The sequence below is a fragment of the Trifolium pratense genome, linkage group LG4 (assembly GCF_020283565.1).
Source record: "Trifolium pratense cultivar HEN17-A07 linkage group LG4, ARS_RC_1.1, whole genome shotgun sequence".
NCBI lineage: Eukaryota > Viridiplantae > Streptophyta > Magnoliopsida > Fabales > Fabaceae > Trifolium > Trifolium pratense.
In genome coordinates, this window is record NC_060062.1 from 7,910,552 (window position 1) to 7,976,426 (window position 65,875).

Below are 65,875 nucleotides of genomic sequence, written 5' to 3' on the forward strand. Positions count from 1 at the left end.
TGAATTAAAATCATATAAGGCAACAATTCAAAGAATTCTAATTCTAATAAATGTTTACTAGCTCATTTTTTTCAGCAAATAAAAAAAATGAATTTGAAATTGAAATATATTTATTTGGGCGTGAATTAGCCACACGTTTTGTTTAATAAAAATGGAAATATCAATCTCTATAATTATAGTAAATTCGAATTCAAAGAATAAAATAAAATCCTCTAAATAATTTTGTATTAATCTTTGACATAAAATAAAAAAACTAATTAAAAGAAGTATTTATCTAAATGATTTTTTATATTGTAAGGAAAAGGTTTTTAATTTTTATATTGTAAATAAAAGTTTTTTAATAATTTTTTTAAAAAAAAAACTATAGGTACATTAAATCGAAATATATTTTTTTTAAATGAAATATTTTTTATAAATAATTATAGCAACACTAATTTCTTTTTCTGAATACATTAAAAAAAAATTGACCGTAGTAGTATATAATTATTGACCGTAGTATATTTAAAATAGTTGGAAAATATGGTAATGCAATATATTTTTGGAAATGTTAAATATAGAAACTCATAAATTAAGGCAATTTCAAAAATTAAGGGATTAGTAAAAGCTTGGGGTGGTAAACGATTTCTCTATCGTAAATTCATATTACTCATTTTAATTTTTAAATCTATTTTATATGTAGACCTGTTTGGTAGAATGATAACGGACTCATCTAAGGCATGGGTTTAAGACATTGAAGAATAATTCTTTACATTTTTTAGTTTTGTTGTCTTTTCAATTTGCTACTTTTACGTTTTGGAGATTTATGTTCAGTTGTTGCAATGTAATGTAATTTGATTTATGATGTAGACATGTATGACTTTTTTTTAATTTCAATGTTTGTGTCGAATGCATTATTTATGATAATTTTTTATTACATAAGGTGGTTTTATTAATCAAGGCATAAGATATGCTAAAATCGGAACACTCGCACTGTCCAATAAAGTCATATAATAGAAAAGTAGAAGAAGAGGATCTCATCACAGTATATCGTGTTCCTGGAGTTAAACAACAACAACCCCAAGTCTCTTAAAAACTCAAAATTAGAAAAATTATGTCGCGCAATTAAATTAGTGTAGACTATTAATGTGTACGATTAAATAATAAAAAATTATGTCCGCAATTTGTGACTAATTTTTTGGGTCATGTTAATTCTTAGAGTACATGTTAAAGAATCCAAATATCAAAATATTCTCTTCAATTTTGTGCATTTTTTTTATATAATAAATTTTTCTGCATTTTATTTATGAAAATTTAAACTTGAATTAACCGCATGAATTTTAATAAAATATTTTTTTATTTAAATCATTATATGTGTTACATTAATTTTAAGGGAACAAGTTAGCATTTTCCTATTTTTTCATAGTTATTTTACTTTATATATTTTTTTTGGTATTAAGTAGTATTAACACTCTTGTTTGGGGGCTTTATTTTAAGATATTTATACGAGATTTTATATTTTTACTCATATATTTATACATTGATCTATTTTTTGTATTTTTTATCGGGTTTGTGTTCATTTTTTTTGTTATTTATATATAACTTTTTTTTTGTTGATTTATATGAAGATTATATAATTATATTCATATATTAAGACGGAAATCTATTTTTATTTTATAATTTACGTGAGACTTTTGTATTTATAATTTACATGCGCATATATTTTTGCACGTGTATTACTTTGGGGCTATACTTACCTGATAGTCGAACTGTGAATTATCAGTGAATTCTTCCATGAGAACAAGAGTGTTAATACTACTTAATACCAAAAAAAATATATTAAAATAAATACGTTATTTTTATTCATGTATTAACACAAAGACATATTTTTTTCCAATAATTTATACGATGTTCTATATTTATTTTATTTGGAGGATATTGATGTGGAAATTAAATTAACTAATATAAGATATATTCAAATAATTTTTTTAGGGTATTTTTGTTTCATATTTATTTTACTATGGGTATTATGAGATTATTTTAACTTTGTTTTGTTTGTTTGGGGGGTTTTTTTTAGAAAAGTTTACACACGAGTCTATATTTTTATGTATATATTAAGAGACATGATTTATTTTTTTGTAATTTATACGGGGCCTACTCTTTTTCTTTTTTTTTTTTGTGATTCACGCGGGAAATATATTAAAATTGTACGTTTAATTTTCGGTAAAATAAAAAATCAGAGGTACAATTTTAATTGAATTGTAAATGATTTTAAAACTATTTTAATTGATTATATTTATATATTAATACGGGATCTTAATTTATTTTATTTTTGACAAATACGGGATCCTACTTTTTTTATGTTATAGTTTTTCATTTTTCATCCTTTTTATTTTAGAATGATGAAAATTTTAATATTAAAATGTTAATTTTTTAGTCTCATTTTACCCGTGCTTGGCACGGGTCCGGATACTAGTATGTAATAAGCCAGACATATTTCTCTTTCTCTCTCATCTCCTCATTCAACCTCATTTCTCACATTTAATTCAAATATAATCACATATTTATTGGCCACTCACCGTGATGTGTTTCTCTTCTTCTGGTCGTCTTCCGCCTCAAGCATAAAACCACCATCCTCCTCACGTCTTTCGCCTTTGTCTGCTTTACACCGTCTTCATCCTGAAATTTCGTCATACTCGCACATCCCAGCACCGCTGTCTTCCTTACATCTTCTCTCCTTTGTCGGTGGCGTCAGCCGCCTTGCGCCGTTATCGTTGTCCTCGCTCTGATTGCTCTGATTTTGTTTTGATGAATAATGAAATCTTCGGTACCAATTCTTTTGCTATTGTGATTGGTCTGATTTCTTTTTGATTGAATAATGAAATTTACCATTCATTCATGCATTTAATTCCTGATTTCTTTATCTTTGATTTGTCTGTTTAATGCAATTATCTTTTATTCCTTTTAATGCAATCTCTTTTTGTTCTTTCCACTGAAATTATCTCTGTTTAATGCAAACATATGTAGCTTATGCTTATATATTACAGTTTTGTTTGTTTGTTATGCTAGAATTTACTCATCTATTTCAATTTTATTTTGTTCTATTTCGATTTTATATATGTACACCATGTGTTTGATAAAATGTTGTTGTGGATTTTCATCATTATTAGAAGCTATGGTGCAAAAAAGAAGTCCGGAAGAACAATATGGAAGGAGGTGGGAGGAATGATGACTGAATAATGTAGTCAGCTACCAAAACTGTAATGCCTATGAAGTTAAAATTTTCCCGCAAATAAGTTCTTTTTGGTAGTTAATTTTTATACTTCATTCTATATTTGTTTGATGTTTTGTTGTGTGGGACTTTTAGTTGCATATCTGATAATGCATTTAAAGTGGTTCAAATTGTCTTGGTGATACCTGATGCATTTTTTGGATAGGTGAGTGGTGTGTTGGAGAAACCTTCCTTAAGCCATCAAAATCATTTTTGAGCTTTACTATGCGGTTGAGTCTGAGGTATTCATGCTAAAAACTCACTTGGGATTGTTTTCTTTCACATTCACATGGTATAGTGCTAAAAGAAGTTCTTTTTTATAATCCAAAATTTGACCATTTCATCTATTCATTTAAGGTCATTGAATTTTTTCTATTCATTTATGCAGATTTATTCAAACATAATTGAAGCGGTGCATTCAATTTGTTTTCCTTTTTGAACTTTTGTGTATGTACGTATCCGTTAAATCTTTGAGCTATAACCATTTATATGGTTATTTGCGATCTTTTCAAAATGGCTATGATTTTGGAACCTATTTATGTGATCATGGTGACTATAACCAACTATCATAACATGCTTTCTTCTTATTCAAAGTTTTTTTTTAATAGTAACTGAGAAGGAAGAGTTTCAAGAAGCAACAAAGTTAAAGAGGGCTATAATATTATAAGCTTCATCTAAGGAACATGTTGTTGCAATTATGTCTAAGTTGAAGGTCAGATTCTGTCTTAATTTTCCTACTTATGAGTGTGGTCAGTAATAATCTCATATGCCATAGATTCTGTCGACTTTGCAGCATCTCTGTCTTCAAGTCGTTAATTTTCCCAAGTTTCATCGTCCCCGCCCTGTCAGACGGTACAAACGAGTGACAATCTTTTTATTTTCATTTTGCTTTTACTGCAACTTTTTTGTTTGCTTCTTGCCACTGTAATTTCGATTTATCTTTTTAAAGGAATCGAGTTAAAGCTTATTTATATAGTTTCCATTGCTATGATGGAAACGAGTATGAAAAGGTATGTTTGCATCATATTCTTTTGTCCATGTTTCCTTTGGATTGCAATATACAACATTTGCAAAACTAATTATTGGTATGTTTATGCGGATTCATGATTTGGTTATGATTGGCATATCTCATGATTTGGTTATGATCGGTGTATTTGGATTATGAATCATTGAGATTTGATAGTTCTTTTGTTGTTACTATTTTTTTATGTAAATATCTCAGTGTCCATCTTAACCATTTTGCTGATACAGTTCATGGTAAAATCATGTTACTTGAGAAAGATGGGTATTTTTAATCTATATATGTAGACTGACATTTTTAATCTATATATGTAGGCTATGAGGATGTAAGTTGAGTAAATGGCATAGTCAATATGATATTTTTAGCAGTTGAAGTACAACATGAAGAATTCAGATGTTTCTTCCATTATTGAATGTGGTTACATTGATTTGTTTTGTCTAATTTGCCACATGCTATATATTTGAACTTATTACCCCATTATGGTATACTTGAAAGTCATCCTTTAGAAGACTTTGAATTTCGAACATCAATATCTCTGATATTTGCATTTTACGCAGTCATCTCTCTGATTGGCACGAAGAAAGCTAAGCAATATCGTGAGATGATAAGTCGCTAAGAGAAGCTGCTCAAGATGATCATGGTGAGTGACAAATCGATGAAACTAATTACATTATGAATCAGAAATCTATAAGATTGATAAAAGAAAGGTATGATTAGAAAAATAGGAAACTAAGAATGTTATTTGCAAGTTGTTTCTTTAAATTATAGTTTGGTTTTGAAAGAACCTCCAATTACTTTTTTAATTGGCTATCATTGTTTAATTGAAAAATGATTCAAATTCCATGAGTGGTGGTCTTAATTGGCATAACTTGATTTCTCACCCTTACCATCTTTAGCTATAGAGGGTTTCGTTCTTCTTTTCATCTATCAATAGTTTTATTGAAACTTTGATTTTTGTTAGTTGTTCAACTTATGTAACTCACATAGATGGTGGGATAAGGTTTAATTATTGTTTTTGCAAAATGCCGAGTGCCATGTATGATTAATTTTTTATCCACGTATTTCTAAAATGCACAGTTTGTGTCAATGTATGATTGTTTTCGTCTTTATTGTTCAGGATCTTTATGATATTTTTCTTTTATCTTTATGGAATTATATGTGGATGGCATCCAATGGATTGTAACTAATTTCAACGGGATGAACTGATTTTGTGATCAAATGATTTGATCATTGGTTATAAAATTTGTTTTCAAACTGTCACCGCTAGGCACTTGCTCTTGGTGGCCGATAGACCACTGACTTTGCAGAATATTTATTTTATCTATTTAACCTGCTCGCTCAAATTGTAGCCCAAGTATAGTGACGTAAATGATTGATATATTTTTTGTTCCTTCCTATACTTATATGCTTTTTATTCCTTTACTTGGTTAATATGTTTTCTGAATTCTTAGCTGATCTAAATGCAGAGTTCACTTCAGAAAATCAGGGAATGTCAGCAGATGTTATCACTAAAGCATTTTTGGCAACAGAAGAAGAATTTCTTGCTCTGGTAAAGAAGCAATCGCAGCACAAACCACAACTAGCTTCGGTTGGATCTTGCTGTTGGGTAGGCGTAATATATAACGGAGAGCTCTATACTGCAAATGCAGGAGACTCTTGAGCAGTGTTGGGTAGACTGGACGAGGCTACAAAAGAGATTAAAGCGGTTCAACTATCCTATGAGCACAATGATAGCCTAGAATCTGTCAGAGAGGAGCTACGCTCATTGCATCCCGATGATCCATAAATCGTACTGATGAAGCACACGGTCTGGCGCATGAAGGGTCTCATTCAGGTGATGATTTTAGAAGCTTTATCTCATGTTTCATTTTTCTCTTTGCACACATGCACACATTCAATGCTTGTGTTAGTGTTTTTTAAAAACTGTAATTCCTGATTCTGAGTTGATGCACATGTTGGAGGTCTGTGTTCATGAATGTCTTTGAAATCAGAGTTGTGTTGTTAAAAAACATAAGCATTAAAAGGTGACAGAATAATGAAGATGTAGTTTATCTAGATAATTGGATACTTCAAGTATTTATGACAGCTGGTTTTACTCTCTTTTTTATCTCATAAAGGTTGCTTTTACATTATTACACACTGAAGTATATTGCTCAATATTGTGTGCAATTCATGCCTTCTTGAGCCTAAGCAGGTAAAACTAGAGCTGTAAAAAGGGCCTTAAGGGGCCGGCCCTTTAAGGGGCGGACCCACTTATTCCTGATTATTAATTTTATTTAAATTTTAAACAATTTTTCTAGTGTCGTGAACTTATTCTCGTTTTCTTCAATCAGCACTGTCCACGATCGACACCCTAAAAAAACTGTGTTTAAAATTTAAATAAAATTAATAATCAGGAATAAGTGGGTCCGCCCCTTAAAGGGCCGGCCCCTTAAGGCCCTTTTTACAGCTCTAGGTAAAACCCAATTGGCTTTCCTTTACATGTGCGACCAGATTTTTTTTTTCTTCATTGCTTCAAGTATTTGATAACATCATTCGCCATTTAGTAACTTTTATATTGTTATTTTAGGACACATTTCCAAATTATGCATATACTGTATTTGGGTCTTCATCTACCTTTGTTTTACCTCATCCTTTGATAATGTATATTGTGCTTTTTTAATTTTTTCATTGTCTTTGAATTGAAAATAGAACCAATTCTCAGCAATGATGGGCTATACACCCATGGAAACAAAGTAGATGGTTCCGTGATTCTTTCGGTAGGTAGAACTAGCAAGATATATATATAGGCTAGGATGATTTCATATCATGCTACCATTTAGACATATCTTTTGTTTCCTTTTCTTTTTTTAAAACATGATTTGTAAATATTTCTCTATTTGTGCAACCTTGACTATTTTTTCAGAGATATGCAATAACTTATTCTATCCATGACTCAATTTTAGATTTTAATGTCATTTTAGATTTTACTGTTATTGTTTCTCAAGTTCAATGCAAAGGGTTCACCGATGTTATTTTCAAATACATTCAAGCTTGATGAGGAATTCATTTTTGGTCTATTGTTCCTATATGTTAGTATATATGTATATAGTGTTTGTGGTATTATTAAGTGGTTGATTGATGTCACTGGATTTACCCTTTGTGAAGTTGTTTTTCCTATCGAAGTATATAAGTGATAATATATGAAAACTACATATTGGAATGTCTCAACATATATTATTATTTATTATTTATCAATAATAAAATAGCTCATTTCTCACTTTCTTTTTTAAATAAGGATCACATCAATTGAATAATATACTAGACTTTAATCACTTGGTTTGAGGCAACAATAAACACCCAAATACAAAGTTAGCATTTTAGAGTTCATGATTTTCAACTTTGTCAAAAAGTTGTTCAAGTATTACTGAAATTTTTGTATTATCTACCAAAGGGCATTGACAAGTGGGCCATTAAAAATTTGTGAATGTAATTTTTTTTATAGAATTATTTATAATCCAAATTATTACAATTATTTATAGCTGCCTCATTACACAAAGTCCTTCAACATATTGTTTGTTTTACCATCAATTTCATTTCACTACTAATAGAATTACTTTCATTCATATCCTATGGGCTTCATTACATAACGACATCTACAATGACGAGTAATGCATGTTGGAACCGTAAGACCATGGCACTTAAATTTTTCACAATCACTGCTAAATTGGCAAATTAAATCCATTTCCTGTGATCCTGTAATATAAAGAAATATATATTATTAAAAGTGGTGAATTATTTTGTATAAGATAAACAACATAGTTCAAAAGGATTCAAACAATTGTTTACCAGCAACTTCAACCACTACATAAGATAAGGAAATAAAGAAGATCATTAAATAAATAAACTTTATAATTTCAGCCATATTTTTCTTCCTAATTAAGCTTACAACAGATAGAAATGTATTGATCACTTTATATTTTAAAAGTACTATGTTTTGTTTATTTGATTCAATTTGTTGTACTTATATAGATCTTTAAAAAAACTTCTTAGAATTAGAGTCATTATTAAAATTATCATAGGTAATTAATCTTTCTTTTTTTTTGGCTATTTAGCTCACTCAATCGATAAGGGCAACATTTCATTTTTTATTTATTTTTTAATGTCTAGCCTTTTATGAAGTTTAAAGTCAAAAACTGAAAAACAATAAAATTTAAATTGAAACAAAAAGCACAAGAAAAAATAAATTCAATTGTCTTTTTTTTTTTTATAAAACAATTTTCTAAGATAGATAAGGTTTAACGATATTGGTTACCATATTATAGTAGACATATACAGTCTATTTCCACGGTTTTTTGACCTTTACCCACATAACTTCGCCGTTGTTATATGTTAAATTTCATTTAGTGTATATTAACCTAATTTTTTAAAAAAAATCAGTTTACAAATTATTAATTTGATTCAATTTTTTATCAAATTAGAATATAATTGAATATTTTTTTTTACGTTAAAGAATATAATTAATAATTAATATTGATATAAAAATTATTTACACTTCAATATAATCATATTCTCAATAAAAGAGAATGCTATTTTCTTTTAATTGCAAATAATATTATATCTAAAACACAATAAGATTAAAACTAATGCAATGAAGAGTTAAATGGATTTTCATTCTATGCAAACACAAACACAACACACACCAAAACTAATTTTCATGAAGTTAAACTATATAAAATTGGGTTCATTGTATTGTGTGCATGTGGTGTGTATTCATTTACTTCGTGTTTGGATTTGTATATTTATCATATTTTCGTTGGTTGTGTCCGTTGGATTTCATACCTAGGTTGGTTGTTTTGTATTACCTTTTAGAGACGATTCCTACACTTTTGTGTGGTTACTCTGTATCCCGCCCAATTTTTTTGTCTTTTAGGGATGATTCCTATGCTTTTTTGCAGTTACTGTATCAAGTTTATGTTGTATATGAGTTAGGCAAACCTAGTCCACCCGGTCCAATTCACCCAATTCAATTCAAAAAACGAGTTGGGCAGGATAATCAGGAGGATATGAATTTCAAAATGAAAAAAAAGGTATAGATAAAATCGGATTCGACCCAAAAAATTCAACGACCCAATAGCACTATGGTTACATAAATATAAAATGTTTTATTTTTTTTGTTTGATCAATAAAAGAAAAAATTCTAAAGTTCGGTACTTCAATTTCCAAAATAAGTTGTATGCGTAAATTCTTACCGACAAAATCATTACTCTTTGTAACAAAAAAAAAATCATTACTATTCAAAACTTCACAATTTCAATGCATACTTTAATAATCCGCTTTGAGTCTTCACTCTTCCGCTTTCTTTTCTCATTTATAAATAGTGATGTTAAAAAAATATTATTCTTCAAAAATAGTTAAAATAAGTTACTTTTATAAAAAGGGTCATGTTAACTTGTGCCCTAAGGGCACATGTTAATTTACCTAAAAATAGAAATATAGTATTTAATGATACAAAGAATTTAATGTTTAAATAATTGAATACACCACAAGTTCAATAAATTTTTTCCACATTTATCTTCTTAACATGTGCCCTTAAGGGCACAAATTAACATTCTCCATATAAAAAATATAATGATATTATCATTTTCTTATACTAAAAGGTTGAGTTATTTTTATGACAAATTTGATAATTCACCATTTTTATTTGGTATTCTGATAAATGATAATTCATCATTTAGTCAAAGCTAATTCAATGCTAAAACGGATAGTTATTTCACTGGACCCAAAGCCAATGAATTTTCTCAACAAAGACCGCAAGCAAACATGTTCCATATAAAATCTTAACACTAAATTACTAGCAACAATCATTACAAAAAATAATATGCTGATGCTATAAATAGATGCTTAAATTAAATATTTAGCTATGCTAACCTGGATTTCAAGCTTGACATTGTCACCTTCACCTAAAATCTCCTTGTCATTGAGTGGAACCTGATCAATCTAAGAAGAGAAGAATGGTCTCACGCTCTGTAGGACTTGAACCTACGACATCGGGTTTTGGAGACTCGCGTTCTACTGAACTAAGAGCGCTTTCTTTTCATAAAGAATTTTATTTTATGTGATGGCAATACATGTTGCATGGATACATACATAGGGAGAACTATTCATATTGAGTATGTCCAATTGGAATCGGCCGAAATTGATCTTTTGCTGATACGATAACTAATAGTTAGGGATAATCTTGTCTAATGCCTACAATATAGAACTCATTTCTGATCAATACAAAGTCCCATTTCGTATATAAAAATCAAAATGCAACGATTACCCATTTGAAATAAGTTCCCTAAGGAAAATAACTTTGTAGAGTGAATTGATAATAATATCCATAAGTCTTCCACTTGAAACTCAAACTTCGTTGCGTTACTCCGAAGCAGTCTCTTCGAGATCGATTCCAATTCCCTTCATTCACACACCAAAATCACAAATCAATACATAAAAACATAGAAACAGAGATCGAATGACAGAATCGTGAATCGTAATTCATAGGCACCTCTTAACCACATCTGAATCTGTAAGAGAAAGTTTATCTCGGCGAAAATTCATGAAAAACCTATGAGATAAATTCAATTTCCAAAACAAGTTATATGCGTTCATAACTTTACAATTTCAACGAATATTCTAATTATTCCCTTCGAGTCTCCACTCTTCAGCTTTCTTTCGTCATTTAAAAATAGTGATGTTAAAAATATATCATTTTTTAAAAATAGTGAAAATAAGTTTACTTCTATGAAAAAAATAATAATGATATTATCATTTTATAATGCTAAAATAATAGTGAAAATAAATTGTACCATAAATGAATGAGTTTACCCAACCTCGTTAAATGATAAAATGAGTAGTTATTGAAATAAATTTCCTTCCTTCCACCCTACGAACTAATTGCTTTTCCAATTTTATCACTTTAGCATTTTACTTCATCCCCACAAAATATTAAGTTTCCCGAAATTAAAAATGAATCACAAACCGGAACCTTTTAGGGTACGTTTGATTCGTAAAACAGCAAGGATTGGACAGAACAGTACAGAACAGAACAAGATAATACAGGACAGGACAAACATGTACCGGAAAGATATAAGACGATAATATTTTTATATTCGAAAATAAAATGGGTATTTTCGTATTTTTTATAGTTGTATTGTGGACAAAAAATTGTCATGTGGTTTAGTGAGGGACAAAAAATCTTGTTTTTGTCCTGTCCCTTGCTACCTAATTTGTCCAGTCTCATAACCAATTTCAAATCAAACAGAGTACAAAGTTATCCTATCTGGTCTCCTGTTTTTTAGCAAATCAAACGCACCCTTAGTGTCTGGTTTCTTCCTTCTAAATGATACTCGATAATGGGTTGTGCTAAATTCATAGAAAAAACAAACGGGTTTCCTTAAATCACTCAAAGGTTGTTTCTTTGCGAGAATATATGGCGTTGGTGGTTTTAAACTTAACCATGCAAGAATATTTGCATTGTCGATGTAATGTTTTTCTACACACGCATCCAATAATGTGTTGTCACATTATTTAATGAATGTGACACATCATGTGTTGGTATATTATTGAATGCACATGTAAAATAACTTTACACTGACAGTGTATATAAATTAAATTCATTGTTTTTTTACAAAGTGAAATGAAATTTGTTGTTTTAGTGAATGATACCGGAACTTTTAATTCACGTATTCTTAAAACTTTCTTGAAGTACTATGGGTTTATAATTTGATCACTGGAAAAATCTGTAGTTGTGAATGTTACCGGAAAACTTAGTTGATGTGTCCGAAAATCTTCCTTGAAGTGTTCTGGGTTTATATTTTGATTACCGAAAAACTTGGTTCATGTGTTTTGGAAAAAAAAAAAACTCAATACCGAAAATATTATACGGGTAAAGTCAAATATAATAAAAGGGTAAAATTGATTTTTTTTTGTAGGGGTGGAAGGAAATTTATTGTAGTTATTTAACCGGATCCAATCCAGAGTAGATGTGATTTGAGTTTTGGTTTTGACAAACCCAACCCGCTATTTGGTAAAAAAAAAAAAATATATGTTTAGTAAATAATTTTGAGGATCTTATTCTTTTGTAAAATAAAAATCAAACTTAAGCAATTAGATTTAGTCCACTGGTGAGAGATTTTGAGTAGTACATTATATAGGTTATGGGTTCGATCACATCTTATTGTAAACAAACTTTGAGGATTTTTCGCTGGTTCTTAAAAATTTTCCTAATATTGCGTAAAAAAAAATCTTAATATTGGGCAACAGTTTCACGCTACACTACATTGTTTATCAGCCAAAAACCTATATATATAAACAGAGAAGTTCAAATCGTGTGTTTCGCATTGGTGGCTGCTAGGGTTCAACATGAACGACAAGCACTTCCCAGTCGAAGCTAAGCCTCGTCGGCGGGTGTTGCGTCAGCTAAATTTAGCTTTAACGCGGTGGATGATGTGTCTGCCAAATTTTGCTATGCTGACGTTGCGTGAGCCTAATTCTGCATCGCCGATTATCCTCCCCGACGAACTGATTGTAGAAATCATCTCCTGGCTCCCAGTGAAAACTCTAATGAAATTCAGGTGCGTGAATAAGTTCTTCAAAACTATCATCACCGATCCTCACTTCGTTCAAATGCATCTCAAGAAATCATCACGAAATCCACATGTAGCACAATTCTGGCGTCCCGATTTTTCGAAAGAAACCAGTTTTGTAACTCTCTCCATTCCTGATTTGCTTCAAACAAAGATTACTCAACTTCACGATAGTCCTTTCCATGATAGATTGAACAATTATTATTTAAATGGAAGGGGACAGGTTATTGGTTCATGTAATGGATTGATATGCTTTATTTATTATTCATTCTATTACCGTACTACTGACTGTCTTTGTTTCTGGAATCCGGCTATGAGAACGGTGTCTGAATTTACTACAACAGTTTGCCGTCAGCGTTGTGGGTGTTGTGTAAAGTACTCTTTTGGTTATGATAATTCAGCAGGAACTTATAAGGTGGTAGCGTTCCATGTAGTGGAGAAGGAGAAGCAAAATGGTATGAATAATCCAAAAAGTGTGGTGAAAGTTTTCACCTTGGGGGATAATTCTTGGAGAGACATTCAATGTTTCCCTGTGCTTCCATTATACTGGTCTGACTATGACAAGAACAGTGGTGTGTATAACAATGGTGTATATTTGAGTGGTACTATTAATTGGTTGGCCCTTCGCAATTACTTTGGGTCGTATAATGAACCTGATTGGTTTAAAGGTGTTACTGTTGAACAATATGTGATTGTTTCGCTAGATCTCTCAACCGAGTCATACACTCAGATGATGCTTCCTCGCGGTTTTGTTGAGGTGCCACCACGACGTTTTCAGCCAAAGATTGTGGTTTTGATGAATTGTCTCTGTTTTGGTCATGATTTTGAGAGAAGTCACTTTGTTATATGGAAAATGAAAGATTTTGGAGTTCAAGAGTCTTGGGTTCAATTGTTTAGAATTAGATATGAGACTTTCTTTCCAAGAGGCCGGAAGTATATTTTTGAGCCGTTGAATTTTTTGCCATTGTACCTTTCTAAGAATGGTCTTACGTTTATATTCGCAACAGATGAAGGAGGTTTGGCATTTCTCTATAATTGCATAGACAATAAAATAGAGAAAATTAGACCTACAAATAGAATTTGGTGGCTGTGGGTTACGAATCACATTGAAAGTTTGGTTCCGACAAGTTGAAAGTGAGTTTAGATTTATGTTACTTCATGGATGGATGATACTTTAAATTTCTTATCAGTTTATAATATTAGATTGTGTGAATATTTTGTGTGATGGTTAACTGCTTAATTTTTGTCATTGACTTATAATTGCTTAATTTGTTTGTATTGTTGTTGGGTGATTATATATGTATATCTACAATTGTTTTAACTTGGAACTTTGGCTCTAATGAATGGGATGGATTTATCTCAAGTTTGAAGATGATGTTTCTAAAGGGTACTCAACTCAACAAAACTCTAAGATACAATATTCACCATTTTTTCTATGGTTTAGAATGTGATATTGTTTTGTGTTGCTGAAAACTGAGTATCGAAGAACAATCAACATGTAAATGTGATTGTTCACCCGAGGATTTATTCACCCGAGGAATCAAGTATCGGAAAGTTAAAGTTAATCGCTCGCTACTTGTTGCACATTTCTAGAATTAATTAGTACATTATATAGAATGAGTATTAATTAATAATGTACACTTGTAATTATTAAGTGATAATGTACCATTTGTATGTTCACCTTGATTGATTTCATCTCCTATCACCTCTTGAAGAATGTTAGAACCTTAAAATTATAAAATTCAATCTAGGTGAAAAGAAATTGGTTATTTTCCTTCACCTTTTGTGCAATATAATTGATTTCCTTCGATCTACACAAATATTGAAGAATCACTTTAAATGAAGTCTCATTCTAAGTCTCTCATAAATTTCACTCATAAGAGAATGTATCAAAGAGTTTTCAATAAACTTCGATGATGAATGATACTTTTCAGAGAGAATAATGAATGTTGAAATGTTATGTGTGAAAGAGATTGGTTTATATAGAAAGCTGTACGAGAAAACATTTTTTATACCGGCCAAGGATTACGTTGAAAGTTTTGTCCCAACTCAAGGATTACGTTGATTGCTAATTTTTTTTTACTTCTAGGAGCCATATGAGCAAACTATTTGAGAGCCAACAAATGATCCAAAATCATCTCACCTACAACTCAATAGAAAATTCTATTTTAAGAAATTGCATCGCCGCTGCTTCATCCGCGTCCGATGGTTCATCACCATCACTGCCAGCTACGTAGCTCATGCTAGGTACCTCCTTTTTTATGAGACAAAGGGGGAGGGGGTTAAAGAAGTTTATTGCTAAAGTTGTTTTGTAGAACAAAATCTGTTTGAAACTTTTATGAAGCACTTATTTGTCTAATTGATGTTTGTTTACAATTCTGTGAAATTGTGTGATGCTTTTTTTGGGCATAAGTTATGCACACCATGCATAAATATCCCAGATTGCTTAGCGCGCCCCCCAGTTTGTTTAATGTGTCCCCTGTATTGCTTAGCACACCCCCCAAGATTGCTTATCGCCCCCAGTTTACTTAGCACGCCCTCACCCCCAACATAAATAACACACAAAATCATTCCACAAGCAGAATGGTTTTGGATTACAATCCTCTAAAACCATTCGACAGTAAAAATGGTTTTGGCATTATAAGTACATCTAATATGAAACCATTCCACAACAAAAATGGTTTTGGGGGCCGCGCGAGAAAATTTGGGGGGTGCGTGAGGAAAAAATTGGGGGCGCGCGAGAAAATCTGGGTGAGCTAAGTATATGGGGGCGCTAAGCAATTTGGGGGTGTGTTAAGCAATTTTCATTATTTATGCATCGTGCATAAGGAAAAAATTTATGCACCATAACCACTCCCCTTTTTTGCTTTGAACCGTATGTATTGAAAAGCACAAATTATGTATCATCCATTGGAACCATGAATGAAAATGATATTTTGGTTCAAAAATAATTTTATCATCTTCTTCTCAATTTGCTAATTAAAAATAGAAAGCTTAAATTGTGGGACAACGTTTAATTTGAAGTATGCTCCTCTTCAGGTCTGAAGTTCGATTTCTCGTTGTGTCAATTTCGGTAGACTAGTCCATACAGAGCAAAACACTCTAGCTTTAAATGGTCCTCTGCAAATGAACGGTGTGATTGATTCCTTTAAATTAGTCGGTCCTTTGGCCAAATGTTGAATTTTTTAAGAAAAAAAATGCTAAGAAATATTGAGGATTACTATCTCTTGAATGCACGAATTGATAAGATGCATTTGATAATGTATTTGATGCACGAATTGAGCAGAAAATAGTACTAAAAATGCACTTCATAAGTTGGAGTGTACTACATTCTATTCTATGAAACACAAACACATCTCGCCTTTGGATCCTTACACACGTTAACATGTGTCATAATAATACATATTTTTAGATGTTGTGAAGACAAACTAAGGCGTTATTACACCCATCAACATAAATATAGGGAACATTTGTTCTCAATTCTACCTAGAAACTAAAACCATGAAATATACATAATTTGATCAACAAGTATAAGTAAATTTGGGAAAAGTCCTCTAAACATCATATTATCCCGGAGACGCCAAATACACCATGTTGTAGCAAGCCAAATCAAATGTCTGACCTTTGAACCTTTCTTTCCTTTCACCAAATTGCCAAAGCGATTTAAATGACTCCAAGTATTGTCAAAGACAATATTGTCATCTTGCATCAATTATAAATTTTCCTCCACACTTGGTGAAAGAATTGACAATTAAACAGCACATGGTGAATATCTTCCACCTCTCTAAAACAAAAAACACATGAAAGTTCATATGAGTTTATAATAACTCCCTGACTTGCTAATGCTGCATGTGTTGGCAATCTTGATAATGCTTCTCTCAATCTCAATTAATGGAGGATTCATCCATTGTAATTCCAGGTACACGATTACGGTAATTAACTATTCTTATATACAATTATGCTATGTTTCATATCTATGACATGATCTAAAATAGAATTCTTTCAGCTACACCTTTGTGGATTGATCGAGTTGCGTGTAGTGATTCTCATCGAGATTGGCTTGGTGTGGAATAGTAATTTGTTTTCAATTACCTGTATTCCCGGGACAAGAAGATGGAACAATTCAAATATTTGTTTATGCCGCCGTGTTTCCCGGTCCTTTTCTTTTAGTGCTTCGACCCGAGTGGAAGACTTGGGTATACATAGTTCAGAAGACTGTATGCTTTAAAAAACAACTCTTCCTCTTTAAATTCTTATTATTTAGTTAGTTCAGCAGCTCTTTCAGTTCGAACTTGCCGTCATGGGCTAACCCTTGAACCCGCAAATTTATCCCGTATAACCCACGGTTTTAACCGTCCAACCCACACAGACAAAAATATAAACGGACCGAATAAAAATTAATCTTAATTAAGTCTGCGCGGACTGCGAGTTAAACGGATGTTGTCCGACAAATTAGTCTCCAAGTCAGATATTTAAGTGCTTAAGAGAGCAAATTTTTGAAACCTTAAGCCTTTACTTGACTTGTTTGGCTCTTGGACAGACCATGTTTTTGGGTTTCACCAACATAATATAAATATCACATGGTCTATTATAAATAGAGATAAAATGAGTATAAAATAAATTGTCTTGTTAATTTTTGTCTTGTCCATACATTTTAATTCAACTGATAAAATATTAAAATTGTTATAGGTTGAATAATGTGATTGGAGTTCAAATCTCGACTCTTCCACTTATACGTGCTTGTGAGTTTGTAATAGTTATTGTCATTTTATTATCTACTAAAAAAAATAAAAACCATAAGCTGCTAGATTTGGTCTAGTAGTGAGGGGTTTGGGTATTATGCTATAGGTCATGAGTTTGATCCTCAGCTCATTGTAAATAAAAAAAAAAACGTGTTCTAAAAATACATGTTAAAGAACCCTAAAATTAAGGTAAATTTTTTAGTCACTAGGCTACTTGACTAAAAAAAAAACAACCCTAAAATTTGACTAAAATTTGACCAAATTGATCAAATGATTCATAATTATACTGAGCTAATAAATGCAACAAACCCCAACTTTTTAAATACATGACAAAAGATTGACGCAGTCTCTACCTATTGTTTTAATAATCCATGATAAGTCATTGAATCATACGATCCGTGTGCTATAACGCATCATTTAAATTTGAAATTTTTTTTTTTCTACCCCAACAATCTTCATTCTACCCCAACATTTTTCTAAAAATACCCAATATACCCTTTTTAAAATTAATATATTTTAATTTTTTTTTTGTCGTATTATACTGTTCCGGTAGAATTTTCATCCTCCAAAAAAACTGTTCCGGTAAGTATTTATCGTTACCGGTAAGTTAACTTTATCGGTACACTTTTTAAAAAGTGTTCCGGTATGTTAATATTACCGGTACACTTTTTAAAAAGTTTTCCGGTATGATTATGTTACCGGTACACTTTTTAAAAAGTGTACCGGTATGTTAAGCGGCTTCCATCAGCTTCAACCTGCTACAATACCCTTAAGGTACTACTGAAGCACTGATAGAGTAAAAACTAATATGAGAACACATCCTTAACCATATTTGCGGGTGAACAGACATAAATTAGAAATGAGCTGCAAAAGATTATATGTGATTAGTTAGACCAACAACATCGTTGAAATATCCGAAAATCATGATTTTCGGATATTTCAACGATGTTGTTGGTCTAACTAATCACATATAATCTTTTGCAGCTCATTTCTAATTTATGTCTGTTCACCCGCAAATATGGTTAAGGATGTGTTCTCATATTAGTTTTTACTCTATCAGTGCTTCAGTAGTACCTTAAGGGTATTGTAGCAGGTTGAAGCTGATGGAAGCCGCTTAACATACCGGTACACTTTTTAAAAAGTGTACCGGTAACATAATCATATCGGAAAACTTTTTAAAAAGTATACCGGTAATATTAACATACCGGAACACTTTTTAAAAAGTGTACCGGTAAAGTTAACTTACCGATAACGATAAATACTTACCGGAACAGTTTTTTTGGAGGATGAAAATTCTACCGGAACAGTATAATACGACAAAAAAAAAATTAAAATATATTAATTTTTAAAAAGGGTATATTGGGTATTTTTAGAAAAATGTTGGGGTAGAATGAAGATTGTTGGGGTAGAAAAAAAAAATTTCTTTAAATTTTTACTCTATCACTTTCTATGATAGTGGCTCTTTTGTTTTCTTCAATCAAGTATCGCCAAATTATGTCATCGTAACATTATTAGACTTAATAAAAAATTTCAAACATTAATGAGTGTCATTTATTATTTTATAAACTTAATTTTCTAACCGTGATTAATATTCAAGAAAATTAATAGTAACCGTGATTACTCATATTCAAGAAACTTAATAGATTCTATTTTGTTTTTAAAGTTTTTGTCGCAATCACTCATTGTCCAGTTGTAGTAGCAGCCTCTACAGGAGAGACAAGTAGTATAAAGGGTTCCAACCCGAACCTCCGTTTATGATTAGTTTGAATTAACATATTTTTAAGTTTATTTAAGTAATTTATGTAAATAAATAATTTTTTTTTACAAATCAAATAAATAAATTTTTATGTACTATTATAAATTAGTTTAAGATAAAATAGCTTATAAAATACAATTTTCACTAGTGAAAACTTATAAAATTATATAAAACCTAATTTATATTGGATAAGTTATTTGCATAAGCTGAAAAATAAGCTAATTCAAACGGGTCCTTATTCTTTTTAAGGATGAAATTATTTGAAAAAAAAAACATATTGTGTGCTTTTTCTATATTTTCCTTCAACTGTACTTAAATTGTTTAGTTTGAATATTATGTGTTATTTTATTTGTTATTTAATTTCAAACAAAAATGTAAAAATAACACATAAAAAATTTAAGAATGAATATGTAATTCCAATAAATTATTCTCCAAAAAAATTAAGTTTGCAAGACTTCCCAAAACTAATTTCAACTTATTTTATTCTCCAAAAAATTTGCAAGCCTCACTTTATGTTCGAATTCCAATATTTAATTATTTCAATTTGCCAGGCCATGACTCAATTAACAAGTGTTAATATTGTTAAGTTTTAGTGATGATGATTATTTTATCGACGGAAAAAAATGTAATTTTTTTCTATTTTAAAAAAATTAACACTTCCCAAAATTAATTTTTAAATAGAATATTTTAACCAAACAATCACGCCGGACGACTTCAGTGGCAAAGTGATAATTTAAGATTGCAACTAAGAGGTCATATATAGCAGATTTTGGCCGTCACCGTGAGCTAGCTTAACTCAAATAGCAGGGACATCATTTTATGCGTAATTATTTTGAAATAATAATAATAAAATAAATAAAGAATCATAAAAAAAAGGGTAAATGATCATTTACCCCCTGCAAAATAAGCAAATTTTCGTTTACCCCCCTACGCAGATTTTTTTTCTGTTTACCCCCTGCAAAAAATAGATTCACTCATTTTGCCCCCCGTATGTACAGCAGGACATGTGAATGTGCAAATCTGCTGACATGACTTGTACATGTGGAAAAAATAATTAATATTTATTTTTAAATTCCACGTCAGATAATATATTTTTTTTTAAAAAAAAATTCTACAAAATAAAAAAACGGATTTTCTTTTTTTTTTCCCAAAAAAATCCTACAAATAAATTTTTTTTCCTACAAAATTTTTTAAAACATTTCCTGCAAAAAAAGTAATTTTTTTTCCTACAAAGAATTTAAAAAAATTTCCAACAAAAAAAAATGAATTTTCTTATTTTGCTCCCAAAATAAATATTTACTCCAAAATAAAGTTTATTTTCAAAATAAAAATTTTAAAGATTTATTTTCAAATCTTTTTGAATTAAAAAAACATGATCTTTATTTTTTAAAAACAAAACATTATTTTTTTGTTAATCTCTTTGAATTAAAAAAAATAGAAAAAGAAGTTTATTCGTATTTTCCTCTTATACCAAAATCATTTGTCCTAGAACTAGAAAAATAGAAGGAAGCAGAAGACAATAACGAAGTAGAAGACGATTCCGGTGATTGAAGAAGATGACGACGAATATGATCACGACGGTGGAAGCAAACCGGCGAAGATTCTGTTTTTTTTAAATAAAAAAGATTTGAAAATAATTTTTTAATATCTTAAAAATAAACTTTATTTGGGAGAAAAATATGAAAATTTGTTTTTTTATTTTAGGAAAAAAATAATAATTTTGTACGAAAAAAACTATTTGTAGGAATTTTTTAAAATTTTGTAGGGAAAAAAATTCGTTTTATTAATTTTGTAGGAAAAAAAAATTAAATTTTTTTTTTGAAAAAAATATTATCTGACGTGGAAGTTAAAAATAAATATAAATGTTTTTTCCACGTGTACAAGCCACGTCAGCAAATTTGCACAATCACATGTCCTGCTGTACACATAGGGGCAAAATGAGTGAATCTATTTTTTGCAGGGGGGTAAACAGAAAAAAAATCTGCATAGGGGGGTAAACGAAAATTTGCTTATTTTGCAGGGAGTAAATGATCATTTACCCTAAAAAAAAAAAACCAATTTTCAAAGAAAACCTTTTGCTTTAATTTTATTTTAAAATTTGCTTACTAACCCCCAAATTAAAATATACCCAAAACTTACTAACCCCCAAATTAAAATATTTACACAAAAGAAAAACCCTAAATTAAATAATATAAACCAGAAAATACACCAAGAAAATTCTACTTCTTTCTTAACTGTGTCCTCTGCAACACACACAAGAATCACAACAGATAGATATATTACATTTACATATAGAGATAGAGAGAGAGAGAGAGAGTCACATTGAAAATTGTAGAGAGAGAGAGAGAGAAAGAAAAACCCTTTTGACTATTAAGCCCCCTTTTCACATTGGACTGTAGTGGTGTGATCGGTTATCTCTGTTGTAATCAACCCCAAAAATCAGATCTTTTTTCTTTTCCCGATTCAGATTCGAATACCCAATTGCGTTTCTCTTTCTGGGTTTTATTTTTTTTCTCATAAAGTTTCATTTTTACAAACTGGGTTTCTCATAGATTAGCCTAATTATGTTGACTTCAACACTTTTGTTACTTCTGAACTAATATGGAACTGTTCATAATTCAACCAAAACAAAGACAACATCATCAACAACAATAATAATACCAATAACATGTCGTTTTACATTGGTCGTGAGGCTTCAAAGGTTGTTTATTTTTTGTTTTTTCTTAGTTTTTTTCATTTGAGAATTTTCTATCATTTTTTCTGTTGTTTGTTTTAATTTTTGTTTTGTGTTTGAATATGAATTTGTGTAGTTATGGAAGAGAATTTGTTCTGAGACAACTATTGAGCTAAGCCTTCTTGCAGAGAATTGGAAGTACCTTCTAGCTGGTCTTGTTTGTCAGGTTTTTTTCTATGTTTTTGGTGATGGTTGAGTTTTACTATTCAAGTTTTGGTTTTGCTATTGTGTAAAGAATGAAAAGTGTTTTTATGTTTTTCTTTTGATGTGGAGTTGAAAATGTCTGAAAATGGTTTTTGTGGTTGGTGGAACTTAGGACCTGTTTGGTTAAGAGAAATTTTTTTCTGTTTAATTGTAGAGTGAAAACATGGACAATTTTGCAATTAAAAGTGAAAACAAAAAATAATAACAAAGAATGTTTTCTCAAATCTAATAAAGACCCTGCCCACTTAGATGAGATGGTTCAGGTCTAGGTTCGAATCCAGCCCTCAGAATACAACAGTGTTAAAACTCGTGAGGGAGAGTTTTGCCGCCTATTGTAATCCTACCTGGCTTGAGGGATTAGTCTATGTAGTTGTGTACGGAGGTTACCTGGTTTACAAGAAAAATCAAACTGACCTTAACTTGCATGCTACAAAAAATTCAACTTTTTTCTTCAAGTTGTTGGGGTGGATACATGATTTGGACTTGATTTAATCACTAAACTTAATCTTGTGAGCTATTATGTCAAGTGTTAGGGTTGATTGATTCATTGGAGTTTTTTTTTAATGAGAGAATTTAAGGAAGTTGTAATTGTTTTGAAGGATAGTTTGTTATATTCTGCACTGCATCTATAATGAGTTGGCATTAGATGATTTATGGTTTTGATTTGGACTTTCCAATTATTATTAATTCTATGCAGACCTTGGTGTCTATGATGATGATCAAATGATCCATTCATCACATTGAAAGGCTTTAACAATATGCAACTGGTTTTTGAGGGAAATATTTAGGACTAAGGTTTTATTGAAAAACAGAAAGACATAAGAGTGGCCAATTTTTGTGTGAAATATTTAGTTCTATTTAGTACCGAGCCACCGACACTTCAAATTTAAGGTGTGTTTGGAGTACTAGATTCTGGCACATGTGATTACATTCAATTACTTCCATTTTTCAAATTATTATCAGTGTTGACGTGTCAGTGTTATGTCCGGTGTACGTGTTTGTGTAAGTACTTCATAGCTTTAGTTTAACACCTGATATCTAATTTGAACGGTTTCCCTATGCAGTACATACATGGTTTAGCTGCCCGAGGAGTTCATTATTTTCATAAGCCTGGTCCTATTCTGCAAGATGTTGGATTCTTCCTTCTTCCGGTTCGTAATTTTAATTCCCTTCTTTTTCTGTCTCACCTTTTTAAATAGAATGATAGGAATGCGTTTGTAATTTCTAATCTTGATGTTTCTGCAGGAGCTCGGGCAAGAAAAAACATACATCAGTGAAACACTGTTCACCACTATCTTCATTTCCTTTGCCTTGGTAAGAATTTTGTGTCTCAGTTTTAATATATTATTTGTAGTTCTATATGACTGCATTCTGTCAGCATTTAACTTTGTATCCACATTGTGATAGTTTGTATTGTGCCCGCCGTTGGGATTACAATTCAAAAACACAGAATTTTACTACGAATTTCCATTGTGCGAGTTGCGGCTTGATCATGCATGTTTGTTCTGTGTTATCCGACACTATATGAAATATTTGAGATACCACCATACAAACATGGTCAGGGTGTACAATCTGCATGGCAAATGCTTCGACTTTGATGAATTTGCTCTGTTTTCCGTAATCGAAACAACGGAGAAATTTGATCAGAAGAGACGACATTGGTGGTCTGGGTTACTCCTGTACTCTGTCTTCACGCTTGACGAGGGACGTGTGGATGTCGTGCAAGTAAGAAGAAAGGTCAGCGTCGTGGAGGCCGTTTCCACGAAAAGAGAGATAAAGGAAGCGTTGTTGGTTTAATGGAAAAGAAGGGAAGCCGAACGCGTGTGGCTGTGTTTGTTTTTATAAAAGGAGTCACATGTTTTACAAAAATGAGCTTTTAATCCCAGTTGTTAAGTTTGCTCGGATGTTTATAAATAACTAAACTTCATTCTGTCTAGTTATGTCCCCTATATATTGTGGTTTTGTCCGATATGAAATGATTATTTTCTCTGGTTCTTTGGCTTTATTCCTTTTAATCTTTGCTCGGCACTCTGCTATTGCAAGATTTCAGAGTTAAACTCATAGGATAGCATCCTCTTTATATCATTGGCTTTTTTCCTATTTTATATATCCGTTTTGGCCGGTATGGCTTATTTTTTGTGAACTTCTCATTTAAACCAGTATCACTATTATTTTTCCTTCTTTTGAGGTTGCGATGATAAATTCTTTGTGTGCTTTTGCAGTGGACATTTCATCCTTTCATATTGAAGAGTAGAAAGATCTACACAGTTCTTATATGGTGTAGGGTTCTAGCATTCTTATTCGTAAGTGTTGATCGCATCATGTCCTTTTTATTTAACTATTGTTTAATCTTTTTGCATTTCTAGTTAAAATATAAATGCACACTGCAATGCTCGAATATGCCGGTTATGTCATGTCATTTTGCCGTGCTTCAGTTTTTCTCCTGTTTTTGTCAATGCATTATATTTTTAATTACATGTGGCTATTGTGTGTATGTTCACTGCAGGCTTCTCAAATTCTTCGCATAATCACATTTTATTCTACACAACTTCCTGGTCCAAATTACCATTGCCGTGAGGTATGATTGTTTGAATTATATGCACTTGTCAAACATAGACCTTTATCTTCTTTTTTTTATTGTCAAGCTAGTCCTATATCTTTAAACATGTTTACACTGTTGAACCAACTTCCATTCTTAATCCACTTCTGTTACAAATTTGTGTAGATGATCATTGAACGATATACTATAAAGTATGTTTCACCACTCTGCACCACGATCACGATTAGACCCTTGTTGTCAATGTGGTCATAATTGTAGATAAATCTACAAAAATTTATGTTAGTTTTGATGCATTAGATATTGATACAATCATTATAAAGAAAGACTTTCGGTAACATTAACATAGATGAAAAATGAAGTTTGTACCAACATTGTTGACGTTTTTAACCATAAATGACTTACTTTGACATGAAAAAGGACTGACTTGACACGAAAAAAGATAACCGACTTGTTTGAAACATTAAATCAAGTTAAAGGACTCCTAATGTAGTGTTACCTAAAACATAATATTCCATGCTTTATTTTTAAGTATTACTTCTGTTTATTTTATTTGATTCTTATAACTTTATACTACTAATGTGTCGAGCAGGGTTCTAAACTTGCCACATTGCCCCGTCCAGATAACATTCTTGAAGTTCTCGTGATTAACTGTTAGTATACATTATTGTATTGGAGTTTTAGCTTTGACTCCTTTTGTGGTTTGAGCACTTATTTTGATTTTAATATGCAGTTCCACATGGCGTGTTATATGGATGTGGTGATTTAATATTTTCGTCACACATGATCTTCACTCTTACTTTTGTACGTACATATCAGAAATATGGTGCTCGAAGGTAAAGTTTATTAAGGTTTTAGGAGATTAATTAAGTTTTACCGCATTAATCATTGCTTGGTTACTTCATTGTTCACTTCAAAAGATGCCCTCATGATCTCATACTTTGTCATGTTTAAATTTCAATTCTGATTTATTGTGACTTTGGATTATCGACCAGATCCATAAAGCAGCTTGGGTGGCTGCTTGCCGTGATTCAAAGTCTTTTGATAGTTGCATCTCGCAAACATTACACGGTTGACGTAGTTGTTGCCTGGTACGGAGCTTTTTCTGCTTTGTGATGGAAAAACAGCCATATGTGTCGCTTTTGAATAATTTTTTCATCTTTTTGTTGTTTGCTGGCAGGTACACGGTTAATTTGGTGGTATTTTTTGTTGACAAGAAATTGCCAGGTTTGCCACCATGTTCGTTTGTCCTCTTTTTCTCGTGTTTTTATATTTTATTCTGTTTTATTGTATATTATTCGTTTCAATGTAATTTGTTTGTTTAATTTAAGTTTTTTTTTTTTTTGACGGATTAATTTAAGTTTCTTAATATCTATGTTACTTGAATTTATCTAAATTTCATTTCAATATTTATGATGTATGTTTAGATTTAAATTTGTAACCGAATTATGTCATTAAAGGCGAATTTGTACATAAAAATGTTTGACTAAAATTAATACTAGTTACTTTTGGAGCTCCCTTTAATTATGCTATAGATTCAAAAATAATGTTATTAAAGACAAATTTGTACAAAAGACGTCCGACCAAAATTGGTAGTTTTTTATTGCCGCCTATTGGTAGTTACTTTTGGAGTTTCCTGCATTATTGTATAGATAGTAATATATGCTATTGCGGTTTACTTGATGCGTTATTTTCTGTTATTCTGACTTTGTTATTTGCAGAATTACCGGACCGTTCGATCGCAGCTGCAGCAACCCTGCTACCATTGAGCAGCAAAGACGGTAGGACCAAAGAGGAGAACTACAAGCTATTGAATGGGAATTCTGGTGACCCTGCGGATCGGGTATGGCAAATACTCTTACCCTTTCCCTTGTTCCTTTTACTCCATGACTCCGTTTGGCATGACATATTTTTTGCTTCATTTAATTTTGAAGTAGCTTTTAATGTCAAAATAAGTCGGACGAAACATTATCAGAATCTATGTCTGTCTAAGATCTAGAGTCGGGACATAACATCGTTATTTTTCCCTTTTCAGAGACAAAGATCTCAAATAAACGGCAAGATCACGGATGACGGCAATACACACCATACCGACTCTACCTTGAATGGTGTATAGATAAAGAAGTTTCCTCCACTGTACAAAATTGGATCTGCTTCAATATTGCTGTTAGAATGCTTCAATTAGTTCTCAAATCTCAAAGTCAAACTAGTATCAAGATCTTATTAGTGAAACTTGAATCTAGGTTGTGCTTTTTCAACATTGTGCAGCTATGATTCATTATATAATCCAACATCAGCATGTGCCTTTCATATTCATCTTATCAATGTTGAAATCATGTGCATAGCTTCTTTTTTTTACCATGGTTTTATCTACTTGCATTACATAGTAACCTAATCATGTTCAGCATTATGTAATAATATAGGCATATAATGTAAAGAAGAGGTTAAAGCTAAATGCAACAATCGAGCTCTTTTTTCTTTACAATAAGATGTTTTAAGGTTTAGTTGATAATTACCGGTTATTAGAGGCTCATTTTCTTTCAAATGATGAGGTTGGAGGCATTCAAATGTGATTTAAAATAATATTTAATTTAGTTTTAAAGTGTGATTGTGTGGATTTGGTTGAGTTAGGTCGGAGTTGGGGTTCGAAGTTCAAGCTTTAACAATTCATTTTTGTCTAAAATGATTTTTAGTATATGTACTTTTACATTCACACGATGTTTTAAAATCTGATTGTCTATTTATTGATAATTTTAAGACTTAAATATATATTTGGTCCCTTACGTTTATTTTAGGTTTCAATTTGGTCTCTTACGTTTAAAAAGTATCAATTTGGTCCCTTACGTTTACTTTAGGTTTCAAGTTAGTCATTTCCGTCAATTTTGTCACGTCAATTTGCATATGTGGACATACATGTGGCACTTGTACACGCTGATACGTGTACTGTTCAAACGGTATTAGTGACAAAACTAACGGAAAATGACTAACTTGAAACCTAAAATAAACATAAGAGACCAAATTGATACTTTTAAAACGTAAGAGACCAAATTGATACCTAAAATAAATGTAAGGGATCAAATGCATTGTCTATGATTTAGTTATTCGAGAGATTTTATTGCGGTTTTATCTCAATTTCAAATGCCATGACTCAGAAGTCTCGTCAGTTAGTTATTTGATTCCATATTTATGACACCATTAGATACTTTCACCACTATTAGTACTCTTTGAAGCATAATGGTGACAAAGTGACATGAGCCAACACATGATGTTTAGATCATGCATGTGCTTTTTCTTACACATAACAATGCTATGTTGATTGTCATATACCTTTTCTCTTTCTATATTGAAATATGACATGATGTATGATTTACAGTATCTTAGTTCAATCATCATAATAATAGTAGCATGGCACATGCATCATCTCCATTACACATGGACCATCCCTCTTTTTTCTTCACGCGTTTTGTGGCCCTTCAAATATTCATCATGCACTTGTTAGTTATCCAGCAGCCATGAACATTAATTATGTAATGTAGCATGTGGCCATGCAAATGTATGTAGCCTCATATATAGCAATCAACAATTATTCCAAGGATCTTCCAAAGGTGGCATCATCAATGCATGTGGGAGTATCAATACTGTATTTAACTTTTGTTTCCGTTTTGGAAATGTGGCACTAAAATATAATACAATATGATATAACTATATTGGAGATTCTCTTTACCAAAAAAAAAAAAAAACTATATTGGAGATTCACTCACTTTGTGAGTTGCTTATCAAAAAAAAAAAAAAACTCACTTTGTGAGTTTTTTTGCAATAATTATATTATTCAATAAAATTTTATAGAACCAACCAGAATTAAATCTAATGGAATAGTTTTTTTTTGTGAGTAAATTGGATATTTTCTGCACGCAATTGTAAAACTTAATCCCTTGAACATTTCGAGCTAATGTTCGATTAATAGATATGTTTATATTTAATGCTAATTTATGGAAAAATAAAATAATTTTTTTATAGATATTAAATTGTGATGATGAATATTATATTATCTTAATAATTTGACATAAATAAATGTAAGGACTAAAGGCTAAAGCACCGGTAAATATTTTTCTTAAGGTCAAAATTGCTTAATCTTTTCTAAGCAAAAACAGTAGCAAAACATACCATGAGGTCCATGCAAATGAGATAAGATAAGGTTATTGTTAAATCAAGCTATAGCTAAAAGTGGCAATGAATGAACGTTTCAAAAAAACAAAAGTGACAATGAAAAAGTTTAGTATATTGGTGCATGCCTTTTCAATTTTTGCAACTACAGCTAGGAACAGGATTTCCTGCATTAATTTTTTCACGCAGTTTCACGCTGTGTTAAATCAGGACCGTCCGATCTAATCTGAATGGTTCAGATTAATTTGGACTGATTTTGTATAGATGCAATATGAACCGACCGATCTGAAATGGACGGATGAGATCTAAAACAGCGTGTAACTTTGTGATTTTCAACTGCAGGGCATCTTGATCCCTACAGCTAAGTTAGTCTGTTCATGCATGTGGATATGGCCTTTCTTATTAACACTAAAAAGGAAACTAATCTTAATTAAGCATGTGATCAAGTATTCATTTTGTTTGTATTAAAAACATTTGGTTTATACTAATCTTAACCTCATTAATTATATCTTCAAATTTTGAGAATGGATTTCATGCATGCGGTTAGCATATCTCTGCATTGATAAGTACATTGATCTACCGTCCTTACATAGTTACATTCATATCGCATAATTTACAAAATATTCAAAAAAAAACATTAAAAAAATATAAAAACTGAGCTTGAAATTTGGATTTCCGCTTATGATCCACCGGTCGAATACATAGTATATCTGACTGCATAGAATCTTAAACTCGTATTTTGAAGAAATTCGGGTCCTATGAAGTCAGAAATTTCCTCCATTGAGGTTGGACATCAATGGTCACTCGATTAAGATCGAACAACTCATATTCAAATTTGGTATTTTCAATTATAAAAATATCAAATTGCATTTCTTAGACCATGCGAATTACTCAAACAGTCACCGACTTTTCGACTGCATGAATGAATGTGGATCTCTGCATAGAGGACTTATCTCTAATCTTAAGATATCCTAAATTTACTCGGCAAAAGTATTATACTACCTCTCAAGTCATTTAAAAAAAACAGTTGATTTTTTATATTCATTGAATAACTGATATATCTGATCTATATTATAAACTAGATAAATCGGTTATTTAATGAATTAAAAGTGAGTTATTTCTTATAAAAAAAGAGTCGAGTGAGTACAATTTCTTTTGCCTTTTGGCCCACATTACATACCAACCAAGAGTAGCACCCAACAAAAAGGTGGTGCTTGCGCCATTCAAGCTGGAAATTAAAGTTTAGTCAATGTAAGAAAAAGGGTTGATTTTAGGAGACAAAAGATCACACTCACATAGAGAGACAGAGTGCAATGATAACGTTGCTACAACGTGAGTGACATTGAAAGAACATCATTGAGGCATGTCTTCCAATCCAACTAACCACATTTTTCTTTGTTACTTTCTCTGTATAAGGCTCCTTTTTGATCCCTAAATGGGTGGTATAAATCATCATGTTCTCTCTTACTTTAACGATTCATTCATAAATTTGTATAGTGCTTTTGTTTTCAATATATCATGTCATACATACATACATACACTCAATTCCTATCTTGTATTTTGTGATTATAATGAAACCCTCTCTTTCTTTTTTCACTTTTGATGAGTTTAATGTTTTTTCTATCGTCTATGTGCTATATGTATGAAGTTGTTGAAGAATCTGCAAGTGTCATTTCTCCTATAAATCCAATATTATTTTTATTTATAGTCGATGTGAGACTTAACCATTCACACTTGAAATTTAACCTAGGCGTTAGGTTAATGGGCCACCACTCTTATAAATCCAACAATTGTCGTGGAGTCCTAGAAAACTCGGCAGAAATATCAGGTTAAGTGTTCCAGGATCACAAAAGGTATACATCACATCTCCACCCAAAATCTTAAGGCATTAGGTTAATGAGTGCTTATAAATCCAACATTCTATCTACTCTCACTGCCCCTACCAGTCAGAACCAAGACTCTGATACCACTTTTGTGGGAGTCCGAGGGAGTGTTAGAGAAATGACTACAGTTTGTGCAATATCAAAGAATTTTACTGCAATCACAATTTAAAATCTTGGTTACATCATGTTGTTGGGACATATGATAAGATATATAGTGTCATTTGAAATTTCAAAAGAAAATACATGCAGGCTTGTTTTAAACTATTTTGAGTGATTTTTAATAGTTAAAAAGAAAATAATGCAAGGGTAGGTTTGTCATGAAAATGTATTTGGATATAAACTCTGCTAGAAAAGAAGTTAAGGTGATTAGAACTGTGATTACTTTGATTACGTTAAAAAGTTGCATTGAATTCCATGCCAAGATTGGAGGTGAGTGCTCAAAATGAGTGGTTTATTGAGAATTTTTTATCACCACCCTCCGATTTCTACATAAATTGAGTCTCGATAATTTAGAGTTTGGTTAAAATATAAATAAAATCTGACAAAAAATTATTTTAATGAGTATTTAAACTCAAAATCTTTTAAATAATTTATTTTTAACAAAAAAAAAATTAAATAATTAATGACTTCAAGTTCAACCCAATCACTTGATTATCTAGAGATAAATGAGACGTCTCTTTATACCTTTTCTATTTTCAAAAGTATTGACAAAGGATTATGTCCCCATTAAACAAAATGAGTTTTTAATGTACTACATCATTGACTAAAGCAATGCTTTTGAAATTTACATTAATTTTAATTGGTCCAAACGCATCTGACATGATTATCAACTAACTCCTACAACATTTCTTAAATCATACTCCCTCCGTCCCAAAAAGAATGACTCAGTTGACCGAAACACGCATGCCAATGCATAACTTTGGCGATTAATATCTTTAATTGTATAATAGTAAAAATTATAAAAAATTGATATTTTGAAAATACTCATCGAGACGAATCTAACAACATCTTATATGTTAATATTTATTTTTATTTATTAGTAGAAAAATATGGTCAAAACAATATATATGAATAGTGCATATATTCAAAATGGGTCATTCTTTTTGGGACGGAGGGAGTACCTAGTTCTAGTTGATATTAATCACTTACTTCTTTTGCACGACACAAAAATTTGTTGCTCTTAGAATTGATGGTTGAGATTAATTCAGTCATACGAAATTAATTTGTAAGATGAAGATTGTTCTCACCTATAAAAATATATATTTGAATTATTTCGTAACCGATGTGAGATTATCCGACTTTTAATACATCCTTGTGTTTGACACTATAGGGCTTGATGCATGTATATAAACAGTAGGTTTTCCGATTAGAAATTTAATAGCATGTAACCCAACGGATCGTGAATGATGCTTTGATACCATCTTAGAATTGAAAGTTGGGTTTAACTCAATCCTTTAAAACTGGCTAATAAGATGATAATTGTCCTCAGTTATTAACATATATTCATTTCATCTCACAACTGATGTGGGACTCTTAACATATGCTGAAATGTGGAGGGGATATTACATACTTATGAAGTTAAAAAAAATATCAATCTTGATTCGTCACATCGTAAGAATTAAGCTCATTATGTAAAACTCAAACCCGATTTGTCCAAACCTTTTTCTTTTTGATTAGATGTCATCAAACTTCTAAAATTGATGTCAATATAACATATTGTATTTCAAATGATATATGGATTTCCTTTGCTCTCTTCAAATTCAAATCCAATGAATGTGGTTCAATTAACTCAATAAGTGATGCACAGTTGATTATGTGCATACTCTCATTAATCTCGTGGGGCAGGATCGTTGTTCGATATTTGCGCAAGGTTTAAGCTTATAGAGATGCTCCATAGGTCACAAGAGTTTAGTACACAACGTAAAGAGTGTTGTAAATTCTAAGATATAAAGTTTGATTCTTAGTGAACGGAGTATTAGATTTTTTAAGGCATTTACAATTAATTTCCATTGGATTGAAAATTGAGTGAATAAAGAAATCAACCCACAAAATTGTGACAATCTTAAAATGGTTCCTAAATTTTGTAATTCGCGAATTGATCCCTAAATATTTGACTAGCTAGTCAAAATTATTTTTCTTTGTTTTTTTTTTGGTCAAGTGTTAACTTTTTCTATTAAAGGCTATAAAATATGGCTGGATAAATGAAATGTAGCTTTTAATGTAGATCTTACATTAATGTCAAATTTTCAAATACTCCTTCCGATCTTAAATATAAGCAAAAGTCAAAACGTATTTGACTCAAATTTAGACTAAATATGTTTTGACTTTTGCTTATATTTAATACCAGAGCGAGTACTAAATTCCTTATAAAATTCATGAGATAAACATTTTTTTAAACATATTTTGACCCGATATATGATAATTCAAAAGTTGACATGAGATACACGAATTTAACGTGTCACATAAGTTTTTTATGATGTGAGATTCACATAGAAGATTATGCGGCGTGTGGTAGCACTAATGGAGAAGTTAACGTGAAAACGTTTTCACTATTGTGTTGCAATTTAAAAGATGTATTTGCTACTCCCTCTAGTCCTTATTATACAGATTATAGAAGGAGTAATTTATAAAACTAAAAGACTATTCTGACTAATGATCATAATTTCGAGTACCATTTTGCATTTTCTCTCATTGGAAATGGAATGCCTTTGTAATTAAAATGTTGATTTATAATAGTAATACTAATAATAATAATAATAATTTGAAAATTCCTTTAATTAAAAGTTAAGCAAAATGATGAGAAGTCAGAAAAGCATAAAGCTAAAAACAAGAAAGTTAACAAATAGGAAAGGACATTTACAAAATTGAACAACAGAAAGTAAAAAAATGTCAATTTCAAAGAGAAAGGAGTAAAGTGAAAGAGAAAAGCAAAAATGAAACCAAGTAGATAAACAAGTAAATTTTACATTTATAAAAAATTACTTAACACCTTGTATTTATGCATGTATATCATCACCTTAGTAACCTTTTGCATTCCTAGTTTTTTCCATTTGTGTTCAAACAAACATAAAAGTCCTCATAGACCAAATGGTCTCACAACAATGAACATTCTCTGATCATTCTTCATTAGCCATTCAACCTTCAATTTCTTATTATTCTTCATGGGGGCTCGTTGCTCGAAATTCTCTTTCTGCTGGATCCACTCTCACCTCAATCCTTCTGTTCTTGAATCCTCTGACCAAGGTTTGTTTTTGTTTTGGTTTTGTTTTTTTAGTACACACATGACATGAGACCTTTGTAGCACTGACAATTCTGATCGAAGGTGTATCTGGTGTCCGACACCGTCACATGAAATTACATTGAATTAATTCATTTTGTTTGGTGTTCGTGTTCGTGTCTGTGTTAGTGGTTCATAGCATGACACAACATTTTGTGGTTTAAAAATGTTATCTTTATTGTAGAAAATGGTGGCAAGAGTGAAAAAAACTTGTGGCCTAGTTTTAGTGAGTACAGTTTGGAAGAATTGAAGGCTGCTACAAATGGATTCTCCTCAGAAAACATAGTTTCTGAGCATGGTGAGAAAGCTCCAAATGTTGTTTACAAAGGGAAGCTTGAGAATGGACTATTGATTGCAATCAAACGTTTCAACAAGTTCGCTTGGCCAGATTCTCGACAATTCATTGTTTGTTTACTTTTCATTTCATTATTCTCCTACCAATTCATCCAAGATTTTAAATTGCAGTTGCTATCACAGTCATAGTTGCAGTCAAAGTTCAAAATTGTGGTCCATAACCGCAATTGCAGCTGCAATATAAATGTTTTGAACTGCATTTTACTACAATATCATGTTTCGCAGCGTAACCACAACTGCTACTTTAACCACAATTTTGAACTAAGACTGCAATTGCAGCTATGTCGTAATTTTTTATATCATTGTAAACAGCAGGAAATTACATACTATTGTTGCAATCGCCATTGTGGTTGCAAAGACCTTCAAAAAAAGTTATGTTGCAGCCGTAATTGTAGTTGCCGACTGCAATTTAAAACTATGATTTCACATATTTGATTTGTAGTAATAAGAAAGACAAAATGTGTTGTGTTCCTGTAGGAAGAATCTAAACAAGTTGGGAGCCTTAGAAGTGAACGTTTGGCGAATTTGATTGGTTGTTGCTATGAAGGGGATGAGAGGCTGCTAGTAGCAGAGTTTATGCCTCATGAAACTTTGGCTAAGCATCTCTTTCATTGTAGGTTCTTTCATTAAATTGGTTTTGACATTTGAATTTTGAACATGGAAATAACAACATAATTATGTTTAACTTTATGTAGGGGAGGCCCAGCCCATGAAATGGGCAATGAGGTTGAGGGTGGCCTACTATTTAGCTCAAGCTCTTGAGTATTGCACCAGTAAAGGAAGGGGTTTGTATCATGATCTCAATGCCTATAGGATCTTGTTTGATCAGGTATATATAAGCCATGTAGCACCGACATTTTGAATTGAAGGTGTATCTGATGTTTGACGTGTATTGGTGTCTGATGATATTTACACGACACCGACACATGTGATTACGTTCAATCACTTCTATTTTCTTAAATTATTATCATGTCTATGTTTTAGTGCCAATGTCATGTCCAACGCCGGTGTTTGTGTCGGGGTTTTATAGGGTATAAAGGGTTTGTTTAAGTTTTGAAATATGTGCTTCAATTTCCCTTTCTTCTTGTTTTTTGTAACTTGGAATGGCATCTACAGGATGGTAATCCCAGATTATCTTGCTTTGGACTTATGAAGAACAGCAGAGATGGAAAAAGTTACAGTACAAACTTGGCTTTCACTCCTCCTGAGTACTTAAGGACCGGTATGTTTTTATCACGTTTGTTTGGAATCCAAACTTTTTCTGCCAGACTATCACATGTTCACTACATTCGATAAGTCAGAACTATTGGATGAAGATCGAATGATTCACAAATCTTCATCCAATAGTTCTGGTTTAATTATAATTTGAAATTTATGTGGAAATTCATCTTGTAAAAGAAAATTCTCACAATCAAGTAGGAAGCATGGGTGAGGGAAAGTTAAGTGGAATCAGTCAGCATATGCTTGCCTTGTATGCATGTATTGGTAATTGATATGTGACTGTTCTTTTGTACATTTGGAGTAATGTGCAGGTAGAGTGACAGCAGAGAGTGTGGTTTATAGTTTTGGAACTCTATTGCTTGATCTCTTGAGTGGTAAACACATTCCTCCAAGCCATGTAAGTTTCTATTTCCATTGTTTACTCATGAACAAATTCATGATAATGATTAATGTCTAATATGCCCTATGTAACAGTGACACAAACGCGGACATTGAATATGACATTGACATGTAGAAATCAGTAATAATGTAATCATCGCAACATTCACTTTTCTTTGTTTCTTTGCAGGCACTTGACCTGATACGTGGCAAAAACTATTTGATGTTGATGGATTCTGCATTAGAAGGTCACTTTTCAAAGGATGATGGAACTGAGTTAGTTCGTTTGGCTTCTCGTTGCTTACAATATGAAGCTCGTGAGAGGCCAAATGCTAAGTCTCTTGTTGAAACTCTTACGTCGCTTCAGAAAGAAACTGAGGTATATTCCTAACATTATTCATTTAGTTTCAAATGCATCCCGACACTATCAACTTAATGTCATTATAGTCCCTGTGAATACCAACAAAGGGTCAAGTTTGGTTTTAGTATCTGCAATTAGTTTATGTTAGAAATAGCCTTACTACATAAATTAAAAATCACTAAATTCCACATATTACAATGCACAATGTGAGAAAGTGTTAGCCCATTTTGGAAAAACTTTGTTTTTTCTTATTTAATTTGGATAGTATATGAGCAGGTTCCCTCACATGTTCTGATGAGTCTCAAGCAAGAAATAGAATCCTCAACAAAGCCATTGTCATTGACACCTTTTGGTGAATCATGTTTAAGATTGGATCTTACTGCCATACATGCAATATTAGAGAAGACTGGTTACAAGGATGATGAAGGAGTTGCCAATGAGGTATTTTGTCACACTTGAATACACAACATGAAATAGAGGAATATCAACTTTGTTTACATACTTTTCCTTCTGCTTTGTGTTACTAACTCCAATGTTTGATTAATGTTGAAACTGCAGCTTTCCTTTCAATTGTGGACTAGTCAAATGCAAGAGACCTTGAATTTGAAGAAACATGGAGATACTGCTTTTCGAGCTAAGGACTTTGTCACTGCCATTGACTGCTACACAAAAGTAAGAGAATATTAAGACTATATTCGGATAAACAACTTAATTAAACGCTTATAACTTACGCGCTTATAATACAACTATTCATGTATAAGTTATTTTTATAGCAAAAGATAAAATAAATCAAACTGCTTTTATATAAGTCATCCTGAAGAACTTACGGAAATAAACTTAAATCAGCTTATGGACATTTCATAAGCTGTTTTTATAAGCTTTCAAACTTCCTGACAAGTGCTTATGCCAGTAGATAAGCTCAAATAAATCCAATTTAAACAAACCTATATAGCTTAAATTTGATGCTATGAATAACATTAATAATGTGATGATGTTGCATACTATCTTACTAAGCATCTCAAAGGGAGTTTTAGTCGCCTCAAGCCATATTCATTGGTGTATCATGTATGTACAGCTAATTGTAAAGTATTAAGAGTATAATAATTATGCACATATCAGATATGTCCATCAAATATCACACACGTAGGATGCGCGACAATATTTACCCTATTTCAATAAGTCAGTATAGATCCTCTGCGGACCTAGATGCCGCAAAATCTTAGTCATTGAGATAATCTACCAGCTAAGAGTGTTGATATTTCATGTGTTAGATTAATCTAATAGAGTAAGTTTTTAATATTTTGTTTCTGGTTTTTGTTTCATCAGTTCATAGATGGAGGGACAATGTTGTCGCCTACAGTATATGCAAGGCGCTGCTTGTCATATTTGATGAATGACATGCCACAGGAAGCTCTAGGGGATGCCATGCAAGCTCAAGTGGTATCTCCCGAGTGGCCTACTGCTTTTTATCTTCAAGCAACTTGTCTTTTCAGCCTTGGAATGGAAAATGATGCACAAGAGACTCTCAAAGATGGGACTAATATTGAAGCTAAAAAGCATAAAAACTGAAAACTGTAAAGATTTTTGTTTCTTTGTTATGACTCAAGTATTATTTGATGCGTTTATATGTTTTGGTAGCTTTTTATTAGGCCTTGCATCTAATTTCGTCTATTAACATTTTGTTTTTCGGCTTTCTTTTTACCTGCATATCTAGTTTGAGTTGGAAGAATATACTCTGATCCAACATGAACCAATTTCTAATATCTATTGCTTTATTATCGAATAAGAAATTAAGGAATGTATACCGTGAGTGTAAAATTATTTTACACTGACAACCAATTACTACAATTCATTTATAAAATGCATAATATAGCTTTGGTTAGACCGAAACGCAGGGGATAATACATAGTGTGTGTTTCTACTTCAGCAACTTGTCTGAGGCTTGTTTATTTTACATCAAAGTTTATATAATTCATGATTAAAATTCATATAGTTCTCAATATTGCTTCCAGTTCATAAAATTAATATCACTTCCATTATATAAACAAGAACCATCTTTAGAACTTTGAAAAGATCGAGCACCATATGTATGTCTGCAAATTTATATAATTAAGAATAGAACAATGTACATAGGAGAAGATTGAAGGAAAAACTTCCGAAACAATATGAAAATATCAGCTTCAGGAAGCATTGTCAAACAACAAATGTTACATAGTCCCTATATCACCAAAGAAATTAATAGTTTAATACCTGTTATATTCAAGCTACCAACCATTGTGAGTTTTTTTCTACTACGATGGTGGCAATGGCTCTATAAAGTTCACATGTTTTGCTTCTGACATTTCAATTTCGTACGGGTGGTTATCTGAAGATTTATCTTCTTCCATTGCCATCTGTTTCAGCTTCTCCTGTTGTATGGCTCGTAGCTCATATCTGATTAACAATGAGGGCAGGGGCAAGTCAAATGTCATCACAGCATGTCCTAATACATTTGTACCGCACTCTATGTTTTGGTGTCGTGTATGTGTCGGTGTAAGCATTGTGATTGTGCGCAAACACAAAAAATGGAAAGAAATAAACATTTTCAAAGCAGCTGCTATCTACGAAAAATCAACAAAAATTTCAGAGAATTCTGAGTTCTAACTTCTAACTATTTTGTGATCGAACAATAATGGCAATAATTTGTAAAACTTACGCGGCAAGATGGCTCCTGGCAAGTGTAAAGTATATTTTCCAGAATTGATTCTCCTTCAAATGTCGAGGACACAATACATATCTCAGTTGTGATATTTCCTGGAATATAATTAAACTACAATTATTTGTGGTGCTAAATGTGCTCCCATAATTTTTCCTTTCACCACTTCACTATAAGATTATAAGTATTAAGTAACAACACTGCTTAAAATGAAGCTGAATCACAGTGTTCATCAAAAGATAGATAACAATAACAAAACACTTAATGAACATGCAAATCGATCAGCACACACCAATGACACCACTCGTCAAGAAACAACTTAAGTTGAATAGTGTTTACATTAATAGCACAATCCAGATAAGTATAATTACTTTCAGTTTCTGACAGTTGTAATTGAGCATTGCAGTTACAACTATCTTATGTTTTATAAATACTTGTATGCATCAATTGGCTGGTTATTTAATCCGAATACCGAGATAATTTTCTTAAATCTCTCTCAAACTTCCTTTATCTTTCCTTCACTTTGTTGTTGCGTATGCTAAACACCAAAACTAACACTTTGTCATCATCTTCCCAGCAGCTTTATAATTTGCTGCATTATTTTTCAAAATTTGGACAACCTTTTTGTCACCAACCTCTTCAACAATGTTACACATCATTTAAAAAAGTTTGTTAGCTGTTTTGGATATGTGAGATGCAACAATAGACTTCAAAAAGAAAGTTCAGTTTGAACTGTTCACCAATGAGTTTAACACTACCCTCCTCTTGGTAGGATGGCAACTTCAATCCTAAGTCATATTGTTCAAGAAATTCACACAACATTGAACAGAATGTGTGGTATTGTTGTATCAAACCTCACAGTTGTGTGGACTATTGGGTGCTTAATAAGGCTCTGATGTCATATAAGTATCCCATTCTAGTGAGCGAGGAATTACAATATGATATGGAGCATAATATTTGAAAAATAGAGGTGATATGAAGGACTAGGAGACTAAAAAGATGAGCTAATTGGACTGTTGACCTCTCCATATGGACTGATAAGACAATGAAGAAGATATTTGGACTCGCATCGGGTCAACCGGAGGATGGGAGGGCACATGTGGCTCACATAAAATAGCCAAAACTCATGTTGCTGAATGCGTAAGACCTAGGAGACTTCAAATTAATTGTCTCATAACTCCTGATTGATAGGAACTACGATGGGTAGAGTCAAGGTAGGTTATTGAAGTACTTGTCCCTATACCTACTTTGGTTACCTTGATAAACCTATGTCGTATCAATTAGAATTCCTTCTTTTGAGATTTGTTACCTTGATTAACCTATGTGATATAAATTAGGACTCCTTATTTTAATAGGCACAAAATTCAAACAGATGTGAACTTATTCAACAGAAAAACAACCAATTATCCTCCCAATTCGGTTATTCTAGGAGGGACTCTGTCAACGATGAGTCTCTTGTTTTTATCCTTGTTTAAATATTTTACTGTAGGTAACAAGAATATCTATCTTGTGTCAATACTCTAGACTCATGAGAAAACAGATACTCGATTAAAATACAAAATCGCTAGAATCACTCAAACACAACAGAGACAATTTACAAGAACTACTTAAAAAGTGCATAGGTATTTGCACCAAGACCACTAGTACTAGCTAGTTCACCGGGGTGGGCACTATACAATGTAATGCAAGCAGACCGAGAAATGTATGATCTTACAGATTAAACTGCTAAGAACAAATACTACACTTAATCTTTACCTTTCTTAGCTAAAAGGCCAAGAAATGTATGACTTTATAGATTAAACTAATAAGAACAGATTCGATCTTAACCAAAAGACCGAAAAAGGTATGATTTTATAGATTAAACTAGTTTTACTATTTAATAGTTGAATCAAATACCAGGAACAAACAATGGCGACAAATCACGGCATTCCTAAGACACAGTTGAAATCAAACCTTAACTCTTGAGAGTATGAGAACTGCATGTCTCTCTTGCCACTGAGAAAGATCCTTTCGAACTCTTGTTGAAGTAGATTCAACTTCTTCGCTATAATTGGATTCATCTTCATCTACACCCAAATAAATAAATAAAATTCATGACAAAAATTAAATACAATCAATAAATAGAGATGAAAAAAATAACATTCTGCATCATAAAACAGTTACAAGATTAAAACTTTTCAACAGCTCCTAGATTATTTTGCACAACCCAATATTTTTTTTTCTCTTTTTGTACAAAATTACAAGCTACCCATGATCAAATTGACATAAAAAGTAAAGAAATTTGCATAAATTATGAAAATTGGGAAATTAAAATCGGACCCATAAATGATAAACCCCAACATTTTTATTTATTTTTTCAATTTGGGGGGAAAAGAGCAGAAAAAAGAACAACCTTGGAGAGGGAAATTTTTGAAGGTGTGAATGGTGAAGGATTTGACGTGGTTTATGAGTTCCTCAGTAATCCCATGTTGTTCTTGTTCTTGTTCATGTTGTTGTTGTGGTTGTGTTGATGTAGTTGGATTTCTGGAATTCTTGGAAAGGGTGCGTTTAAGCCAATACATCATTCCAACTCTGCTCTGTTTTCTTTCAAAGATTGCATACTACTACTACACTGTTTAGCAGCATCAATTTATTTCAAGTGAAATTTTATTTTATTTTTGTTACCTACACTGAAATTGATGTATATTTTTTAGTAACCTTGTGATATTGGTACGAGATTTCTACTGTCATTAGCAATGACTTGTTAGAAAATTTGTGGGGCACACAGGCTTCCATTTTTTAGGCCTGAAAATTACATCGTAGTAGACCTCTAAAACAATAAAGAGGTTGATTTAAAAAAATTTAAATAATGGTAGATTTTAATTATTATTTTTTTTGTTTTTTTTACCACCAGTTGAATCTGGTTCGGGGGTCAGTTCTGGCATCAAGTGGTTTCAGCCTCCTCCCGATCGCATCAAAAGGTTGATTTAAATAATGGTAGATTTTAATTTAAAGTTTTACTTATGGTATATATATGTTACAAAAAAGAGTTAGTGACTTAATATTAATAACATTTGAGGAATGATCACTTGAAAAATATATAAAATGAAGACTTGATCGATAAATTTGTTTCAAAAATTGTTAGAATGTAAACTTTTTTTTAAGTAGTTTGAGGGTATTTTGTTGTTATTCATTATAAATAAGAATACTTTCATGCAAAAATAAGAATATTTTGTAAAATGACCGTAAAATGGGAATGTTAAATCCGACGTTAAAATACACTTAAAAAGGAACGGACGAAGTAGTATATAGTATTAGTGTTGTTTCACTCAGTAACCGCCAATTTGCAAGTCCCAACGGCAAACTAAACTCACACCATCAGTGAGTTCGGATTACAAACGCTCAGATTAAATTTGGATGATTTAGATTTAAAGCCAAATGTTTTATTATACTTTAAAAATTCATAACTACAAGTAAAATTTAAATAGTCTCATCTCGATAAGTTTAATCGTTTACAATGAATTAACACTTGGAATTTGAATGTTAGAAAAGTAAAAATTAGGTGCATTTTGTTATTGGTTACCACTATCATCTGCATGATTATTCGAGAAAATTATGAGTTTAAAGAATTTGTGAATATTTTTTTTTGTAGAATTTATAGATCATTAAGACAAAACTAAAAATTTAATGGATATGCTCTTTTTGGTACTTATATTTAACAAAAATAAGGCTTTTGGTCACCGAATATTTTCGCCCTATAGGAGTCATGAATCAAATTAATAACCGTATGGAGTTTTTTTTTTTTTTTTTACGTAATAACCATATAGAGATGAAATATGCTTACCACTTAAAAAGTAATACTCAAATCTTATGACATGAAAAAATATTTATAAGGGTCGTAATATTGTTAACTTATATCTTAAGAGCATGTATTAAGATGACTAATATAAAACTATTGTTTTGAAACTTCCATTTAATTTTTTTTATTATTACAAGAGGGTCTAACTAAACCCAAAAAGAAAAAACACAAACGCTGAGATGTTGACACGCCAACATTGTTAGCTAAGTAAACCGAACTAATCTAAATCAGGACATCATTCATAAATAATGAAAGTTGTACCACCATTGCAAGTGAAATTCCCTAATGTGTTTTTTTCAACTCTAGTAACCTCCAAATCCAACTCTAGTAACTTTCTCATGCTAATCGATAAACTTCGATTTGTTAGAGTTAGAGCCCCATTAGTAAGATTCGAGATACATTTAACAATGAAATTGATAGTCGAACTCATAACCTCCAAGATACGGTACTATTTAAAATTCTTACACCATGACCAAATCTAATAAGGCTTTGTTTGGGAAGATCAATAAGCTAGCTTTTAGCTTTTAGAAAAGAGCTTATAGTTTATTTTTACTAGCTTATATCTTATTTTTCAAACGCTATTTCAAGTAGCTTATGAGCTTATAACTTATAGCTTATCATATTTTCTTCCAATTTTATCTCATCATCTTACTTGGAAAAAATCAAATATTTATTTTTTATGTCATTTCACATTTATAAGCTAGTTCAACTGTTAATTTTATTAAATACTACAAATTCAATCGGCTAACTTATTCATTATAAGCTAAAAACTAGTTTATAAACTATCCGCTATAAACTCATCCGCTATATACTATCAACTACTCCCTCCGTCCCAAAATATAAGCAAAAAGTGGCCAACGAAAGTTGATGAATTTGATTTAAAATTTAGTTCAAATACATTCACTTTTGTTGACCCTTTTTACTGTTGGGAGGGAGTATTTTTTACCAGCCTAAATATGATCTTCACCCGACAAAGAAAAGAACCTTTGAAGACTCGAATTGAAATTCCTGGGATAACAGAAAAACAGAAACTTATTCATTCATGGCTCTGTGTCGCATTCAGTGTCACCTTAATCTCCCATTCCCCTCCAATGCGCCCCGTGTACCCTCCATAGCTCACACTTCACCCCTTCCTACATCTTCTCCTATCCTCACTCCTTCTCTTTTCTCAACAACAACAAAAAAGGCAAATTCAATTAACTATTTCCCATTCTTTCTTTTCCTTTTCATGACTATTATTATTATCTTTTTCTCAACAACATAATCATTTTTTCCTCCTTTTTTTGGTTGGTTTGTTTGATTAAACTACTAGATTCTCATATCTATAAATAAATAAATAAATAAATAAATAAAATATACCCTTTTATTTTAATTTAATTTAATAATATATATTTGTTGTATCTTTTGCCACTCAGATCCCTTATTCAATTCTTCCGCGCCGCTCCTTTGGAACAACGACAGTGAAGTCTTCAATGACAATGGAGGACAAACCTCTCTCTCAAAACAATCGCATGCTCGTTAGTTTTCTTACTCTTCTTTTCGGTTTATGGCTTTTGTTTTGGTTCTGTTTGTTTGGTTCTTCAAAAACAGAATTAAAAAAAATTACATTTTTAGTTTTTTTTTTTCAAGGAAAAATTACATTTTTAGTTGTTTTTTGAGTTAATTGTCTTTAATGGCTTAATGGGTTGTTGTTTTTGTTAAAAAAGAATGATTTTGTAGGTGTTTGGTTTATAGGGTTTTTGTCTATTTGAGGGGATTTATGCATGGTAGCTTAATTGGATGATTAATGATATGTAGTTTATTTTTTGTGCATGTTTGATATGTATGACTATAAATATCCAATGTTTGATTTATGAGCCACTGTGATACCTAACATGCACAGTCTTCTTATGATTTTGGCTTCTGGCTTTTATGGATTATAGGTCTGTTTTGTTTATGGATTTATGCATGGTAGTTTAATTGGTTGATTAATATAATATGAACTTGCTTTTTATGCATGTTTCATATCACGGTAGATTTGTCAATTTCACATTGACCCAATGTTTATGCATGTTTATGCATGTTTCTTATGATGTTGGCATCTGGTTTTATGGATTATAGGTCTGTTTTTTGTTTGTGAAAAAATGGAGAGGGAGAGAGGGGAGGGTATTTTTCTTTGTTGATGAGCACAGACACGGACACCTACATGACATGGACACCGACATGACACAGACACTACTGACAAGTTGACACTGATGATAGTTTGAGAAAATGACACAGTTCACTGTAATCATAAGTGTCGGTGTCGTGTGAACACCGACCCGTGTCCGACACGAGGACACACATAATCTGAGGAGTGTACTGCTTCTTAGTTACTCATTGCTCAATTGATTGATTAAATCTTTTTTTTTTTTTGTGGCTTTGGTTCCTAAGGGGAAAAAAAGGATGGAAATGAGATTAAAGTTTGTATTTTGGTGAATTTATCTGTGGTGTTTTGAAATCATTGACTGATTACAATGTTTGTTGGATTTTTGAAGGTGTATGTGCCTGCCCATCCTTTGATCAAGCACTGGGTTTCGGTACTGAGGAATGAGCAAACTCCTTGTCCTATCTTCAGTAAGTGTTGGAAATTTTATTTTTAAGCAATATTCTGGTTTGAGATGGACATTGATCCACCTGGTTTCGATCACTTTAATTTGCATTGAAAAAACTTCATATATTTTAATTTTGAATTAATCTTTTAGCAACTTTCATGTTTAATGCTTAAGGTTATGGTAGTTTTGTTATTATACTGATCTTTGAATTTGATAAAGCTATGAGTTTTGGCGAGATGTTGATTCAGTTGGAGCAACTGACCCCATCAATTGTTATTGTTAGTTAGGCTATGTCTGGCTTGACTTATTTTGACATTATAACCTAGATTAAGTTAAATATCTCGGATACTTCCCAAATAAATTGACTCATGAGCAGGATAACTTATGAGCCTGTAACATCAATTTTGAATTCATTGTAAAGTTCAACTTCTTACTTGATAGGTTGATTTGACAGTTTGTGTTTCTAACATTGTAGGAAATGCAATGGCTGAGTTGGGAAGGCTGCTAATGTATGAAGCCTCGAGGGATTGGTTGGTTAGTTCCTATTTCATGCTACATTATAATTACTGTATTTTTCACTTGGTTTGTTTTTATAATTCCTTCAATACAATTTGATATTGTTGCAAATTTAATTCTAAAAGCTTTTTTTCAAATCAAAGCCATGGTTGTTCATAGATACAAGGGCAAGCCTAGTTTTAAGTTTATACTACCGGATTGACATTTATTCTCTTTCCTGCTTTTGTTTTATTGTTTTCAGCCAACTGTGTCTGGAGAGATTCAATCACCGATGGGTGTCGCTTCAGTGGAGTTCATCGATCCAAGGGAGCCTGTAGCTGTTAGTACCTTACTGCTTTCAATATGTTTATTTAGACTTTGATATTTTCAAGATATATCTTATACATCACAATTATATACTTCTATTCTACATGGCAATCTTATTGATTTTTTTAACTTGTACTAAATACTAGTAAATATTGAAGCATTTCAGAGTTATACTTTGTTTAGCCAAAACCAAGCTCATATTTTTATATTATTTCTATGCGTATGAAAACTGGTCATTGTTGTCCAAAATTTTCCTTTTACAGTCTTGTTGATTATGTGTTTGTATTGTTCCTTTCTGCAAAATATTGCCTGAATCTGTTATCAGTTTTTCAGGTAATTCCAATCTTGAGAGCTGGTCTTGCTCTTGCTGAACATGCAGCATCAATTTTGCCTGCGACAAAAACATATCATCTAGGTAATGATTCATGTATGATGCATTGTACTAGTTTGTGAAAACAAAAGGATGCAGATGCTATATTATTACTTATGCTGTAATTTGTAAATTCGTAAATTGAAGCCTAGAATTCTGAATGGTACATCCAATAAGATGATGACGATTTTTGTACACATCATAATTTATATGGATGCACATCTTTAAAACTAGAGTACGCTTTCGGTCTGTTTTTTAAATTGAATAATAATTGTGTTTTTCCTTTTGTTTCTTTGGAAAAGGAATAAGCAGAAATGAAGAAACTCTTCAACCAACTATATATTTGAACAAGTAAGATAATCATACTTGAAAGGAAATGTGTTTTTTCTTCTGTTCTTTTCCTTTTCTCCTTTCACTTCTAGAATGGCTTGTCAAAGTTGCGAATTAGTAAAGTGCCCCATTGCTTTTCTAGCTTTTGGATTGTTCTATTGAATGCTTGAGTACCTTTTGTTAAATACTACCATATGTGATTTTCAGGCTACCTGACAAATTTGCAGAAGGGTCTAAAGTATTTGTGGTTGATCCTATGCTGGCAACAGGTATGTAGAGTCTACTCATGTTTGAGCTTTTGTTTTCATGCACATTGTCCATTAACTCTGAGCCTTTTGAGTTTTGACCTATTTCTTTAGTTGATAAAGAATAATGAATTTCTTTCGTATTAATCGGTTGTGGCCACTTTCTACATGTTTGCCTTTAGATTTCTTTTTTAAAAATACAACATAATAGTAGACAATATTTATAGATCATATTGAGTTGGTTTTTATATTAACTCTTACTCATCTCTAATATATTTCACACACACTTAAATCTTAACAAAGGAACCATATATGGCCTTTAAATCTTTATGAGCTATTAAATTTAAAATATGAACTCCACACCTAATATGAAAATACTCTACATCTACTTTTGGTCCTAAATCTAGACGACGAGTGTTTCTTCAATATGTTCACCATGGCGTCATTATGGGATGAATTATCCAAACTTTTTTGTGATAATGCATTTTATAATAACACCGTGTTGAACGTATCGGATAAACACCCATCATTTGAATTAGTATTGATGGATTGCATTTTTATATTAGAAATGAGACTCGTATTTTAATTTTGATTGTTCACGAGAGTTTGAATGTCATTTATGGTTCTTTAGTTAAAATTCGAGTGTATAAAATATATTAGGGGCATAGATAATCAAAAGTCAAAGCTTGTAAGTTCTTTAAAGCAACTCTTAATTTAAGCAAGTTAGTCAAAATGTGCCTACAAAGTGGAATTCCACATTTTTAATGCTTGCGTGCTATAAGATTACAAGAAGCCTTTACCGTCATAAAAGACATTGATCCCTACTTTGATAGTTGTTTATTAGAAAAGGAGTTGGTCGATGCAGAAAAAATAGCTAAAGTTTTTGTGGCAATTTTATGTCATCTCACATAATCTAAATCAAAATTTATCCAATCTTGCTACCCCTATTTAAATGGATATGACCAGACTTGGCTTTTTGTTTTTTATATAAGTGATTCATTGGATTTTATAAAAAAAGTGATTGAATTTATTTTTAACAATTGATGAATAACTGGTCGTCCTTATTATCAAATGGATGAATTGAATGCAATCCATTAACTATTTTATTTATGGTACATGGATTCGACTTATGATTGGATCAATTGGATGGACGTGAATAATTGAATTGCCACCCATACTCTTTTTGTATGTCAAACTTGAGTTCAAATTTCAATCAATTCAAACTAATAATAGCTGGGAAGTTGGTCAGTGGATTGGTTCAAATTTTGGACACCATTTGTGTAATCTACAATACCTATGCAACAATTTTTGCGGCATCATGGTTTTATGTTCGTATGAATTGTAGGTGGTACTATAGTGGCTGCCTTGAATCTCTTAAAGGAACGTGGAGTTGGCAACAAGCAGATTAAAGTGGTAAGGAACAATCTGTGTGTAATCAGAACTATATTTCTTGTAACAAACTGAGTTCTTTTAAATTTGAAGTCTAACATATTTTTACTAATGTATTTTGGGCGTGTTTGGGAAACAACTTTATTAAACACTTGTTGCATAAGTTGTTTGTATAAACAAAGTAAGAATGAAGTGAAACTCTGCTTAAGATTTAGGGCCTTTTTGGACTGACTTATTTGAACTTATCTACTGTGCTAAGTACTTGCGAGACTGTTTGAGAGAAAGCTTATGGAAACAACTAAGACATGTTCATTAGTTTTTTCAACTTATTTTCATCCTCACACCATGATAGCTTATGAAAGCTGTTTGTCTTTATTTATATATATTTTATTATACAAATAACATATACATAAACACTTATATAATAAGTACTTATGCTATAAGCGATTAGTAAAATTGTTTATCCATATAGGGCCATAAACTTTTCTGAGGAGCTCATGAAAGTAAAGCTTAAAATAGCTTGTCGTCATATCATAAGCCTAACAGTAGTTTCATAACCGAAGTCTGCTCTCTATGCATTAGCTATATCTGCATTATGCATGGCGTGATGCTTTTACTCATGCATTGCATACATGTGCAACATAATCAAGTTATATTCTTTGATCAATTGTCTAATTAATTGACTAATGACAATGCAGATATCTGCATGTTCTTCCCCTCCGGCTCTTGAAAAGCTGAGCGAGCAGTTCCCAGGGTATATACTTAACATAAATTTTTCTTCAATTTCTTTCAAGTTTCAACCATTTAGTTTTCTAATTATACTATTTTTTTTGCAGGCTTCATGTGTATACTGGAATAATTGATCCTACAGTTAATGACAAAGGGTTGGTGCCTCACATTATAACCTATATTTTAATAATATTTGTTATGAATTTGCTGATTTATGGAATTGCTAAATTGTTAATGTGTTTTATTTCTCTTGTTAGGTTTATAATTCCTGGCCTTGGAGATGCTGGCGATCGCAGCTATGGTACATGATACATGAATGTTCAGTATTGGTTTTTGCATAAATTTTGATTTACTTATCAAATACTTCTCGGATTAATTTTGAACCAATGAAGTTTGATCCACCGCCTCTTTAGCGTTTTGGTTATTATCAATGTTATTCTGATCGTTTTAATTGAGGTGGTCATAGATCCAAGTCTATTCGACAATCTAACCGATTGAAACCGATTCATTGTGAAAAAATGGATTGGTTTGGTTTGCGTTTTTTAAATCGGATGTGATGGAATTGGTTACCTTGTTTTGATGGGGAAAATGAAACTCAATGAACACAAACTAAACCCAAAGGCTTTGAGAACTTCTAATTATTGTTGTGTATCTGTCTAATTTTGAAACAAGATATTAAAATCATTTTTTGTTAACCGACAACAAATCTGAACCATTTATCTGATCGAACGGTTATTTTTTTATCAGCCTCACCTTAGACGTTGCCTAGCAACTCAGTTTTTTCTTTTTAAACTAATAACCTTTGTGAAATCACACTATACATTGATCATTCACATTGAACACCATGACTAAGTGATAAATATTAAGAAGTTCAAAATAAATAACAACCGAGTTTCAAGTATGTGTAGTCGAGTAAGAATAACAAAGTAAATTGTTAAATTTTATATCGTCTATTAATGAGGGTAATATTGAGTATATAAGAGGCGACTCATAATGTCATAAGATTTTTGGTAGAGATGTGTTGTCTCGTGGTTCCCTCGTCGTTTCTTCTGATGCTCCTTCATACTCCCCAACAAAAAATCCATTATGTATAAAAGTTTAAGCTTTTTAAGAGTATAAAACTGCAATATTAGAATTCTGTGTGACATAGGGCCTGTTTGTTTCGGCTTTAAAAAAATTGATTTTTTCTTTGTATTTTTTAAAATATATTTTTTAAAACAGTTTTTCAAAATATTACAAGTTTTTTTATATTCGTTTTTTCATATAACATAAACACACATTATTGAAGATCAAAACATAGTCAAAATCACAATTTTTTGAAAAAGTTGTATTTCAAAAATGATTTTTATGAAAATCTATTTGAAATAGCTTCAAAATAAATGATTTTTCGAAATTTTGATATCCAATTTTTTTTTCAATAAAATGATCAAATAGCTAAAATAACATTTTAAGAATAACTATTCAAACCAAATTTTCATTTGAAGCTTTTATAAAAAAATTCTTTGTAAATTTTTTTTACTCAAAATTATATAACACTACAAAAATCTATTTTAAAAAAATCTATAACAAAGCCCATAATCTTAACATGGACAAGCCAAGGTATCACTTAATGTGATATTATCATAAACTCTAATAGAGCTACTTGACTGAGGAAACATTTTAATTGGTGTTAAACAATTTTGTATAACAATTTGATATTTAATTTCATGTATTACTACAAATACTTAAAATATCAAGATGCAAACGTTGGTTTACTCAATCATATTTTTTTAACCATACATGGTTGGGTATAAATCTAGTATGTGAAAGAAAGCTGAAAGCACTTATTATTCTAGGTTCTTTCTTGCTTTTAATATTTGTAAATATTTTGCTATGTGAAACATTTCAACTGGTGATGGTGACCACTATCAATATTTGTCCATTTTGGTAGCTAGTGGCGGCTACCATATTCATTTTCACCAAGATTTTAATCAATCGTGTGATAATCACTATATTTAGATCTCTCTTGTAACCAAAAACAAAAAGATATGCCATGTTAGATCTTGTTTGCCACTAAACATTACATACATAGAATTTAACCTTCTAATTTTGAATTATGTTGTTGGTTTCTTTTTTTGACTTCTTGATACTTGGTTTCTTGTCGACAGTAGAATTAGTTACTAATCGCTAATAAGTTCTCCTTAAAATGAATTGTTTAAAAAATTAAAAATTAATTTTTGTAAGAAATATTTTATTTGGATTTTATTTACTTTTTGGTCGAATTTTAAATTATTATGATTTACGACTCATTCTCTTTGAAATTGGCGGATTAACAAAAAAGTAAATTTAGTTTAATTTCAACATGTTTTTTTGCTATATACTCTCTCCGTCCCAATATATAAGAGCTACTTTGACTAAATGTATTATTCATTCATCTTGTTTTGACCGTATTTTTCTAATAACATATAAAAGTAAATATTAGCATAGGAGATCTTGTTTGATTTATTTTGATGAATATTTTCAAAATATCAAGTTTTTATAATTTTTACAAGTGTTTTTCTATCATGTGCAACTTTGAACGTGTTAAGAAATTCAAAATAGTAAGATTGCATCGGAACTTGTGCATTTCATATTAAATGTGTGATTTTTTAATAAATAATTATTATTTTTCATTAAATAGTTACTATTTTTGGTTACTTTAACATGTGCAATATTGCACATGTTAGACAAACCCTTTTTACAAATAGACAATTAAATATATTAATGATCAAAGTTGTGCATTGACATACGTATTGTGGTCAACTAGGTCTTATATTTTGAGACGGAGGGAGTATGTGTTTTTCTCATAATTTTAACTATTGAATGTTAATTAATAATATAAAGTGCAAATTTTATGTACTAGAGTATATTCCTCACTTTAAAAGAATCAATCAACAAATACAAACAAAAGTTGCATGAGTACATTCTACTACCTACAATCTATAGCTCATCAGAAGAGCACGTTCAACTATAATTTATTTTTGGACCTTGGTTAGGGTATATTCCTAGCATTAATTTGGTTTGAGTGAAACTAGATTCATAAAATACAATTTAATTGATAAAAATTATTTGAATATTTAATTGAGTGAAAACTTGATTTGAACTCTTCGAGTAATGTTTGAGGTTCGAGCTGTTGTGATAAGTCAATAAAGTCTTACATTGAATGAAAGAGTTGAGATTTTTGTGAGAATGACTCTTTACGTTAAAAATCTTCCTGTCAATGGTAGTTAGGCGGCGTGTTTTGTTGATGTAGCAACAACGGCGGTGCAAAGTGTATGTCGATGAAATTGCTTCGGCCAAGAGGAGCATATAATGAATTGAATGAATTCAAACTTGTATGTGAAATTATAAAGTGAATGTTGAGTACTTATAAGCGATCTATAAACTTAATTTTTAAAATTTTAGATGAATATATAGTGTGCATCTCATTTTTGTCTTAACCTAATATAAATGATCTCCTAAACTCTCCTTATAATCCAACACGGGATAATAGGTTGAGAAAAATGTTAATCAAAAGTTCTGTAACTAATTAATGGAAAAAGACAACCAAAATCAAGTACAAGTGATAGTTAGTACGTATATAGTATAAGTATATATTATAAATTAATTTTGATTTTTGATATATCAAATATGACTCTTACACTATATTTAGTTTTAAGGAAGAAATAAGAAAAACACGAAAATCAATAAATAAACTAATATTAAAATTTAAGTTAAATTTATTCATTAGTTTATATATTTTCCTTTCCTATAACTAAACACACTTTTAGTGTTTTATTTTATTGGAGAAGCATATTTCAATCGCACTACTAAAAAAAAGACTTTCAGATAAGGGATTCCACTACTGATCTTAGAATACCAGAAGTGAAACACAATTGAGCAAATGATTTCACTACGGGTATTTGAATACTAGTAGTGAAAATTCCACAGGCAAGGGATTTCACTACTGTTTTTCTTAAAGCAGTAGTGAAAAGTAGACACGGTGGCAGCGTTGTAATTACATTGAAATTTGTTTTAAAGGGATTTCACTACGGTTTTTGTTTCCACCGAAGTTAAATTTGTTTCCACTTGAATATTAGAAAGGTTTTTGCCTCTCGTACCACACATATACACGCAGCAAACACAATAACCCTAAATCGTGTTCTTCTTCTTCTTCAATATTTTCATTATTACTTGCGTGGAAATTATTCAAAAGTTTTATATGCATATATGATATATCTCACATGTTTGAGAAACTATCATTTCTCAATACACTTTCACTTTTTCTTAGATGAGTCACAAACTCGCACTACGTGACTATCTTATAGTCAAATACAAATGAGGTGTTGTCATATCACCATAAGAAATTAATAAAAGAAATATTAATATAGTATACTATCTTTTTTCCCATAAAAAGATATATGATAATTAATACTACATAACCTAATGACATCATTAAATGGAGTTCAGATATGCTCCATTAGCTTATCCTCCATTAGCTTCTATTATTTTGCTAAGATCGTGACACATGGATAAAAATTTATCAATGGTCCAGATTTAAAATGTAAGGAAAAAAAAAACATAGTTAAATTGGTAAGCTCACTAGTACAGAAAACACTTTTTACATCTGGCCAAAACCCCCTTTTACATCTGGCCCAAGTCAGAGGTAGACGTACGAGAAGTAGTAAGTTTATGCTTTTTACATCTGACATTCGCCAGATGTAAAAGTATCCCCTTTTACCTCTGTTCTCAAGTTTCAGCTGACCAATTTTTTTTTTTAATTAAATTGGACCTTTTACATCTGACCAAGTCACCAGATGTGAAATAGTAACTATATTTAATTTTTTTTTTTTTCAAAATCCTGCGTTTTTTTTTTTTTTTTATATTTTTAAATCCTATTTTGTAATTAAAAAAAACCAAAATAGCATTACAATTCAACATTCAACCAAAATACAATTACATTCAACCAAGTCATTAAAATTCAACATTCAACCAAAATACAATTACGTACCAAAGTCATTACAATTCAAATAAAATACCAAGTCTTACAAGTCAAGCAAAATACCAAAACAATCCAAAATGTTATAACATTCAAGCAAAATACAAGTCATTACAATTCAAAACATCCTAGTTAATGTCAATCTATTGCAACTAGCTAGCTCCTAAACCTCATCATCGGAAACAACATAATCTACCTCGGGATTGTACAGGTCAAGAAAACAAGTAGCCCAGTTGTTTCGCAATTCATACATCTCCTCCTCGGTTAATGACGTGGGATCATCGAACACCTACAATACATATACATGATCAAGAATGAAGCATATGAGAAGTGAGAAGGCTAGGATTAAAATGATGCCATTATAATTCCAAATACAAAACTGCATCCAAAACACAGCTAAGATGTGGAAGGAAGTCCTACACAGCTAGGAAACTGCATCCAATTTCTAATGCAGGAAAGAACAAGAATGCAGGAAACTGCATCCAAAACACAGCTAAGAATATCTAATGCAGAATGCACACATCTAGGAAACTGCATCCAATTTCTAATGCAGGAAAGAACAAGAATGCAGGAAACTGCATCCAAAACACAGCTAAGAATTTCTAATGCAGAATGCACACAGCTAGGAAACTGCATCCAATTTCTAATGCAGGAAAGAACAATAATGCAGGAAACTGCATCCAAACACTAGTGCAGAAAGGAGATACAACTACTGGCCAAACAGACTTTCCACTACTGGCCGCGGCCAGTAGTAAACGCGGCCGACGTTGTAAGTACACACTTTCCACGTCGGGTCTTTTCATACCCGTCGTGGTATCCTAATTTCTTCTTTAATTATTATTTAAAATTATGGACTTTCCACGTCGGTTTTTCCAAATACCCGTAGTGGTATGTATGGGATTCCACGTCGGTTATAATGAATACCGGTAGTGGTATGTATGGTTTCAAATTTTTTTAATATAAATCATGGGGATTCCACTACGGGTATTTACACATATACGTAGTGGTATGTATGGTTTTCCAGTTTTTTTTTTTTAAAGAAATGGGGATTCCACTACGGGTCATTACCTTTACCCGTAGTGGTATGCTTAGTTTTCACGTCGTTTTTTTGTAGCTTCCTGTGCATTAATTATATATCGTCTACACTTTTCCGGCGCAGAAATTATACAACATAATTTCAAGTCACTGGTAGCTAATAACGCACAAGAAAATCGACATAATTCCGAATATTATTTTCCACAAGTCATTGTCAATTCCTAATTAACAAGCTAACAAAGTTACATTCAACACATTAAAAGTCAATACTTAACATTATCACTAATTAATTCCAAGTCTAATTCCAAGCAGACAATCACATGTAACTACTTCATATATGATTCTTTTATAAATCTCGTTACATTACTTATCGTAACAAGATACATACATATAAATATTAGAAAGTCTAAGGTCTCTTAAGAAAATTCTTGAACCATTGTGCTGAGAGCTTGTGAGCTACTAACCATCCAATCATGAAGTCAATTGATCGCTCTGCAGCTCTTTCATCGAATTTGCTATTTGAGAACGGCACAAAATGCATCACAAGCAGCCATCATGACTCTATCATCGTGTTCCAGAAGAGTTGCATGATTGTCATAGGCGAAGTTCCTTGGCTGAATCATTGCCATCGCAGACCTCAACATCAATCCTATACCTGGAAGTAAAATAGGCCAAGTTGAAAATCCATAAATATAAAATGCAGGAATTCCAACATATTAGAATTCCAACATATTAGACTAGCACTTAATCAATTTTGCAGGTTCTATCAGGAATGTTTGCTTATCAATCCTATACCCAGTATTTTTCATATTTTTCACTAAGAGCTAGAAGCACAGCTGGAAAACGTAGTTATAAGAAAGCAACAGAGAGAGAGAGAGAGAGATTCCACTAACATTATTTGCTTTCAAAGTATTTAAGAAGTTCCCAAGGCTCTTGACTATTCCCTTCCAGTGAGCAATCAGGGCCTTTTGCGCTTCAGTGTTTGCAACTGAACGTGATGACCCCTTAACTAAGCTTGCTCTGGATGTTCTTGGTGCCTATCACATTACATTCAAACAGTCACATGTTAAATCATTGAATTTGAATGGTAATGTAAGAAATAAAAAGCCTTACAAATGTAAGAAAGCATGCACAGTATATCAGTGGGTAGAAGTTTACAAGAGAGGAATGAAGAAATTGTTGTACCTGGATGCATAATCCAAGCAAAGGAGAAATTTCTTTCTTCAAGTTATCTCGAATCATTCCATATATCTTTTCCACATAAGCTGTAAGCTGCTGTTTGAAAAGCAGAGCTGGGTACTTGGCCTCAACCTGTCTTAATGTATCTACTCCCCCATTCATGCTACCATTGATTAAGGAAATATTGACTCCCGCTGGAGCTCCACGGAAACTCTGTAACAAGGGTAAATGAAAGACTATACTTTCCTGAAGAAGGAAAAAATTTCAATGGGAATTAATCCGTTTCAAATTAAAAGTTATATTTACTTGTGTCATCCTCCCAAACAGAGTTGCTGAGGAAGAACGGCGGTGTTGAGGAGCCATTCCAGCAGCACCACTCGCCTTAAGTGTGCGCTGGAGCAACAAGAGAAGTGTAGAAGCATTGGATAACCAATAAGCCAAGACATCGTTGTTCTCCTGGGTCTGAAGTAAAAAATAAACATATTTTAGTGAAAATAAATTTGTTAAGGAAGGAGTGTGAGAAGAAAAAAGAACTATCACATGAAAGTTGAGCATTTTAAAGTAAATAATTGTTGTGCTTTTGCTAGTGCTGCATTAAAGTAAATAGCACAACAAACATTAAAAAGAATTACAAATTTTTATGTGAATCATCTAGTTGCAGAGTTAAAAACAGGATCAATGTGATCATGCAATATGTTAAAAAAAATAACATGCTACTACTTTACATCATAATGTCAGAACATTCTGTACAAAAACAAAATCAATGTGATCATGCAGAGTTAAAAACAGGATCCTAATTAGTAATTCCCGATGCTCCGAGATTGCAGTAGCGCCCAGCAATGTACATATCAATCAAAATAATACTAGAATGACATAAAATACCAAAGGTAGATTCTATAAATTTCCTTCTTAGGCATCATATATGGAACTAACATATCACTTGATTGGTCGGTCAAGCTGACTTCCAATAAAGATGACAGCATGAAGAAGTTATTGAAACAATATGTAATACTGGCCAAACAATTTAGTGTAAAGCCAAGTGATGGAACTATTTATAACTATCTGTGAGGAAATGTGAGTATCAAATTGTTCTGTCTAATAATATTCTATAAGTATTTAGAACTATCTACATAATACACAACTAGTTGAACTTTCGAAAGTTATCTTCCATTATTTATGCCAAGGAAAGAAGGAATCTCTCCCAATCTACCAGACTTTTTTGTCTAAATAATATTCTAAAAGTAATTCATCCACAACTCAATCCCCACTTTCATAGAAAAGCTTATTACATTATAAATTTTAATTTATGCACATTTTCTCACGGTTGGGAAATTTGCAAATTCCAGAATATTAAGCTACAGTAACAAGTTTCAGGGCTCAAGGTATTGTCTAAAAACTAATTTGCTAAACAACAGTATAACTAAATAAAGTTCAAAGAAACAATAAATAAACAATCACAAAAACCATAACAACATGTTCATTTCCACTTGAAATAATTATGAAACACATCTTCACATACCTCCAAAAGCCTCCTTTGCTTGTGGATGTTTACATTTGTCAGGATGAACCATCAACGATATCTACATAAGATCACACAAAGAGAAGGTTATAACAGATCAACCAAAATTTTAACTATGAAGCATTGACATAGACACCGGACGGCGGACACAACACTAATACATCAACACCGGTAAAAATTTGAAAAAAAAATGAATTAATTGAAAAACAGACCAACAGAACATTTTAACTACGAAACACTGACACTAAACATCAACACTAGTAAAAATTTGAAAAAAATGAATTAATTGAATGTAATCACATGTGTCATAGACTCATAGTTATGTCGGTGTGTCCGGTGTCGAACACTGAAACATATTGAACACCGGACACGCATTCCATCATTAGTTCCGGTGCTAAAGAATAGTAAACAACAACCCTCAGCTTTAGAGCAAGAAATTACCTTACGATACTGCTTTTTGACTTCATCAATTGATGAATCAAATGATAGGTTTAGATGCTCAAACGGATTCAATTTAAAACAAGATAGAATCCTGTTAACAAAATCAAAACACTAATTAATCAGCATAATTCATAAATTAATATAAATCAATAATCTAATAACCTAATTTCTTATTTTCTACATAAACATTTTACAATTAAAACGAAAACATCAACAATTATCCAAATCAAATACTCAAAACAATGCAAATTCTTCATAAGATTCAATAAAACCCTAATGAATTGATAGCTAATAATACATATAGCGATACCTAAGGACTTCGTTGTCACTTTCAACTTCGCTGACTTCGGCGAAGAAAGTTTTGAGAAGTAAATCGTCTTCGATCTTGATTTTCATAACGGTATGGTTTTCCAGTTTTCTCTCGATGGGACGATAAAGGGGTCGGCCGTCTAGGGTTTGGAGAATGAAACCGATCGAATGAAAACGAATGAAAACGAAGAGATTGGAGAATGATTGAAGAACTTGGGGCGCAGGAGTGTTTTGATTTAGGGATTTGGCGATTTGAAGAACTTGGGACGATAGATGGCGAGTTGGCTTCGCGTAAATGTTAGGGATTGGGAATGAATGAGAATGAACAAATTAATGAACACTAATAGGGATTCCACTACGGGTGAATACCAAATCAGTAGTGAAATACAATTAAAACAAATTTCAATGTAATTACAACATTGCCACCGTTTCTACGTTTCACTACTGATTTAAGAAAACCAGTAGTGAAATCCCTTGTCTATGAACTTTTCACTACCGGTATTAAAATATAAGTAGTGGAATCCTTTGGTCAAATGTATTTCACTACTGGTATTCACATACCAGTAGTGAAATCTCTAAACCAAAAGTCATTTTTCTACTAGTGAAAACACAGCTAAGAATTTCTTTCCCTTTTTCAATTGTTTGAAATTTGTGTCTTTTGCACATATAGGACACGCTAAGTGCCCTTTAACGCTATACCCAGACAAATTGCCATATGCCGGAAAGTCGTTGATGGTGCAAAACAACATGGCACGCATATTGAATTGTTCACCAGAATACGCATCAAAAACATCAACTCCTTGCTCCCACAACACTCTTAAATCATCAATTAGGGGACTTAGATAAACATCTATGTCATTTCCGGGTTGTCTTGGGCCCGAAATCATCATCGATAACATAATATATTTACGCTTCATGCACAACCAAGGAGATAGGTTGTAAATCATGAGCAGAACAGGCCATGAACTATGGTTAGTACTTTGATTGCCAAACGGATTCATTCCATCGGTAGCAAGTCCAAGTCTAAGGTTTCTCGACTCCTTGCCAAAATTTGGAAACAAAGAATCGATTTTCTTCCATTGCAAAGAATCAGCTACATGGCGAATTTGTCCATCACATTTTCTCTCTTCTACATGCCATCTAAGATTCTTTGCGTCATTTGCATTGGCGAACAATCTCTTGAACCTTGGAATTATTGGTAGGTACCATACAACTTTCACGGGAGAACCCTTTTTCGTCACCACATCATCACTAGAATCACCATCTTTCTTTTTGTAGCGTGACGCCATGCACTTCGGACAATGATCAGAGTTTGCAAACTCTTTTCTGTATAATATGCAATCATTTGGGCACGCATGTATCCTTTCATACTCCAATCCCATCGGACATAATACTTTCTTCGCCTCGTAACACCGGTTTGGTATTACGTTACCTTCAGGAAGCATCTGTGTCAACAATTCAAGCAATTCGCTAAAACTTTTGTCAGTCCACCCATTCTTTGCCTTCAGGTTAAACAACTTTAACACCGCTGACAAACGTGTAAAATTTGTGCATCCCGGGTACAAAGGTGTATCCTTGTCGCTGCACAACGTATCATGCACATGAGCCGTCTTAAACGAGTCTTCTCCGATATCACGCATCATGTCTTCAAGACGATCATCCATATCTACACTAATGTTTTCGCTTTGGGACACACTACGGTTTGTTACTACTTCACCGTGCCATATCCATTTTGTATAATTTTGACAAATCCCATTGCAAATCAGATGACTAATGATTTTATCCTTATGAATTTCTAGTTTTTTATTTCCACAAAGAACACATGGACATCGAAAATGTTCTTTGCCTTTAGGAGGAAGATTTTTTTCATCATTATTTTCGGGAGATGGAAGATTGATTTCAGCAAATCGAATAAATTCAATCACTCCCCGTTCAAACTCGGCACTTAATCTACTAGCTTTCATCCAACTACGATCCATACCTATGTTGTGAAATTAAGTTAAAACATGGTAACACCAACTAAAGTATTGGTTTCGTACCCGATGGGAAACCAATCACTTAAATGAATCAATTGCAGATGAAAAAAACATAAATCAATTGCAGTATAAACAATTCTAAGAGCTAAAACCAAGTAACAAACCACAAACCATGAATCAATTCAATCACAAACTAATAGCATAAACTAATTATTAGTAAGTAATCACAATGCAATAAGCTAATTTTCCAGAAAGAGATTAACACCAGTATTAGCGTTAAATAACATCAAATCAGAGAGAGAGCGAGAGATTACGGATAAGCGACAAAAATCACGATAGAAATTTATAAGCACTTAGATTTAGCTTAACACCAGTATTAAAAAGGAAAATCACGACAAAAATCACAAAAAGGAAAATATTTAAAAAGGATTAAAATAGAAAGAAGAGTACCTGAATCGATTTGGAGTTAGGGTTCGTGAGAGAGAGGACGGCGCTGGTGGTGAGTTGAGAGAGAGGACGACGCTGGTTCTTGCGAAGGTGAGGACGGCGCTGGGCTGATGCGTTTTGGGTGCGAATCGAAGGTGAGGACGGTTTTGCTTCTTCGTTCGTTCGTGAAGGTGAGACGGGTTTTGCTTCGTTCGTGAAGATGAAGAGGGTGGGTGTTGCTGGGTTGCTACGAATTGAAGGTGAGGACGGCGCTGTGGGTTGCTGCGATTTGAAGGTGAGGACGGCGCTGTGGATTTGAAGGTGAGGACGGCGCTGCGATTTGAAGGTGAGGACGCGATTTGAAGGTGAGGGTTTAGTTCTTTTGGGAGAGAGACAGATACACTCTTTACCTTTGTTCCAAATTTTTTTTTTTTTTTTTTGTATTTAACCTGACATTTTACATCTGTGCCTAAATATGGCCAGATACATACATATTTTAGATAATTTTCACCATAATTACAAGATTGCCACCGCGTTTAGTTATGCCTCTGGTACATTGAAGTCAGATGTAAAAAGTCTTGTCTATTTATTTTTTACATCTGTGGATATTGAAGCCAGATGAAAAGGTTACTCCACATAGCCTTTTACATTTGACATATGCTAGTCAGATGTAAACATGCTGTGTAATATGTTATATTTGTACTAGTGGCTCAAAGTTGGACAATCTTATGTGTATTCTATGGTATAAATTTGAGTGATTTTAGTTTAAAGAAATGAACACATGCAAAATGCAAAAGTAAAAACATTTACATTTCTTTCCACGTGATGTTAACTTGATATTGAATATCTTCTTTCCAATCTCACTTGTGCTTACTTTAGTGTTATGTCGATCATTGTTTTTCTCACTCTCTTTTTTGACACTTCTAGAATTTTTCTTTCATCTTCTTAAGAAATTTAGCATCAGTTACGATATGACCATAATATATGTTTATAAAATACAGAAATTCTCATCTTATAGACAAATTTTACAAGGATAAGTTAGATCCGAAATTTCAATTCTAAGATATCTATACCCGTGAAGTTATTAAAAATTGTGGGTTTATACCTAAAAACTTTGTCATTAACAAATTAATTGACACAACACAAACTTTACTTTATGCACAAGTGAAATTTCTTTTTACCCCGTAAAATTGTTTTTTAAAAATGGAAAAATAAAAGTAAGGTGAATACTTTCCTCTTGTTTTGTTACCAAAAGAAAACATGAAGGTAGGACCAAATATGATGTCGACAACAATCAAAGTTTTCTCTTCTCAAATAAGTTTATGCGAGCATTTAATTATTTCTTTTTATTAGTAATTTATTCATCAAACAAATAGACAATAGTTCAAATGTCAAAGCTGAAACTTCAAGTCAACATAGTGATTACTTGGCACACAAGCAAGCTTCACAATCCATTTGATGAGATGGCATAACTGCCATAACTACTTTTGTTTCATCCTATGTAGATTAGTTATTTTTCTGTTTTGATCTAATGGCTTGGATTGCTAGATCAATTAGTTTGTTAGATGATAGTTACACTTTGAACTTGTATATATAGTGTAACTCACCATTGTAAACATTCATTCTAGTTTTGTGTGAATAAAGCAATTTACTTTCTTCCCTACATAGCTTAAGCTTCATCCTTCATTTTGTTCTTCAACAATGGTGGTTAATCATCACTTTTCACATGGTATCAGGAGTAATCATTACTGATCTCCGCCATTGTTGTTCAAGGCTTCAAGCTTTGTTTTCTTTGCTTTTCTTTTGCACAATTTCGTTTTCTGTTCTATAGTTTCTGCAAGTTCACACGATCTTGCCTGTTTGTTCAGTTTTTCACTGTGTTCTCTGGTCATCTTCATCATGTCTCAAGGAAGTGTTGCTGGTAGCATCCATGGAGAACAAGTCAATTCTCAGCATACGCATCAGAACAAGGGTTATCAATTTGATACCTTGAGTCCATACTTTATGCACTCTAATGAGAATCCTGGTAATGTTCTTGTTACTCCTCTACTTTCTGGTTCCAATTACCATTCTTGGTCAAGAGCCATGACTGTGGCATTAAGATCCAAGCATAAGCTGCATTTCATCAATGGATCTTTGCCCCGTCCTGATGATGATGATAGAGATTCCATTGCTTGGGATCGGTGTAACACAATGATCATGTCATGGATTAGCAATTCAGTTGATCCAGAAATTTCTCAAAGTATTCTTTGGATGGACACTGCCTCAGAAATTTGGAAAGAACTCAAAGATAGGTTCTATCAAGGGGATGTGTTTCGTATCTCTGACATTCAAGAGGAAATCTACACTTTGAAGCAAGGTGATTCTTCTATTTCTACATACTATACCAAAATGAAGAAATTATGGCAAGAATTGGACAATTTTCGTCCAATTCCTGAGACTCTTTGTGTTGATAACTGTCCTGCCATAGCTAAAATGAAAGAGTATAGAGATAGTGATCAAGTGATTAGATTTCTCAAAGGTTTGAATGATCAATATGGTGCTGTCAGATCTCAAATCATGTTAATGGAACCTCTTCCAAATATAGGTAAGGTCTATTCTCTTCTTGTTCAGCAAGAGAGGCAAGCTTTACTAGTCATTGATGAATCAAAGATTCTTGCTGCAAATGGTTATCAATCACAGGGTAACAACAATTCTTCATATGGTAAAGGTTCAAATTCCTCTAATTTTGCTAAAGGTAAGAATTCTGGTAGCAAGAAGCCTGCATATGGTAGAGGCAAAGGCAAAGGGAATAAGTTGTGCACTCATTGTGGTATGACTAATCACATTGTTGATGATTGCTTTCAAAAGCATGGTTTTCCACCTCATATGCAGAGAAGGGGAGCAGTGAATAACTGTCACACCAATGGAGATGAAGAAGATTCAAAATCCATGGCTGCTTATGAAGAGGATAATGAAGACTTGAATTCAGGTAAAATGTATTTTACTCCAGATCAGCACAAGGCTTTACTTGCTCTTCTCCAAGGTTCTGCAAACATGCAACATCATAGCATTAACCACATAACTTCTCAACCTTCCTCTAGTACAGGTACTCTTTGCACCATTCCTTTTAAATCTCAAGCAGATGACACCTTTATATTAGATACTGGTGCCACAGACCATGTTTGTCATAACCTAAAATTTTTTCAGTGCATGAAGAGAATCAAACCTATTCAACTCAAATTGCCTAATGGTGCTTTAGTCACAAGTTATTTTGCAGGCACCATTATATTTGATAAAAACCTGTACATCACCAATGTCTTGTATCTACCAAATTTTGCTTTTAATCTGATTTCTATATCTAAACTTACAAAAAGCCTAAAATGTTTTTTGTTGATTAATGGAAATAAGTGTATGATACAGGAAACTTTGTCCCAGAAGACGATTGGTGTAGCTGAGTTGAATCATGGACTGTATCTGCTCAACACAAACTTTTCTAGTGATTTGTCTGCCAAGCAAAATTTCCAACTTCAATTTCCCATCTCAACTGTCAATAGTTTAGATAGTTCTAAGCTTGTAAACAATAATGATTGTAACCTGTGGCATATGAGATTTGGCCACACATCTTATGATAAACTTGTTGAGATTAATAAAGTTTTTCCTTTTGTCAAATTGTCTAAGTCAAATATTCCCTGTGATACGTGTTTTTATGCTAAACAAAAACGTTTATCTTTTGCCACCAGTTCATCTGTTTCAAAGGCAGTTTTTGATCTTGTACACATGGATATTTGGGGTCCTCTCTCCATTCCTTCTATGTCTGGTTATAAGTATTTTCTAACTGTTGTTGATGACAAGAGTAGATACACTTGGATCTACTTAATGAAGTACAAGTCTGAGACTTCAAACCTTGTCAAAAATTTTGTTTCTATGGTCAAAACACAGTTTCAAAAACAGATAAAGTGTATAAGAACAGACAATGGCAATGAGTTCAAATTACTCAATTTCTTTTCTGAAAATGGCATTCATCACCAATGCTCTTGTGTCAGTACTCCACAGCAAAATGGTGTGGTGGAAAGAAAGCACCAACACTTGCTTGGAACTGCAAGAGCATTACTTTTTCAATCCTCTTTACCTAAAGTTTTTTGGGACTATGCCATTGGACATTCTGTCCACATTATCAACAGATTGCCTACTCCTTTCTTAAACAACATGTCACCATATCAGGTCCTTCACAATGCGTTACCTGATATTTCTAATTTGAAAGTTTTTGGGTCTTTATGCTATGCTGCAACTTTGTCTGCACACAGAAAGAAACTTGATTCTAGGTCTAGGAAGTGTTTACTTTTGGGATTCAAATTTGGAGTTAAAGGTCATATTTTACTTGATTTAAAAAGTAGAGAAGTTTTTGTGTCTAGAGATGTGGTTTTCTTTGAACATATTTTCCCTTTTCAACAACAATCACAAGATGTTGCTGTCAAATCACATTTGTCTCACAGTCAGTCTCCTCTATATGATG

At 32.1% G+C, this 65,875-nt stretch overlaps 7 protein-coding genes and 1 long non-coding RNA gene across 10 annotated transcripts; 4 read left to right on the top strand and 4 right to left on the bottom strand.

The window, feature by feature from the left end:
- Positions 1-7,793: 7,793 nt before the first annotated feature.
- LOC123919533 lies at positions 7,794-8,287 on the bottom strand. The gene is made up of 2 exons (XR_006813239.1): positions 8,097-8,287; positions 7,794-8,003 (listed from the first exon to the last, which is right to left on the bottom strand). It is a non-coding gene; the product is annotated as an uncharacterized LOC123919533 (long non-coding RNA).
- A 4,355-nt stretch (positions 8,288-12,642) lies between these two features.
- LOC123919535 (F-box/kelch-repeat protein At3g23880-like) lies at positions 12,643-14,010 on the top strand. The gene has a single exon (XM_045971456.1). The coding sequence runs from the start codon at positions 12,654-12,656 to the stop codon at positions 14,007-14,009; it is 1,356 nt and encodes a 451-aa protein (XP_045827412.1). The 5' UTR covers positions 12,643-12,653; the 3' UTR covers position 14,010.
- A 7,586-nt stretch (positions 14,011-21,596) lies between these two features.
- On the top strand, positions 21,597-27,355 carry LOC123919536 (phosphatidylinositol:ceramide inositolphosphotransferase 1-like). Of its 2 annotated transcripts, XM_045971457.1 has the most exons (12): positions 21,597-22,076; positions 22,186-22,275; positions 23,378-23,464; positions 23,559-23,627; positions 24,536-24,616; positions 24,820-24,891; positions 25,463-25,523; positions 25,604-25,706; positions 25,866-25,961; positions 26,051-26,097; positions 26,592-26,713; positions 26,906-27,355. In XM_045971457.1, exons 1-12 carry the CDS (start codon positions 22,044-22,046, stop codon positions 26,984-26,986), a joined length of 942 nt encoding a protein of 313 aa, XP_045827413.1. In that variant the 5' UTR covers positions 21,597-22,043; the 3' UTR covers positions 26,987-27,355. The 2 variants fall into 2 exon arrangements, with proteins under 2 accessions (XP_045827413.1, XP_045827414.1); XM_045971458.1 differs by lacking the exon at positions 24,536-24,616 and having other exon boundaries at positions 21,639-22,076.
- Positions 27,356-33,761: 6,406 nt separating this feature from the next.
- On the top strand, positions 33,762-38,262 carry LOC123919537 (serine/threonine-protein kinase BSK6-like). Its single transcript, XM_045971459.1, has 10 exons — positions 33,762-34,160; positions 34,379-34,599; positions 35,026-35,161; positions 35,244-35,377; positions 35,665-35,770; positions 36,081-36,166; positions 36,338-36,526; positions 36,785-36,949; positions 37,067-37,180; positions 37,835-38,262. The coding sequence occupies exons 1-10, from the start codon at positions 34,079-34,081 to the stop codon at positions 38,075-38,077; spliced, it is 1,476 nt and encodes a 491-aa protein (XP_045827415.1). The 5' UTR covers positions 33,762-34,078; the 3' UTR covers positions 38,078-38,262.
- LOC123919538 lies at positions 36,824-41,854 on the bottom strand. Of its 2 annotated transcripts, none has more exons than XM_045971461.1 (5): positions 41,596-41,854; positions 41,157-41,269; positions 39,204-39,301; positions 38,759-38,941; positions 36,824-37,170 (listed from the first exon to the last, which is right to left on the bottom strand). In XM_045971461.1, exons 1-4 carry the CDS (start codon positions 41,765-41,767, stop codon positions 38,800-38,802), a joined length of 525 nt encoding a protein of 174 aa, XP_045827417.1. In that variant the 5' UTR covers positions 41,768-41,854; the 3' UTR covers positions 36,824-37,170; positions 38,759-38,799. The 2 variants fall into 2 exon arrangements, with proteins under 2 accessions (XP_045827417.1, XP_045827416.1); XM_045971460.1 differs by having other exon boundaries at positions 36,824-37,167; positions 41,596-41,853.
- A 2,162-nt stretch (positions 41,855-44,016) lies between these two features.
- Positions 44,017-49,950, top strand: LOC123919539 (uracil phosphoribosyltransferase). The gene is made up of 12 exons (XM_045971462.1): positions 44,017-44,227; positions 44,457-44,558; positions 45,558-45,636; positions 46,090-46,148; positions 46,372-46,449; positions 46,770-46,851; positions 47,109-47,157; positions 47,344-47,405; positions 48,727-48,794; positions 49,469-49,524; positions 49,607-49,654; positions 49,757-49,950. The coding sequence occupies exons 1-12, from the start codon at positions 44,084-44,086 to the stop codon at positions 49,806-49,808; spliced, it is 879 nt and encodes a 292-aa protein (XP_045827418.1). The 5' UTR covers positions 44,017-44,083; the 3' UTR covers positions 49,809-49,950.
- Positions 49,951-55,708: 5,758 nt separating this feature from the next.
- LOC123919540 (myosin-9-like) lies at positions 55,709-57,167 on the bottom strand. Its single transcript, XM_045971464.1, has 4 exons — positions 57,016-57,167; positions 56,716-56,922; positions 56,424-56,567; positions 55,709-56,185 (listed from the first exon to the last, which is right to left on the bottom strand). Exons 1-4 carry the CDS (start codon positions 57,070-57,072, stop codon positions 56,180-56,182), a joined length of 414 nt encoding a protein of 137 aa, XP_045827420.1. The 5' UTR covers positions 57,073-57,167; the 3' UTR covers positions 55,709-56,179.
- Positions 57,168-57,245: 78 nt separating this feature from the next.
- LOC123922052 (J domain-containing protein spf31-like) lies at positions 57,246-59,217 on the bottom strand. The gene is made up of 4 exons (XM_045974797.1): positions 58,980-59,217; positions 58,670-58,760; positions 58,229-58,289; positions 57,246-57,298 (listed from the first exon to the last, which is right to left on the bottom strand). The coding sequence occupies exons 1-4, from the start codon at positions 59,063-59,065 to the stop codon at positions 57,246-57,248; spliced, it is 291 nt and encodes a 96-aa protein (XP_045830753.1). The 5' UTR covers positions 59,066-59,217.
- Between the last annotated feature and the right edge of the window lie 6,658 nt (positions 59,218-65,875).

Excerpts from the sequence above, each read along its gene's own strand:
- LOC123919535 (XM_045971456.1), top strand. The coding sequence starts at position 12,654 with ATGAACGACAAGCACTTCCCAGTCGAAGCTAAGCCTCGTCGGCGGGTG.
- LOC123919536 (XM_045971457.1), top strand. The coding sequence starts at position 22,044 with ATGTCGTTTTACATTGGTCGTGAGGCTTCAAAG. Across the intron at positions 24,617-24,819 it reads GGGTTCTAGCATTCTTATTC|GCTTCTCAAATTCTTCGCAT; the intron begins GTAAGTGTTGAT and ends TGTTCACTGCAG. Across the intron at positions 25,524-25,603 it reads TGAAGTTCTCGTGATTAACT|TTCCACATGGCGTGTTATAT; the intron begins GTTAGTATACAT and ends TTTAATATGCAG.
- LOC123919537 (XM_045971459.1), top strand. The coding sequence starts at position 34,079 with ATGGGGGCTCGTTGCTCGAAATTCTCTTTCTGCTGGATCCACTCTCAC. Across the intron at positions 34,161-34,378 it reads TCTTGAATCCTCTGACCAAG|AAAATGGTGGCAAGAGTGAA; the intron begins GTTTGTTTTTGT and ends TCTTTATTGTAG. Across the intron at positions 36,167-36,337 it reads AACACATTCCTCCAAGCCAT|GCACTTGACCTGATACGTGG; the intron begins GTAAGTTTCTAT and ends GTTTCTTTGCAG.
- LOC123919538 (XM_045971461.1), bottom strand. The coding sequence starts at position 41,767 with ATGATGTATTGGCTTAAACGCACCCTTTCCAAGAATTCCAGAAATCCA. Across the intron at positions 41,270-41,595 it reads CAAAAATTTCCCTCTCCAAG|ATGAAGATGAATCCAATTAT; the intron begins GTTGTTCTTTTT and ends ATTTGGGTGTAG. Across the intron at positions 38,942-39,203 it reads GCCAGGAGCCATCTTGCCGC|ATATGAGCTACGAGCCATAC; the intron begins GTAAGTTTTACA and ends ATTGTTAATCAG.
- LOC123919539 (XM_045971462.1), top strand. The coding sequence starts at position 44,084 with ATGGCTCTGTGTCGCATTCAGTGTCACCTTAATCTCCCATTCCCCTCC. Across the intron at positions 45,637-46,089 it reads AACTCCTTGTCCTATCTTCA|GAAATGCAATGGCTGAGTTG; the intron begins GTAAGTGTTGGA and ends CTAACATTGTAG. Across the intron at positions 47,406-48,726 it reads TGATCCTATGCTGGCAACAG|GTGGTACTATAGTGGCTGCC; the intron begins GTATGTAGAGTC and ends TATGAATTGTAG.
- LOC123919540 (XM_045971464.1), bottom strand. The coding sequence starts at position 57,072 with ATGGCTCCTCAACACCGCCGTTCTTCCTCAGCAACTCTGTTTGGGAGG. Across the intron at positions 56,923-57,015 it reads TGTTTGGGAGGATGACACAA|AGTTTCCGTGGAGCTCCAGC; the intron begins GTAAATATAACT and ends CCCTTGTTACAG. Across the intron at positions 56,568-56,715 it reads TGCTTGGATTATGCATCCAG|GCACCAAGAACATCCAGAGC; the intron begins GTACAACAATTT and ends GTAATGTGATAG.
- LOC123922052 (XM_045974797.1), bottom strand. The coding sequence starts at position 59,065 with ATGAAAATCAAGATCGAAGACGATTTACTTCTCAAAACTTTCTTCGCC. Across the intron at positions 58,761-58,979 it reads AGTGACAACGAAGTCCTTAG|GATTCTATCTTGTTTTAAAT; the intron begins GTATCGCTATAT and ends TTTTGTTAACAG. Across the intron at positions 57,299-58,228 it reads AGCAAAGGAGGCTTTTGGAG|CACTAGCAAAAGCACAACAA; the intron begins GTATGTGAAGAT and ends ACTTTAATGCAG.